This window comes from Staurois parvus, unplaced genomic scaffold (genome assembly GCF_062004578.1).
Source record: "Staurois parvus isolate SC_StPar_1 unplaced genomic scaffold, SC_StPar_1.0 ptg000649l, whole genome shotgun sequence".
NCBI lineage: Eukaryota > Metazoa > Chordata > Amphibia > Anura > Ranidae > Staurois > Staurois parvus.
Genome location: NW_028318445.1, coordinates 1,128,712 through 1,189,659, shown reverse-complemented (window position 1 = coordinate 1,189,659; position 60,948 = coordinate 1,128,712). Strand labels below are relative to the sequence as shown.

The 60,948-nt window shown below is 43.2% G+C and overlaps 3 protein-coding genes across 4 annotated transcripts in view; 1 reads left to right on the top strand and 2 right to left on the bottom strand.

Annotated features, from left to right (window-relative positions):
* Window positions 1-3,071: 3,071 nt before the first annotated feature.
* Window positions 3,072-14,750, bottom strand: LOC149448901 (uncharacterized). Its single transcript, XM_089694108.1, has 3 exons — window positions 14,233-14,750; window positions 12,673-12,799; window positions 3,072-4,352 (listed from the first exon to the last, which is right to left on the bottom strand). Exons 1-3 carry the CDS (start codon window positions 14,428-14,430, stop codon window positions 3,922-3,924), a joined length of 756 nt encoding a protein of 251 aa, XP_089550234.1. The 5' UTR covers window positions 14,431-14,750; the 3' UTR covers window positions 3,072-3,921.
* A 6,395-nt stretch (window positions 14,751-21,145) lies between these two features.
* On the bottom strand, window positions 21,146-35,546 carry PTX4 (pentraxin 4). The gene is made up of 3 exons (XM_089694107.1): window positions 35,107-35,546; window positions 26,289-27,270; window positions 21,146-25,293 (listed from the first exon to the last, which is right to left on the bottom strand). The coding sequence occupies exons 1-3, from the start codon at window positions 35,242-35,244 to the stop codon at window positions 24,653-24,655; spliced, it is 1,761 nt and encodes a 586-aa protein (XP_089550233.1). The 5' UTR covers window positions 35,245-35,546; the 3' UTR covers window positions 21,146-24,652.
* A 20,934-nt stretch (window positions 35,547-56,480) lies between these two features.
* SEC14L5 (SEC14 like lipid binding 5) overlaps window positions 56,481-60,948 on the top strand; it is a 107,273-nt gene continuing 102,805 nt past the window's right edge. The window contains exons 1-2 of one of the 2 annotated variants that reach the window (XM_089694104.1): window positions 56,481-56,566; window positions 59,684-59,881. The gene's annotated coding sequence lies outside the window, so the exon portion shown is untranslated. Of the gene's footprint in view, window positions 56,567-56,959; window positions 59,882-60,948 lie in introns of those variants that run through there. The other variant, XM_089694106.1, reaches the window with a different exon arrangement.

The following is a 60,948-nucleotide window of genomic DNA, read 5'->3' as shown; positions in this document are numbered from 1 at the left end:
ACTATTATTTATTTATTTTTTTTGTTTTTGGGTAAAAGGGAAAGATAATGAGGAATTCCAGGTATGAATGTTTTATACATAGTTATGTTGTTCCACTGGACCAATGTTTCTGTGTATATGTCATATCTGGGTGATGCCCCTGGAAGCTGGAAATCAGTAAAGTAGACACCACTACTCCAGTCACCTCTACTTGCTTCTGGGTCTTCCATGCTGAGCAGTCGGCTTGATGCATTCTAACCACAAGAGGTCGATCGTTGGTACAGGAGCCAGTCAGAGAATGCTTTGCTGTTTCTGAATGAAGGCAAAGTATTCTCTGATTGGACGAAGTGGAGAGACTGGCGGTGACATCACATTCCAGTGGTCACATGGACAAGAATGTACAGTAAGCAATATAGCCAACACATGCACTGGCTAAGTACCCCACCATTGCCCCCAGTAGAGTTGCCACCTTATCCCTTTAAAACCGAACACATATTAATTACACGGGTTCTGTGTTTGATTAAGGTGGCAATTAAAACTCACCTAGTGCTTTATCTGCATTGAATTGGCCTCAGAACCTGTGTAATTAATATGTGTTCAGTTTTAAAGGGATGAGGTGGTAACCCAAGCCCCCATTTGGTATGCATGCTATCGGCTCTGCCAAGTGGCGATGAACCTAAAACTTTGCAGGCACCATTAGATAAAGGGTCAATAGGCCACAGCTAAAGGAACCACCTTTGGAAGAACCTTTGGGTTCCACGGAACATTGGTTGAGAATGGCTTCTATAAGTCATCCATCAGCAATAGATACCAAGATTTGATATGAAATTGTTACCCATTGGTACTGCATGCCATCACAGTTTACCCAGTTGGATACAATTTACCCATCAATAACCAAAACCTATTGGAGATGCAGTGCGACACTAGGGGACATGCTACATATATTTTGGCCTGGCCCAACTCTTTGAAACCTTCTGGACACAAGTCCATAATATCATCTAAATATGACTGACTGGCCTGTCCCTGAATCACCCTCTTTCTTCCTCCAGCACCATACCAAGGTCCCCATGGAAGCAGGCTTAAATCTGTGGTGTGCCACCCCCATAAAATGGAAGTCAAACTTCTCTACACCACCGTCCAGCAATGGTTTCATAGGATCAAAGATATTAGACACATGGAAGACTTGATTAATTCTCTGAAAGGCATTGTAGAGCAATGTTGTGCTACATGGCATTACTAGAATGAGAGACTCATTGCTCCCCCTTGTTGGAATGGTAATAGGTCACATTTTCATTTTGAATGGACCCCCAGGACACTAGGGCCACACCATTGGAGAGTAACAGCCAACGCATGTAAAACGGTATTGTTCCAGGACAAACTGTATAAAGCCCAGCCTGGGACCTGCTCTCTGATGCATTTCTCTTTCACCCGCCACTGTGATGAAGCCCAGTGATGGGTGAAACACACTGGAGGAGGTCCATTGCAGGCAGGGGTGGACTGACCATTCGAGCACTTGGGCACTGCCCGAGGGGCCCAGGGTCAGTAGGGGGCCCCATGAAATGCCCCTGGTACCTTTTTTATAGGCTTTTTTGGGTGCTCTTTGAGTGTGGGCAAGGACACAGGGGCCCCATGGTCCCCTATTGCCCGAGGGCCCCATAAGTTGTCAGTCCACCTCTGATTGCAGGGCTTTATGCAGCTTATCCTATCACCCTGGAATAGTAAGACTTTACAAGTGCTGGACTGCATGGTGTCCTGTTAGCTGTTTTTCTTTCAACGTGTTGGCAGTTCAGGATAAGAATGAGTCCCTGCTTGGTGTTTCCACCTGGACAGCAACGCGAGTGATCTACCATAGAGAACTTGGAAGCAATGGGGAACTAAATCAATGCCTCTGCACTGCGGCACGCAGTATTAGTGTGTTGTGGCCCCATAAAAATAGTCAGTTGCAGTTTTGGATGCGCTGCTGGGTCCATTGGCAGTCTATTAGAAGGACATAAAGCACATTGACACATCGGACAAGTGTGAACTCGGCTTTAGACTTTCACTGAAGACAGCTGGTGTGCAGATTTGGACAACCCCTTGAATTTATTGGGAGACAACACTAATATGAAGGCAGTAGCAAGAGGAGAGGAATGCCAGAGGACCTCCCAGTACTGGAACCTTATATCTTCTCTCACAAGTTGAAGATCGTTCTGTTCTTGGTCTGATCCCTCCATCCAAAAACTAACTTTTCCCTAAAGCTCAACTTCAGCCGAAACGTTTCATATTAGATAGAAAGGCGGAAGGTCAGAACCTGTTTTTCATACTCCGTGTCTCCATCTAGGAAACTTTCTCTGACTTCCTGTCCCAGCGACATGTAGTCAGCAAGAAGGGTTTGATATAAAGTCTCTCCAATGGGGACAGAGGTAGCATGAATAGAAAATAGATTTTTTAACTGTTTAAGGATTTTGACAGTTAAAAAAGTTATATCCAGTTATGGATATTTTATACATAGTTATATTGGTCAAGTATGGTCCAATGGAACTATGAATATACCATATCTGGCCGATGCCCCTGGAAGATGGAGATCACTGAAGTAGACAGCGCTACTCCAGCGATCTCTACTTGCTTCCAGGTTCTTTGCCGGATGGCTGCCCTGCTGTGCTCTGAACACAGGAGGACACCTTTAAGAGAATGCTCTGCATTTTCTGAATGAATACAAAGTGTTCTCTGATTTGACAATGTGGAGAGGCGGGGCAGTGACATCACTCTGTCCAGCACATCCAATGTAAAAAGTACACTTGCAGACAGACTGCAAGTGTCATTGAGTAATTACAATGTAACAATGTATTGTTTTATTGTATTTACTATTGCATTCACATATAGATCACATATGTGACCTTTGATCTGCATATCACATCACTTGCTTACTATTTAACCCCTTATTAACCCTTAGTTAAAGTATACCTAAAGACAAAACTTTATCTTTTAGTTTTGAACATGGTGGAACGGGTGGAACATGTAACATGTTCCAAAGGTGAACTTATCCTTTAAGGTAATTGCATTCTTTCTTTAAAAAAAAGAAAAAGAAACCAACACTGATCAACACAAAAAAATACATTTTTTTTTCTTTTTAATTTTTTTTAAACATATTTTTGTCTATAAATTCCATAGAAAAAAAAAATTATTGCAAAGTGGTTTTGCTAAAGGAAAGTCTAGTTTTAAAAAATCTATGTAATATTTGTTATTTTATGTAAAAACTAAAGTGTTACCAAATAAACAGGCTAATAGCGGAAATGTAAATTTGCTCTGGTCCTAATAGCTCTGATACAATGGGGATAGGTAGTAACATGACTTAACTTGTTATTGCTGCGTGTCCCAGTGACTCCCATTCCTCTTGTTACTTTTCCTGTTTGAAACACAGTGAAAGGAAATCTTCCCAATTGCTTTACATACAACAAATAAAGGGTTGACAGTACTTCCCCAATGTTCCAAAACTAAAAAAAAAAATATGGCTGGAGCTGGGCTTTAACCCTTTGAGGACCATAAGATTACGGAACACCAAAAGAATCAATTTTTTGTTTTTAAAGTTCATACACTTCAGTTGCTGTAACTAAGCCATTTCATGAAATAATTGGCAAAAAGCTAGATCCATTTGTTGATAAGAACTAATATTTTGACTCAAACCAAAAAAAAATAAGTATTTTAAGTTCCTAATCAGATGATACAGGCAATTAAAAACATGGGACAAATACGTCCCTTGGTCCTCAAAGGGTTAAAAAAGGCCAGCCACAAAGTGAAGCTACGTATAGAAAAGGGACATCTTATAGCTATTTTGGATAAAGTAGATAACATTCCTTAACAACTCTCAGTCCGATTTAGGAAGGGGGGGTGGGTGTTTAAAAGTGACAGGTCCTCTTTAGACTAACTTCACGTAAATACTGGTTACAAAAAGTCTGCCTCCAATTAATGGCCACCTCCACCCTCTTCCTTTGACTTTGGTGACACCTGGCCTGCATTCCGTGTCGCCTCCAGTGCGGTGACCCGTTGGTACAGTTCTTCCAGGAGCTCATTGTGGCCATTCAGTAACTCGGTGAGAGCTGCCACCTTGTGAGCGAGTTGGGCATTGCTGACTTTGACCTTCTTGCGCCCCGTCATGTTATCCCTACAAGTCTTGGAGCTGCAGGGCCTGTGTGCTGGCGGCTCGGAGATGGTCTGGTTTACTTCTGTTTGGTTTCCAGATTCAATGGTGTCACTGGGGGCTTGGTTTGCAGATTCCGGTTTTAACATTTCTTCCATGTTTTCCAGTTTTCTTTGTATCAATAGCATTTGATTCTCTATGAGGTCCAGTCTGGCAGGCACTCGGCTAAAAAGTTCAGTAACATTTTCTTTCAGTTCTGAAACAAACAGACTTGGTTATGAAAAATAAAGTATAACTAAAGCTTTTTCTTAGTTTTGGATAGTGTGGAGAGGGATTAGAACACCTGTCAGGTTTTTTTTGCTACCTCTATTCCTAACGGGGGGGGGGGGGGGTTAGGACGTTTGTGTAACCTGGGGGGCCTCAATGGATTCCCTTAATTTGAAAGGATTTCTTCTTACTTCTTGTTTTTGGCTATGGGATAGGAAGTGAAGGGAAATTTCCCCAATGGGACACAGATGGGCAAAAAAAAACTGACAGGGGTTATAACCCTCCCTTACTCTATCCAAAATGAAAAAAATAAATCTTTTGCTTATAATCCATAAATTTGGGTTGTCCCCAAAATATTAATAAAGGGGAAATCTTCCAATGGGGACACTAGTTTGTGTAACTTGGGGGGGCCTCAATGGATTCCATTAATTCGAAAGGATTTCTTCTCACTTCTTGTTTTTGGCTATGGGATAGGAAGTGAATAGAAATCTCCCCAATGGGACACAGATGGCCAAAAAAAAAACCCAGCAGGGGTTATAACCCTCCTTTATCCAAAATGAAAAAAAAAAAAAGAAATCTTTTGCCTATAATCATACATTTTGGGTTGTCTCCAAAATAGTAATAGAGGGGAAATCTTCCAATGGGGACACTAGTTTGTGTAACCTGGGGGGCCTCACTGGATTCCCTTAATTAGAAAAGATTTCTTCTCACTTCTTGTTTTTGGCTATGGGATAGGAAGTGAATGGAAATCTCCCCAATGGGACACAGATGGCCAAAAAAAACCTGACAGGGGTTATAACCCTCCCTTCCTCTATCCAAAATGAAAAAAAGAAATCTTTTGCCTATAATCCATAAATTTGGGTTGTCCCCAAAATATTAATAAAGGGGAAATCTTCCAATGGGGACACTAGTTTGTGTAACCTTGGGGGGGCTCGATGGATTCCCTTAATTTGAAAGGATTTCTTCTCACTTCTTGTTTTTGGCTATGGGATAGGAAGTGAATGGAAATCTCCCCAATGGGACACAGATGGCCAAAAAAACCTGACAGGTGTTAAAACCCTCCCTTACTCTATCCAAAATGAAAAAAGACATCTTTTGCCTATAATCCATAAATTTGGGTTGTCCCCAAAATATTAATAAAGGGGAAATCTTCCAATGGGGACACTAGTTTGTGTAACTTGGGGGGCCTCAATGGATTCCATTAATTCAAAAGGATTTCTTCTCACTTCTTGTTTTTGGCTATGGGATAGGAAGTGAATAGAAATCTCCCCAATGGGACACAGATGGCCAAAAAAAAACCCAGCAGGGGTTATAACCCTCCTTTATCCAAAATGAAAAAAAAAAAGAAATCTTTTGCCTATAATCATACATTTTGGGTTGTCTCCAAAATAGTAATAGAGGGGAAATCTTCCAATGGGGACACTAGTTTGTGTAACCTGGGGGGCCTCACTGGATTCCCTTAATTAGAAAAGATTTCTTCTCACTTCTTGTTTTTGGCTATGGGATAGGAAGTGAATGGAAATCTCCCCAATGGGACACAGATGGCCAAAAAAAAAACCTGACAGGGGTTATAACCCTCCCTTCCTCTATCCAAAATGAAAAAAATAAATCGTTTGCCTATAATCCATAAATTTGGGTTGTTCCCAAAATAGTAATAGAGGGGAAATCTTCCAATGAGGAGACTAGTTTGTGTGGCCTGGGGGGCCTCAATGGATTCCCTTAATTAGAAGGGATTTCTTCTCACTTCTTGTTTTTGGCTATGGGATAGGAAGTGAATGGAAATCTCCCCAATGGGAAACAGATGGCCAAAAAAAAACCCCAGCAGGGGTTATAACCCTCCTTTATCATACATTTTGGGTTGTCTCCAAAATAGTAATAGAGGGGAAATCTTCCAATGAGGAGACTAGGTTGTGTGGCCTGGGGGGCCTCAATGGATTCCTTTAATTAGAAGGGATTTCTTCGTACTTCTTGTTTTTGGCTATGGGATAGGAAATGATGGTAAATCTCCCCAATGGGACACAGATGGCAAAAAAAAACAAAAAAAAAACCTGACAGGGGTTAAAACCCTCCCTTACTCTATCCAAAATGAAAAAAAATAAATCTTTTGCCTATAATTCTACTTCAATAGAATTTATCAAACGGGACCAATGGGTAGCCTTTAACTGGAGTTCACGGACTCACTTTGATATCCAATGAGGACTGTTAGCACATGCACATTACTTTGATCATCTCTCAGCTCTATGTACAAGGAAAGGATCAAGAGAAATGTACTATAAAATCTTCCTGTGTGACAATATGTGCCGTGTGATGGAAAGGGATGTTTGCAACAGGAGCATTTCAGGTGGTGTTTGTGGTCACCATAGGATCACCACTTCTATCCAACTGCTCTCTTGAAACTTCCCGACTGAAATCGACTTAAAGTGGAAGTTCAATCAAAATCTAACTAAGGCTAAACCTAATTCCATCTCCATTCTACGACTGTTCTATCTACCCTGTGAAAAAATATGCTTTTACTTAGCTATTCTGAGGGTGCCTCAGTCCAGTCACATGATAGGATCCCAGAACTGGCTTCAGTGTAGATAAGGGGGTACCACCAGTCCTCCTGTGCGGGGCCCAGACCAGCAGGGGGGCCCAGGCAGCTGGGAGAATCGGATGTTGGCAGGGAGGGTAATCAGCATAACAGAGGAATGGGGGGGGGGGTACTGGAACCAATCCCCTGTATGGTTCTCTCTGCAGCAGCTGATAGCCGCTTCTCCTATCCCTGTTGCTGGATTTCAGCTGCTGCAGAGAGCCATACAGGAGATCGGTTCCAGTAACTGCCCCCCCGCCTTACCCATCACTTTCCCTGTGCACCATACTTTTCGCCCTGTTGCCCAGACCCCTGATGGGTCCTTCAGGAAGGAGAGTGTGAGAAGATTCAGGTAAATATGTCACATTTATCAGCCCCTTCCTTTCCTGAATGAACACGAGTAATCAGTACCGATCGCTCAGGGGCGGACTGACCATTTGGGACCCGAGGGCCCGGTGTCAGTAGAGGGTCCCATGAGATGCCCCTGGTACCTTTCATAGGCTTTTTTGGGGTGTGGTTTGAGTGTGGGTGAGGACACGGAGGCCCCATGATCCCCTATTGCCCGGGGGCCCCATAAGTTGTCAGTCTGCCCCTGCGATGGCTCACTGTGTTCATTCATAAAAGCAGCATAGTAAACTTTTTTTTGGGGGGGGGAGCTGTCAGGTTGGCTGTACGGGGCCCCATGGTTTCTAACAGCAGCCCTGGGGACAGCCAACAACTCCTGCAGTGCCTGGGCGATAACATCACCCATACGCTTACTATGGGGCATCCATTGTCAGCTGTGTCACCTCTACACTGAAGCTGATGCTGGATTCTAATCGTGTGACCGGTCCTCAGAAGCTTCAGAATAGGTAAGTGTAGGCATCTTTCCTTTCATGGGGTAGATAGAATGGGGGTGGGATCAGGGGCGGACTGACAACTCATGGGGCCCCCGGGCAATAGGAGATCATGGGGCCCCTGTGTCCTTGCCCAAACTAAAAAAAGCCTATGAAAAAGGTACCAGGGGCATCTCATGGGGCCCCCTACTGACCCTGGGACCTCGGGCAGTGCCTGAATTTCCAAATGGTCAGTCCGCCCCTGGGTGGGAGTAGATTTAGCCTTAGATTTTGACTGAACTTGTACTTTAAAGCTAAAATGTTTTTTTCTTTGAGATTAAAGCAGAACTCTGTGATTTAGTTTATTTTGTGTCTTATTTAAAAAAAATTGTATAGGAAATATAACAATTTTTTCAAGACAATGGGCTCAGTTCATGAAGCTTTACACAGTCCTAAAGCTGCTTTCCCACTGATACGTTTTTCTTCCACTTTGCGTTAAATTAAGCAGAAGAAAAATGTGAGCGCATGTATTCCTATGAAGCTCCTGGCACTGATCTCTTGTGGGTTAGGTGCATTTTTTATTTGTTTTTGCCACGTTTTCCATTGGTTTCAATGGGGAGGTGCGTTTTTGGTGCATTTTTTAATATCCTGCTTGCTGCATTTTTAGTGCTCACCTCCCCATTGAAACCAATGGAAAAAGTGGCAAAAACAAATAAAAAATGCACCCGCGTTGGATTTATGGTGCAGTTTTTGAGTCACATGTCCTATAAAAAACGTACCGCAAACACGATAAAAATGCGGTAAAAACAGAATAAGTGTGAAAGTAGTCTAAGCCACTTTATTTTCAGCCACATGACTGCTATTTTCAAATCTCATTGAACCCAGCTGAAGATAACTGTCACATCCTTATCCTGGTATGTTAGCTTTGTTAAAGGGGAACTCCCCCCAAAAGGGAAAGTCCTGCTTGTTTGCTTCCTCCCCCTCCACTGCCACATAAGGCACTTTTTTTTGGGGGGGGGACCTGGTTTTGACAGGTACCCGCTCCCACTTTTGGTCAGATGCACTGCAGTGATCTGAGCCAGACGCTTGCCCCCCCTCCATTCCCTGCAGCCTTCTGGGGCACTTCATAGGTTCCAAAAGACTGTGGGACCATTCACAAAGCGCAGCGCAGTATGAAACCGGCCGTGAAGCCGCAAGACTTCACTTTCAGGTTCTCTTATTGAAGGTGCCAGCTCCTGCACCCGAAACCGATTGAAGAATCAGCTCGGGGTGAGGACATTGCTGGATCCCTGGACAGGTAGGCGTCCTTTTATCAAAAGTCAGCAGCTACAGGATTTGTAGCTGCTGACTTTCAATTTCATGGGGGGATCCTTGAGCTCCGTTTTAACTAAGCCCAATATAACCAGAGAAAGCATTGTTTGTTCCAAAAAAAATAGATCAGAGCAGCTGGCTTGGCTGCTATGGAACCCAGGAGCCAGTGGGGGAGGGGGGGGGACTAAAATAAACTGCTGAGTGTGCAGGGATCCAGCACTTTTTCATAAACCTTTATCTTGAACTGTACAATAGAGAAGTCCTCTTGTTGGTGGGACTTTTTTTTTCTTTTTGTAATTAACTTTTTTATTGAATTTTTCACACATGTACAAGCATGAGTAAACATAAGTGGGACTTTAGAGGCATCGGTTTATCAATTCATGAACTAATAGGTCAACAATTAAAAGATAACAATCAATTTTTATTTTATACAATCTTAAAAAAGACATAACAGGTTACAATACAAAAATGTGGCGGTAAATGTGGCAACACATGCATGACTGATCTTTATATTATCAGTATTAGGTCACCAGCTCTTGGTAATTCCGCCACATTTTTGTATTGTAACCTGTTATGTCTTTTTTAAGATTGTATAAAATATAAATTGATTGTTATCTTTTAACTGTTGACCTATTCGTTCATTAATTGATAAACCTGTGCCTTTAACTTCATGTCCGGACACTTTTACCCCCTTCCTGTCCAGACCAATTTTCAGAGCTGTCACACTTTGAATGACAATTGCACGGTGATGCAACACTGTACCCATATGAATTTCTTAGCATTTTTTGAGACAGATAAAACTTTATTTTGGTGGTATTTATTCACCACTGGGATTTTAATTTTTTTTGCTATATAAATGAAAATGTCCAAAAATTTTGAAAAAAAAGTGTTTTTCTTATACAATTTTACAAATAAATAATCTTTCTTCATAATATACAAAAAGGTGCAGCGCTGCACCTTTTTGTATATTATTGTCTATTAGAAGGTCTTATATGGTGCCTTTGGTGTACAGCTGCTGCTATCTAGAAGGTGCTTACTTATTTACACATTTTTAGTAATCTTTCTTCATAAATCTTGGCCAAAATGTATTCAGTTATCTTTTTAGTAAAAAAAAAAAAAATAACCCAAATTATTTTATAACCAAAAATTATAATTTTTGTAAAACTTTTTTTTACATTTTAATAATTTGTTTATATTATTATTTTTTTTTTTCTTTTAACATACTGTCACCCTAGCAGTACAGTATCACCATAGTGACACTACTACTTGTGGGGGGTGATGAAGATTTTTTTTTTTTACACTGATTGCTTTTACACCCATAAAGGCTGTAAAAGCAATAATTTCTCCTTCTTTTTGTCTACATTCTTGCAGCCATTGAGAAATACTGTGTGAGCTGTGATTGGTCACAGCTTGTCACATGGCACAAGGCTGTTGTGAATAGCCGTGTACCATGTGACCTCTGTGATCATTCACAGATTTCACACGTAGTAAACAATGATGTCAGAAGTGACATCTTGCTTACTCTTATTCATGTGATCAGTGATTGGCCAATCAGCTATCACATGATCGGGACCTCACACAGAGGTCCCGTACAGCGACCGGATCGCGGTGCCGCACGCTCCCAGGGAGCACGCACAGTCCAAAATGGTGGGCGCCGTTTATGAACGGCAACCCGCCCCTGCACTGCCCCGTCCGGCCGTTTGTATAAATGGCCCGGAAGGGAAGTGGTTAAAGTCCCACCAACAAGAGGACTTCTCTATTGTATGTTTTCAGGGATGGTGGCACCTCTTGTATTATATCCCTCCTTTCTCCTTTTTTTTTCCCCCCTTTTTCGTGGTAAGAACATTAGTTAATTTTTCTAATTATGAGTGGCATCAAAATCGACATTCATTTTTGTCCAATGAGAAAATTCAAAGGATTTAAACAATGGAACATTTTTCTTGAATGTACGAATTTCTAACAGTGTGTGTGGTATTCGTCTTGTAAAGGCCAAAATCATTCCCAAATCAAAATGTTAAAACAAAAAAAAATTTTGAATAAAAATTCCAGTATACATACCACCATTTTTAGATGATATAACTTTCACATAAACCAAATTTTAATTTAGCAAAGACATGTCACAGAATACATTTTGGCCTAAATTTATGACAAAACTTGATTTTTTTAATTTTTAAAAAAAATTAAATTGTTTAATAGCAAAATGTCAAAAATATGCCAGTATATACCCAGCTTTAGTCACCAATTTCTCTTGTTTTCCTTCATTTGTGAGTAGATGTATTGCCTTCAGAGCTCTTGGTCACCATGGTCATTACTATGACAATAGACCGTCTGCTTAAAGCTGACCGTACATGGCTCGAATTTTAGCCAGTTACTGCTGAATCGGCTGATATTTGAACTGTGGGTGGCCTTGTTGGCATAATAAATAATGGAAAATTGTCAGCCAAACAGTGACTGCAGTCCACCATATGCAGTAACTGTTCAGGTATTCAAGCAGCCAGGGCTGCTGCAGCTGCTTAAAGCAGAGCTCCACCCAAAAGGGGAAGTTCGCTTTAAGGACTGCTCCCCCACTCCCCATTAAGGATTGGCACCTTTGGGGGGCGGGGGTTGGGAGCGGGTACCCAAATTTGACATGTACCCGCTCCCACCTCCGGTCCGATCGCCTAGGTGATCGGAAGCGAAAGGTGTCCTCCTTCCCTGTAGTCTTTTGGGACACATGACAGGTCCCAGAAGACTACAGGACCATTCATGAAGTGCAGCTCCACTCGCGCATGCGCAGTGGGTAAATGGCTGTGAAGCCGCAAGCTATCACAGCCGGGTGCCCACACTGAAGATGCCGGCCTCCTGGAATACAGGACGGCCAGTGAAACGGGCTGCGGGGGACACACCGCGGGACTGAGGGACAGGTAAGTGGCTATTTTTTAAAAGTCAGCAGCTACAGCTTTTGTAGCTGCTGACTTTTATTTTTTGACAGGGTGAGTGGAACTCCGCATTAAATACAATAGCCAGCATTGGAGATTCCTCCATCCATGCATGAATAGAGTAGGGGGGCTCGGAGCAGCTGTCACTGTAGATTCCCCTGCAGCACAGCCGGTGAGAGGGAGAGAAGGAGAAGCTTGCTACACTGCAGGGGAATCGGAGACATATTGGTGCAGGGGAATTAATGGAGCCCAGTGCTGGAACTCATTCTGACACTGGACTCATTCTGACACTGGATTTAGCCTGGATCTGTGGGACATCGGGATTGCAATGAAATCTCGGAATGGTCCCACCCATTCCAGGACAGTTGGGAGGTACAGGGGCAGACTGACCATTTGGAAACTCAGGCACTGCCCGAGGGCCCGGGGTCAGTAGGGGGCCCCATGAGATGCCCCTGGTACCTTTTTCATAGCCTTTTTTGAGTTTGGGCAAGGACACAGGGGCCCCATGATCCCCTATTGCCCAGGGGCCACATGAGCTGTCAGTCCGCCCCTGGGAAGGTATGTTTATGCTCCTGAATACGTGTACTACTTTGTTATCCTATGTAATAACAAGGTTATTGCAGAATCATTCGGCTTATAGCAGAAATGTAAAAATTGCTCCATAAAGGGAACACAGGTGTGAGAGAAATTGCATACCTTGGCAGGACCCAGCAGACATTCTTGTCATCCTCTTCACTTTCCTCCATGCCTCTTCCTGCTCCTTCTGCACATTTTGGAACTGAAGCCATAATTCAACCAGCCCAATGTACATCCTGGGGACCGCCTGAAACATGGTGTGATAATCAGCTCACTGTTTAGGATCTGAGGGCTAGATGATATGACATCGATATCCCAACGTCTACACTAAATGTCTAAACTAAAATGCCATTTTAGTTTAGACATTTAGTGTAGAAGTTGAGATATCAATGTCAGCTATGTTGACCATTATAGCCTATGGCTTTAAGTTTCAAGCACAGGTTCCCTTTAAGGGCCAGTCCATCCAGAACTGATCATTCAGATTTTTGTAGATGCTGGAAAATTAAAATTGCTGACAGTTTCTTCTATCTTTGGGTGACTTTATTGGTGAGATCTCTGCGCTGAGGTCCTGAGTCTGCACACCTGCTTGGCCCCATTATAGGGGTTCCCCACCATCTCAACTAGATCCTTTATCTTATTTAGGCTGGAACACACAATAGTAAGAAAGCACAAAGCTCTTTGGTGGACAGGAACAGAGTTGGGAATTACGGCAAGGAAATGTTCAGATATCTAGTCATAAAAAGCCATAGAAGACTTGGTTGGTCAGGCTTCATCTATCACTACGATATTACTTTTGGGTGGACCAACTGTTTAGCTGTCAATGACAAAGACTCTCTGTACTGGACTTTTAGTACAAGTTTTATCTTCTCAAAGAAAAATCTTCCACTCTTCACAATCATGACTTATTCAGGTAGACATAGTTACATAGTTAGTTTGGCTGAAAAAAGACAAAAGTCCATCCAGTTCAACCATTAAAAAAAAAAAGTTATAATCCTATACCCACAGTTGATCCAGATGAAGGCAAAAAAAAAACAGCAAAGCGCGATCCAATTTACTCCAGCAGGGAAAAAAAAATCCTTCCTGATCCCCCGAGAGGCAATCGGATATTCCCTGGATCTACTTTACCAATAAATGTTATATCCAGTTATATTCTGTGTATCTAAGAAAGAATCCAGGACTTTCCTACAGCAATCCACTGAGCTGGCCAGAACAAAACATCAGTTTTCGGCAGCACCTATATTTGTGAGCAACTATGTTCAAGGATGAAGCACACGAAGGGCAAATTTAGAACTAAAATATGTGAGGAGCACCTTGAGATATCATTGAGAATTGCTACTCCATCCATCGAACCAGATATTGATGTGTTAGTTTATCAAAAACAGTGTCACACTTGTTTTATATTGCCCTCTTTTACTTTTATAATAAAAACATAAGTTTTATTAATATAAAATTATACATGATATACATTATCTGTATCAGGGATTGTTAACTTGTGATCTGCCTGACTTTTTCTGCTCATCATCTTTATTGTTAGTGTATTTTATGTGTAGTCCAAGACAATTCCTTTCCTTTCAATGTAGCCCAGGAAAGTAAAAAAAATGGACACCCCTGCTGTAGACTAAACCTGCAACACAAGAGCACCTAAACTCATTCTCAAGCTGAAGAAAATGTTGTGCTCACCTGTTTTATGAGTTCGGGCCTCCATCCTTGGAATGTTGGTTGGTCCACAATCTGAAGAGCCTGGTTAAGCTCTTTCCTGACATCTGCTTCTGAGAAGTTCTTATTTGGTAGCTGCCACCCAACATCTCCAGAAGATAGGCCACAGAGGAGACAGAAGAAAATGCTAACCAAATTCCTCCGGAGCTTCATTGCAGTCATTCAAGTCACCGCTACAGGCAAAACCTGGACCCGCAAAAGACCTCTTGTAACACAAAGACACATTAACAGTGAAGAAAGGATGGATGAGTAACATGATCTGAGCCTCACCACCTCAACAACTTGTTATTCTTTGGTTATTTAAAGTTCTTGGCTCAGCGGGAAATCTTCACCATATGACAAAGAGTAGAAGTTCACCCCCCAATGGGGAAGACTTTCTCCAAACATACACTTTCTCCAAACATACACCAACAACTCGGTGTTGTGTAACTAGTCTCAGAGCAGTTGGCTTTCTAAAGTATATGTAAACTCTAACTTGATGATATTTCATTTGTTAAAGTACTGACTAAGGTGAACAATTGCTAAACTTTCTTTAACTTTCTTAGTAAACATATTACATGCTGAGAGCCACAAAGAAAGACAATGCCAGAAATCCTGCTGCTTTCTTCCTCCTCCGCAATTCAGTCCTGGTCCACTTTCTTTAGCCCACAGAAGTCGAACATTGCCATAAAAGGATGTTATTATTTATTTCAGGTACTTATATAGTGCTGTCAATTTACACAGCGCTTTACACATATATTATATATTGACATCAGTCCCTAACCCTCAAGGGGTGTTTAATCTAAGGTCCCTAACTTGCATTCATACATACACATACTACAGCCACTTTAGACAGGAGCCAATTAACCTACCAGCATGTCTTTGGAATGTGGGAGGAAACCGATGCAGGCACATGGAGATCATGCAAATTCCAGGCAGGTGGTGCCGTGGTTGGGATTCGAACCAACGACCCTAGTACTGCCAGGCAGAAGTGCTAACCATTTAGCCACTGTGCTGCCCCACAGTGTGTGATTGTGTTTGCCTGTAGGCAGGTTGCCTACATTAAGTTTGATTTACTAATACTGGAGCACTCATAATCTGGTGCAGCTGTGCATGGCAGCCAATCAGATTCTAACCTCAGCTTGTTCAATTAAGCTTTAACAATAAAACCTGGAAGCTGATTGGCTTCTATGCAAAGCTGCACCAGATTTTACACTCTCCAGTTTTAGTAAAACTCCCATTATGTTAGCCAGGCAGTTGGCTGGCCCAGGCTGGGGAAGGGGTTAATGGTCTGTGCCTCTGTTTCGGGGCTTTTCGGACCCAGCCTACCAGCCCTATATATATAGGTATGTATAGGTATGTGTATATATATATGTATGTATATATATATGTGTATATATATATACGTATATATGTGGTTAGCACTTCCGCCTGGCAGTACTCGGGTCATCGGTTCGAATCTCAACCATGGCGCCACCTGCCTGGAGTTTGCATGTTCTCCCTGTGCCTATGTGGGTTTCCTCTGGGTCCTCCAGTTTCCTCCCACACTCCAAAGACATGCTGGTAGGTTAATTGGATCCTGTCTAAATTGGCCCTAATATGTGTATGTTTGAATGTGAGTTAGGGACCTTAGATTGTACACCCCTTGAGGGTTAGGGACCTTAGATTGTACGCCCCTTGAGGGTTAGGGACCTTAGATTGTACACCCCTTGAGGGTTAGGGACTGATGTGAATGTACAATTTATGTATGTAAAGCGCTGTGTAAATTGATGGCGCTATATAATTACCTGAAATAAATAAATATATGGGGGAAGGCTGGGTTCTAGAGTTTTGGCCCACTCAGGAAGATGTAATACGTGCTGTGGAGCTCCCAAGAAGGACTGCTGCACCCTCCAGTCTGTTGGAAGACACCAGGAGCTCAGAGAGTCACCAAGCACGGGGAAGCACCAACGGACTATCACCTTGTTAAGGTATGCCTGGGCAGCCCAATTTAGATAGTCAGGGAATGTTTCATTGACTGTTCCTGTTGGACTGTGTTATATGGATGTTCAGTAAAATTGCATCAACTGGTTTGAAGTTATTCTAAAGGGCATGATGGTTCCTGGCATATAAAAGAACTTGGACCGGTATAACACACACTGGGTATGAAGCTGGGTTCAATTTATGTGTTGTCTAGGGCAGCACAAAAATGAAATACACCACAGGATGGCTCCTGAATCCAGTGATTTTGTTGCAAATTCCAATTATGCAAGAAGTATATTTTCCAGCAACAAAGCTACACATGGAATACGGTGACATTGAAGTTTATTTTTCCTGGTAACAAAAATGCTAGCTAAAGCGACATGGCCCTAAGGCAAAACTTTGCACATTCTCAATGGTGGCTCTAGGATTACTACCATTGCTTAGCTAATTCCTCCCCCCAGCCTTGGTATGCTGCACATGGCTGTGATCTCTGATCTTGTTTGTGTGATACTAAGGCGAAACAGTCAACTGGGGTAGGAGGTGGGTGGAACAAGACATTTGGCCTAGGGGGCAGGAAGTATACATCCGACCCTGGAGCGTGAGATACCCCCCTCACTAGCAGAAGTATGCAGGACTCAGTGGGGGAATGTTGCTTTAATGTACTATAGGGGGCACAGGGAAATGTGATGCTGAGGGCTGGGTGTGGCTGAATTTGCTGATTTTTGCTTTTTTAGATTTGCAAAGATTTTTGTAATTAAAGGAAGTAAAAGGTTGCAATCTACATTTGTATTTTAGTAATAAAGTATTAAAGTGCTTGCTAACTTTTTAATTTTACCTACAGGTAAGCTGATAATAAAGATCACCTGTAAGTACAATCAATATCTCCTATTCGTGAACCGTTTAGGTGACTTTAGGAGATATTCTCTCTTCATTTAATCCGGCGCATGCGTTCTGAGGGAATGGCATACCTGCGCCGTTCCTTCAGAGCTGTGTGCTGTGGCCTGGGACTCCTGCGTGCATGTGTCATCGTGTGGAGCAGGGGCGGACTGACAACTCATGGGGCCCCTGTGTCCTTACCCACACTCAAAAAAAGTCTATAAAAAGGTACCAGGAGCATTTCACTGCGATGACATCACTCCACGCCAGGGGCGGACTGACCCTGGGCCCTCGGGCACATCCCGAGTGCTCTAATGGTCAGTCCGCCCCTGGCGTGGAGTGATGTCATCATGGCTCAGCCTGTTGTTTGTGAACCTGGAAGCCTCTGCAGCAGTGACAATGCCACTGGAGGGCTTTGATTTATTTATTTCAGGTACTTCCATAGTGCTATCAATTTACGCAGCTCTTTACATATTTATTGTACATTCACATCAGTCCCTAATCCTCAAGGGGTGTACAATCTAAGGTCCCTAACCCTCAAGGGGTGTACAATCTAAGGTCCCTAACCCTCAAGGGGTGTACAATCTAAGGTCCCTAACTCACATTCATACATACACATACTAGGGACAATTTAGACAGGATCCAATTAACCTACCAGCATGTCTTTGGGGTGTGGAAGGAAATTGGAGTACCCGGAGGAAACCCACGCAGGCACAGGGAGAACATGCAAACTCCTGGCAGGTGGTGCCATGGTTGGGATTTGAACCAACGACCCTAGTACTGCCAGGCGGAAGTGCTAACCACTTAGCCACTGTGCTGCCCACTTTTAAGGTAACCTATACATAATGTGCTAGTATGAGATGCATACTAGCACATTATGACATTACCTTGCAGGGGACTTTTTTTTTTTTTTGTCTGCAGTTTACTACCACTTTAATTAAACACTTCCCGTCGCTGCCTCCTTGCCCTTAAACTGGATCAAAATGCCAGGAGGCAGAGGCAGGCATTCTGATTATGTGACCACTGTGATTGGCTGAGGCAGGCATTCTAAATATGTGACCACTGTGATTGGCTGTTACAGTGGTCACATGATCGGAAACCTCTGTAGGTATCAGAAGCTAAGCAGGCATCAGGAGCTTTCTGTTACATGTTAGTTGCTGTGCTAGTAGCACACACTGAGCCAGGGGCGGACTGGCAAATCATGGGGCCCCCGGGCAATAGGGGATCATGGGGCCCCTGTGTCCTTGCCCAAACTCAAAAAAGCCTATGAAAAAGGTAGCAGGGGCATCTCTTGGGGCCCCCTACTGACTCCGGGCCCTCGGGCAGTGCCTGAGCTTCCAAATGGTCAGTCCGCCCCTGCACTGAGCATGTTCTCAGCACAGTAAATTGTTTACCAATAGAACATATATGCGGCCGCTCGGTGTATATATTTGTGTGTATATATATATATACAGTCATGGCCGAAATTGTTGGCACCCTTGATATTTCTCCAGGAAATCATGTATTTCTCACGAAACGTATTGCATTAACACATGTTTTGCTATACACATGTTTATTCCCTTTGTGTGTATTGGGACAAAACAAAAAAAGGGAGGAAAGAAAGCAAATTCGACATAATGTCACACAAACCTCCAAAAATGGGCTGGACAAAAGTATTGGCACCCTTTCACAACTGCGGATAAATAAGAATGTTACAAGCATGTGATGCTCCTGTAAACTCACCTGGGGCAAGTAACAGGTGTGGGCAATATAGAAATCACACCTGAAAGCAGATAAAAAGGAGAGACGTTCACTTAACCTTTGCATTGTGTGTCTGTCTGTGCCACACTAAGCATGGACAACAGAAAGAGGAGACGAGAACTGTCTGAGGACCTGAGAACCAAAATTGTGGCAAAATATCAACAATCTCAAGGTTACAAGTCCATCTCCAGAGAACTAGATTTGCCTTTGTCCACAGTGCGCAACATTATCAAGAAGTTTGCAACCCATGGCACTGTAGCTAATCTCCCTGGTCGTGGACGGATGAGGAAAATTGATGAAAGATTGCAACGCAGAATAGTCCGGATGGTGGATAAGCAGCCCCAAACATGTTCCAAAGACATTCAAGCTGTCCTGCAGGCTCAGGGAGCATCAGTGTCAGCGCGAACTATCCGTCGACATTTAAATGAAATGAAACGCTATGGCAGGAGACCCAGGAGGACCCCACTGCTGACACAGAGACATAAAAAAGCAAGACTACAGTTTGCCAAAATGTACTTGAGTAAGCCAAAAGCCTTCTGGGAAAACGTCTTGTGGACAGATGAGACCAAGATAGAGCTTTTCGGTAAAGCACATCATTCTACTGTTTACCGAAAACGGAATGAGGCCTACAAAGAACAAAACACAGTACCTACGGTAAAATATGGTGGAGGTTCAATGATGTTTTGGGGTTGTTTTGCTGCCTCTGGCACTGGGTGCCTTGACTGTGTGCAAGGCATCATGAAATCTGAGGATTACCAAAGGATTTTGGGTCGCACTGTAGGGCCCAGTGTCAGAAAGCTGGGTTTGCGTCCAAGATCCTGGGTCTTCCAGCAGGACAATGACCCCAAACATACGTCAAAAAGCACTCAGAAATGGATGGCAAAGAAGCGCTGGAGAGTTCTGAAGTGGCCAGCAATGAGCCCAGATCTAAATCCCATTGAACACCTGTGGAGAGATCTTAAAATTGCTGTTGGGAAAAGGTGTCCTTCCAATAAGAGAGACCTGGAGCTGTTTGCAAAGGAAGAGTGGTCCAAAATTCCGGGTGAGAGGTGTCAGAAGCTTATTGATGGTTATAGGAAGCGACTGATTTCAGTTATGTTTTCCAAAGGGTGTGCAACCAAATATTAAGTTAAGGGTGCCAATACTTTTGTCCAGCCCATTTTTGGGGTTTTGTGTGACATTATGTCATATTTGCTTTTCTGCCTCTGTTTTATATTTGTTCCAATACATACAAAGGGAATAAACATGTGTATAGCAAAACATGTGTTAATGCAATACCTTTTTTGTGTGAAATACTTGATTTTCAGGAAAAATATCAAGGGTGCCAACAATTTCGGCCATGACTGTATATATATATATATATATTTATTGAAATATATTGAATATGGCCAAAATTGTAGCATTTCAAATATATGTCAATATAATTGGGAAGAATATTTTTAAAATATGTTTCAGATATATTTTTCTTCCATGTGGGAAGAAGGGATAAGGACTGTGGCTTTCAAAACCCCAAACTCCTGCACTGGCAGCATGGGCGGTGAAGTTTAAAACAAGTTAATATTTGATACCTCCTATTTACTAATGTTAGCAGCATAAGGACTGAAAATAGCTAATGTTGATTGAGAGAGTTAAGTTCTGCTTTAACTTTTTTCAGTTTGCAAAAAAGGCTTCTCTCAGGTAGTTTTCATAGGTGGGAAGGGTTGGTGTACAATCTGAAATTTCAAAATGAAAGAGGTTGATGAAATGAGGTTTGGGGATTCCTGATTTTTTACTTTAGGGTTGTCAAAATATTAAAATCAATAGTAAAACGTTAAAGAATATGTAAACCCAACATTTTATATTCGATTTGACATGTGCCTGTTGCACCATGTACTTGTATGAAAAAATATCCTGTTCACTTTGCATTGCTTCCTTTGTATAAAATCCCTGGTGTTCCTGCCAGTCTCTCTGCTTTCCTATTAAAATCTGATTACACTAGGCAGGAGAGCACAGCATGGTCAGTTCTCTAGCTGTAGCGGGAACTCATTCTGCTCTCCTGCAATGATCAGACTGACACCCCCCTGCACAGCCATATACTGGGAAGACCAGTGTTCTGCTGTTTCTCCTCCCACAGCTCTTATGCAGCTGAGAACAGAAAGAATGTGATCACTAAAAAGGGGGAATAAAGGTATTTATAATGTTTTTTTATATATCTATACAGAAATATTTTGCCTTTCATTTCTATTTTAAACTGTATGGGTTATTTTACAAGGTGAGGGTTTACAATCACTTAAAGGAAAGCAACTTGTATTCCATATCAGATAAAATGATTACAATGACAAACATTTGCTGTTTTTATTCTCTTAAAAATACAGAGAAAATACCTCCTAGTAAAGCAGGTTATTTTAATGTACAAAAGTAGAAATTTCCCATTCATAGATAAAGCACAGACTGGTTCTTCCTTTAATGTTTTTTCTCTGTGATTTTTAAACCATATAACAACACATATCATATCACGACTACTGTAACTCCCTCCTCACCGGCTTACCTCACCACAGGCTATCCCCGCTTCAGTCTATCCTGAATACTGCGGCCAGACTCATCCGCCTTACCAACTGCTCCGTATCCGCCACCCCCCTCTGCCAATCCCTCCACTGGCTTCTGATTGCCCAACTAATACAATTCAAATTGCTAACATTGACGTACAAAGCTATTCATAACACTGCTCCAAACTACATCACCGACCTGATATCCAAATACCACCCAAAATGTACTCTCTGCTCCTCACAAGACCTCCTACACTCTAGTTCCCTGGTCTCCTCCTCCCATGCCCATCTCCAGGATTTCTCCAGGGCTTCCCTCATCTTTTGGAACTCCCTACCCCAATCCATCAGACTATTACCTACTCTCCTCTCCTTTAGGCGCACCCTGAAAACCCATCTCTTCAAGGAAGCCTACCCCACCCTCAGCTAATTGCCGATCTCCTCCACTCTTCCTACCACTCCATCCCCCACAGCTATTTCCTCCTGTATCACTATCTCCTCCCTCCTAGATTGTAAGCTCCAAGGAGCAGGGCCCTCGAACCCCTCGTGTATCGCATTGTATTGTTACTGTACTGTCTCGTGTACTGTCTCCCATTGTAATGTACAGTGCCGAGCGAACTGTTGGCGCTTTATAAATACTGTATAATAATAATTATAATAAAACATCATTCTATTTCCACGTATTGAGCAGCCTACCTCTGTCACCCAGCGTACACACAGCTGTCTGTTACTTAAGTAATGCATTATGGAAATTACAGCCCAAATGAAATCTCACACCTTTTATTTTCTCTTTGTAGTCCTGTGCCCCAGTTTGATATTTTTTATTGATTTTTGCCTTCAAATGTCTTAAAATATCTTATTCTCTTGCACTTACTACCTCACACTGCAGTACTTTGCATTGGCAGAGCTGAGTAATAGCCACACCCTGACCATTAGCCTCCTCACACAGACTAGTAGTGCTAAGGAACAGCGAGGGCGTGTCTGACCAAAGAGGGGGTGTGTCTAACATTAAAGGGGCATGTCTGACCTGGGCACTGTGGTCAAACTCTGGTGCAAATTAGACTGCACAGTAATATTTAGACCAGCCTTTCTCAACCGTTCACCCCAGAGGAAACTTTGAAATGGTCAGTCAGAAGAATGCCCCCTATGTTGCTAATCATTGAGAAGAGCTTTCCTTACATTGGTGGTCAATGGGAAGCATTCTCCTTACATTGGGGGTCAGTGGGAAGCATTCTCCTTACATTGGAGATCAGTGGGAAGAATGCCCCTTACATTGATGGTCAGTGGGAAGAATGTCCCTTACATTGGTGACCAGTGGGAAGAATGCTCCTTACATTGAGGGTCAGTGGGAAGAATGCTCCTTACATTGAGGGTCAGTGGGAAGAATGCCCCTTACATTGATGGTCAGTGGGAAGAATGCCCCTTACATTGAGGGTCAGTGGGAAGAATGCTCCTTACATTGAGGGTCAGTGGGAAGAATGCCCCTTACATTGGTGACCAGTGGGAAGAATGCCCCTTACATTGGGGGTCAGTGGGAAGAATGCTCCTTACGTTGGGGGTCAATGGGAAGAATGACCCTTACATTGGGGGTCAGTGGGAAGAATGCTCCTTACTTTGGAGATCAGTGGGAAGAATGCCCCTTAGGTTGGTAATCAGTTGGAAGAATGCTTATTTCATTGTGGGTCAATGGGAAGCATTCTCCTTACATTGGGGGTCAGTGGGAAGAATGTTCCTTACATTGGGGGGTCAGTGGGAAGAATGTTCCTTACATTGGGGGTCAGTGGGAAGAATGCTTCTTACATTGGTGATCAGTGGGAAGAATGCTCCTTATATTGGGGGTCAGTAGGAAGAATGCCCCTTACATTGGTGGTCAGTGGGAAGAATGCCCCTTACATTGGTGATCAGTGGGAAGATTGCTTCTTAAGTTGGTATTCAATGGGAATAAAGCTCTTTACATTGGGGGTCAATGGGAAGATTGCTCCTTACATTGGGGGTCAATGGGAAGATTGCTCCTTACAGTGGTGTTCAGTGGGAAAACTGATTCTTACATTGGTGATCAGTGGGAAGAATGCTTCTTACATTGGGGGTCAATGGGAAGAATGCTTCTCATATTGGTGGTCAGTGGGAAGAATTCTTCTTACATTGGTGGTCAGTCGGAAAAATGCTTTTTGCACTGGTGGTTAGTGGGAGGAGTGCTGCTTACATTGAAAGTCTTTTAGAAGCATAGTCAGTGGCAAGAATGCTCATTACATTGGTGGTCAGTAAAAATAATGCTTGTTACATTGGTGGTCAGTGGGAAAAATGCTCCTTACACCTAAGGCCAGTGGGAAGAATGCTGCTTATATTGGTAGTCAGTGGGAAAATGCTGCTCACGTTAGTAGCCAGTAGGAAGATTACTCTTTACATTGGTGGTTAGTGGGAAAAATGCTCCTTACAATAGAGTTCAGTGGGAAGAAAGCTTCACACATTGGTAGTCATTGGGAAGAATGCCTCTTGCATTGGTGGTCAAAATTCCACCTGTACAAACAGCTAAGAAGATCATTGGTGTCATGCGGATGGCTTTGCAAGGGTCATTGTTCCTGAAGCTAACCGTCACATGGGAGGTCAGCCATGACTCAAGCAAACCCTAGCAAACTCTGGAGGAACCCTATGACTCCAAGGAACCCTGGTTGAGAATGGCTGAGTTAGACACTCTGATTTTACAGGAAATTGAAGGTAAATGCTATAACAGAACAAGGCATTAGCAAAATGTATATTTTACTGAATTTCTATCTCTGTGACTTCGGTTTGGCTTTTATGCAGACCTAGAACATTCTAAGAGTGGCCTTTTGGCCCATGACACACAATATAGGAAAACTTAGGTGGCTCCTATACAATAAAGTGGTAAAGACAGACTGATGATACGAAGATGTTCAAAATAAACATAAAATAAAAACACCATTAATGTATCTGTGTTGTTGAACAGTACATCACTTTATATTTTACTGATTTTGATGACACCCCTTAAGCAAGGACAGAGAGATTACAATGCCACCTGCTGGTAATTGATAAGATTGCACAGAATAAACTGGCCTACCCCATTCCTATATGTAGTAAAAATTACAATTATACACTATTAATAGGGTTTTATTAACAGGACTACCGTTGGTCACTGGCAGGAAAGAAGGTCCATGTGATACAGGGTTTGGTATTTGGTTTGCTTCCTTCCCCAACTACTTCATTTTGGATTGAAACCAAGTCTCCTAGCAATACTGCATTTCTTTTCATTATATCCAATATGTACAAAAATAGATTGAATAGCACTCTTAAGGACAGTGCTCCAGACAGGCACAGTCCACCCTTTCTACTGCTCCATGAATTAAGGGGTCATCTGCCAGCGTTAAGATGGTGCCCCTGGGCAAACCTTTCCCTATGGCAATGCCGGAGACCTCCCCAGGTGACAAGACCCGATTCCACATGGCAAAGCCAGCCAGACTTCCAACAAAGGCCTCTGAACTGTCAAATCCACCACCCAAGGTGTCCTGCTCCTGACCAAGAACCAGCGAACCTCCGGGTGGGATCTCATAGCCCTTCTGGAACCGAGATCCAGTGGACGTCAGTCTACGATCAACATAGAACCAGTACTTGCCCTGGATGGAGGACCAGATGAAACAAGTGTGATGCCATTTCCCATCAATCAAGGGCACCAGCGGTAGTTCCCGAAAGGCCGGATCACCAATGACCAAGTGGAAAGCGTCATAGGTGGCACTGTTCCTGCCGTGCAGGACTAGCTTGTTGTCGTTCTCTTCTGTGGCGTAGGAAAGGATGGTGCCTAGGTAACTGGCATTATTTTTGACCCAGCTGCAGACGGACAGTTCATGTAGTGGTTCCCTCAAGCCTTTGGTGAAGGTGGCATAGTTTTCCGTGGACGAGTTAGGGAAAATGAGCATGGAATGCACATTGCAAACTGTAACAAGAACACAAGAGGACATCATTAATGAACTTTCAGTGCAATAAATACAGGAAGATGGTAAAGTAAGGAAATATTTAATAGTGTCATCAAAATCAGAAAGGGCTTAGGTAGACAGGACTGAGCAATTGATAATTTTCATGAACGCCAATAAGCTGTCTGGAGAAACTTGTGTTGAGGATAAACAAGTTAAATTGTATATCCAAACTTTTTATTTCAGTTTTGGTTAGAATGGGGAAGGGGTGGAAGCTCTGTTGGGTTTTTACTGCTATCCAGGGCTCCACTAGAGAGATCTCTTCCCATTTACTGACAATGGTTCCACCAGACAGGAAGTGAGGTTTCTCTTCCAATTTCATTGTGTGGCCTCGCATCTTCTTACACTCCTTGAGGCTGAATAGTTTAATCCCTACGCTAGAATCACCGTTGAGGTATTTGTATATCGCTATCATGTCTCTTCTTAAGTGTCTATCTAGCAGTGTCCTACTAGAAAGGGCACAGGATGACCATGCACCCAGAGGCCAGTATTTATGTAAAAGTTTTCAAAAGAAGAAAAAAGTTTTAGATTTTCATGGTTGGAATAATAATTTGTATAGATTTATGTACGATTTGTCCATTTTTCCATCTAAAAATGTGTATGTTACAGATGGCAACCTGAATGATAGCTGCAAGAAAATCAGTAGCAAGATAAGCCTCTTGGAAAACATATTGGAAAGCTCTGTCCATAGAACTGTACAAGAGACATGAGTACCAGTGAAGGACAATCATGGTGCTCTCCTACTAGGCAGGAAGTATGACACGTACAGTGTATGCAATGAGTAAACGTATACACCCCCATGGAATCACAAACAATAAACAGAAACAATGGGTTTTATGTCTACATTTAAACAACTCTATAGAGATATTTACTTTATAGACATCTAAAAATGTTAAAAAAGCTATAGAGGCACTTCAATGTTGTTCTTGACATATAAAGGACTTCATGGTGGACTTACTAGTGGCTGGAGTTTTGGTGCTTTTCTCTTCAAGTCTTGGAGCAGCTTTGGTATGTGGTGGTATCCTAGTAGATGGTAGAGGTCTTATTGTCTCTCCTGGTGGTCTGTTGTCTCTGGCCACAGAACTACGATGGGCTGACATCTGTATAATATTATCTATCACAGGATCAAGCGGTTGTTGGAACTCAGGAAGGCTGGTCCTCTGGTTGGGCTGTGGCCCCATCGTAACGGACGGCACCTTTGTAGTTAGGACATCAGGCTTCTTCTCTTCTGGTGGACCTAGTTTCCTGGTTACCTCACCATTTTGAGCTGCCATGGGTTCCATTTTGTTTTTGCTTGGTATAAGCAGGAGCTGCTCTTCGTGGAGCTTCATCCTTTGGTTATGTTTGGTCTTTAGTTTTAGTAGTCGTTGTTGAAGAGTTATTGGCCCTGGATCATTTTGCGGGGGTTCTGGCTGTTTTTCCTTAGGGGTACGATTGATCTCTGGAGCCATTAAAGAGCTTGGTGGTAGAATTTCATTTTGTTGCATGTTCTGCAGCTGTTTTTCTAGCTCTGTAATTTTTCTGCCCTGACTCTCGACAGACTCTCGAAAGGCCTCCATCCCTTTTTGCAGCTCGCCCTTGTCTTTTACTAACTGGTAAATAATCCTTTTCTGGTTGCTAAGCATAGTTGTGAAGTTGGCTATCGCCACATCTTGGGCCTTGTTTTCTTTGCTTATCTGCTTATTCCTCTCAGCCATGGCTTCCTCAAGTGCAGAGATCTTCAGATCTAACTTTTTTGTTTTCTTCTGGACTTTTTTTAGCCAAAACTTTACCCCATTCAGCTCTTGCTGAGTCATGTCACTTGAAGCATTGAAGGCTTCTGCCAGCGACCGCTGCTGGTCAGAAATGTGGTGGAAGCGAGCATCGATGTTGTAGGAGATGTTGTAGTTTTCAGCAATGCCTTGTAAACGAGTCAACGTCATATCTTGGAAACGCCGAAACTGCAACAGAGAACAAATCGTTGTTTATGCTGCAAACTCTATAACAAATACATTCCATTTCTGAGGCATTTGCAAGTCTTCATATATAAGAATGGTGCATGCTAGACATGCACGATTCGTTTTGTTTCGATTCGTCTTTCAGACAAAAATGTTGTTCTCAGAGATTCAGGTGCATCCGAATTTCAATGTGAACATAGAAATGAATGGCAACAAATCTGAAAAAGTTATAGCAAAAAAACAAATGCATTTGTTTCAATCAAATTTGTTTGATACATAGCAAATTCATTGTGAATATCTGGTTATTAAGCATTGGGCAGCTGCTGCTAAAATGTAAACAAACAAGTGCATAAAGTTTTTTTCAAAAAACAGCATGGGGTCCCCCCCCAATCCAAACCAGGACCATCAGTTCTGGTATGGATTTTGAGAGGAACCCATTCCAGATTTTATTAAAAAATGGCGTGAGGTACCCCTCTCACCCAAAACCATACCAGACCCTTATCCGAGCATGCAGCCTGGCAGGCCAGGAAAGGGGGGGGGGAGTGAGCACCCCCCATGAACCACATACCCTAAACATGGGAGGGGGTGCACCTTGCCTCCATGTTGATGGGGATAAGGGCCTCTGCCCTACAACCCTGGGCGGTGGTTGTGGGGGTCTGTGGGCAGGGAGCTTATCAGAATCTGGAAGCCCTCTTTAACAAGGGGGCCCAGAGTCATAGTACCCCTACTTATTCACACAAAAAAAAGTCAAAAGTAAATAAATAACCCTGAAAACGAATCTGTTCAACATAATGAACATGATGAAACTAAATTCTTTAATTAATGAATGCAAGTGAAATGAAAATTTCTGCCGTGAACATGTCTAGTGCATACAGATAACAATCTCAAAAAATGTTTGCATGTCCATTAAGCCCAGAGTAATAAGCATTATTTTAAAATGAAAGATGCCAATAACCAAGAGATAAAAGGCTAAATACAAATGTTCCACCAAGCTGAACATTCCTGTTTAGGAACTCATTAGCAGACCCAGTGAGATTGTGTCTGTATGTCCAACCACCCTTTAGTTTGAAGTCTTTAGAACCCAGCTGCCACTGGAGGAATGTTTTACAGGAATTTGAGTCCCAACCATTATATCCTCTCCTTTTTTCCTCACCCCCCCCCCCCCTACCGAATCTCCATTTCCATCCTTTCTTCTACTTTCCTTTACCCATTCTCTGCCCCCTACCCCTCACCCCCCACAGAGCATAGAAAAGGTAGTACTGATGGGGACAGGGCATTCTTCCTGAACCACTCCCTTGGACCAATGTCTGTATTACAACTCTAGACAACTTGGCAGTAGACAATTTTTGCACAGAAAATAAAGCCAGCAAAAGGTCAAGCATTAACATAGGGATGACATTTTCAAAGTAAATGCCAGTCCAGCTGAATTTTATAGATTGCTACAGTTCAGCTCCAAGTTTATATGCTCTCGAAATAACCAGTTTATTGGCAATTAACACTGTCAGCAACTGTTTCTCCTTGGGACTACCAAGAACTCCAGCAGAGTGATGAATTATTATTATTATACAGGATTTATATAGCGCCAACAGTTTGCTCAGCACTTTACAATATAACGGGAGACAATGCAGTTCAATACAAGAGGGTTAGGAAGGCCCTGATTCTTGGAGCTTACAATCTAAGAGGGAGGGGCTGGTGGTACAAAAGGTAGTAACTGTGGGGGGATGGACTGGTAGGAGGAGTAGAAGATTCCCTTATTAGCTGAGGGCAGGATAGGCTTCCCTGAAGAGAGAGGTTTTCAGGGATTGCCTAAAAGTGAGCAGAGTAGGCGAGAGTCTGATAAATTGGGGTAGAGAGTTCCAGAGGATGGGGGAAGCTCTGGAGAAAGAAAGGGGTCTGGGGTCTGGAGAAAGAAAGGACTATAAAGTGTAGTTTTCAAGTTAAATAGATTATGAGGAAGTCAGGAAGTGACGAAACGCGTCAAGGGATGTGACGTTCGGACGTTACACGTTGACAAGAAGTAGCGGAGAGGCCATCTTAACTAAGGTGATATCGATACAAGCGTTCTTGGAAGCTGCTTGAGAGATTCTGTCATATGGGAATACATGCGATTTTATTTCTATACTGATGTAAGCATATTTATTAAAGCCTCGATTTATTTAACTTGAATACTACACTTTATAGTCCTTTCTTTCCTTCTGAGTGATATTTTATGGACGGCCCTGGAAAGTGTTTCATCATGCTTGGGAATATGGGCTAGTCCGGTATCTTGCATAGTGTTTGTGGGATAATCTTGGAGAAACTTTGGCATATTGGATTATTCTCTTAACCCCTTCTCGCCGGCGCCTCCCGGGTTCCAGAAGCTGGCAGGCGGGGTTTAGGGTCATGTGACGCGCCGTCACATGATCAGGAAAGGTCCCGATTGAAAGAGGAGATCAGGACCTCTTGCTGGGAGAGCGCAGGGCGCACGCTCTCGGCACATATGTCCTTTAATAGAACGCAAATGTGCGGCCGCACGGTGTCTAGGCCCACACGCCGGGAGGCTGCACATTTGTGTGCGGCCAGTGTGAAGAGGTTAAAGGCCTTTGATTATTTATTTAGGGTAAGAGTATTTACTCTAGCCATAAAGAAGTGTTCACGTTTCATGGTTCACGTGTTTTCACATTTTTCACATATTGGCAATTTATGTATATATGGTTTTGACCATTGGATAATTGAGGATAATACACTATCTAGTTATTTTATTTTTTTGGAGGTATACGGTGGAAATCGACCATATTTTTGGTTTTATTGGGTTTTATTATTTCATTCTGGATAATTGCCACCTGCAGTGGAGAATGTAGACTGCACCTGCCTACAGGTGGATCACAGGGATGGTGTTCCAAGTGGGAATAACCAGTCAGCAGGCTGTGCTTGTGTCCTCGACTAAACAAATTTGCTTAGCTGCCCTGGAGGTCAAGGTCCTGTCACTGGTGAGTTGTTGTGAGATTACTAGGGACTGCACATTAGCGTTCCTGTCACCAGAGACAAATTTGCTATGCAGTGCAGGACAAATATTCACCTGTTTCCATGTGTCACTCCCTTCCTGGCAAGACGACACCATCCTGCTGACAGAAATACTGCTGAAAGTCAGTCTCCAGTGGTGGAGCAATTCCTCGCTTCTGTGGCCAGTGACAGAGTATCGCACAAAAGCAGGAATGCTAATGCTACTTGGTTCTTACAATGGAAATGTAGCAAGGAGGAGAAGATGGTCCTATGCTGTAAATGGATAGGGACTATTTTTGGAGGCATCAGGGGTCTATGGAGGCATCAGGGGTCTATGGAGGCATCAGGGGTCTATGGAGGCATCGGGGGTCTATCAAGAAGATGAAGTACAAACACTACTCTAAAATCTTGTTTTACTGCCCTGAGCCAATGGGTTCTGACCGCGGTAAGGCTCAGAGCTGAGAGATTCCAGGTTCATTCACTGCAGAGCAGAATTGGCCATCTGCTCCTATCAAAAGGTAAAAAGTATGTGAGCGCACTACAAGTAGCAGCTATGCACGGTAGGTAACCAAACAAAACCTGTAAATCAGAATAAAACAACGTAGTGCAGAGCTAAAAAGAATAAATCTAATAAATTGCCTTTATGGTAAATAAAGTTTATGGATATATGATCATAAAATCTGAATGTTCCAAAAGTGACAATAGTGCTCTGAAGGTGCCTGCTTCAAAGATATTCTGGCGCTCGTGCAGATGGAAATAATAAAATTGCGCACTCACCAGATGCACAATTTTAATGCGCATATATATATATATATATACAGTATATATATAGGTACAGATGTCCTCTCAACGGGATCAGGATAGAAGAGATGATAGGTGATCCTTCCTCTGAAGGGTAGATGATACAACGGGCGATTCCAGGGCTTAATGTTGATCCAAGACAGCCAGAGGTCCCATACAGGGTTTGGTGGATGCAGTATCCTGGGTAGACAGGAGATCCCCTCTCTGGGTACTGGGATGGACCTTAAATGGGCTTCTGCAAATTAATTCACTGTAGTCTACCCGGAGGCCAGAATTCTTCCTCGCCGGCTCACTGCACTCTCAGATAGGCAAGATGGCCGCCAGTGGAAAGAAAACGATCTCCATCTGCTCCTGCTTGCCATTCTGAGAGTGTTTGTTGTGGCCCCAGGTTCCATGAGCTTGTTTTAACCCTTTGACTGCCATGATGTGTGGGGTCAGGTTAAACCATACATTTAGTAGTTCAGCAGCAGCTGCCCATTTTAATGGTGTTTTTATGTGCGAGATGAATAGACCACAGGAGAAATTGTACTTGTGTGGAACTACAGGTCCAACCATGCCATACCCATCCTACAGTGGAATAGGTCAAAGAGAGGGCCAAATCTAAAATTCTTAGGAGTCTTTATTGTTCAGCTGGTTACAATAAGCAGGGCAAAAGACAGCCAATCTGTTTTAGGGGTCACATCTACTCTGAACACCAGGGCTGACTGTTGTTTTTAACATTCTCTGACTGCAGGAGTACTTTTGAGTCCATTTAACATTCTGCCAAATCACCCCAGTCCCGATGAAAAGGGATGGTGTGGCCCCTGAAACGCATTGGGTGTCCTTTGCCTTGCTCATTGTAACCAGTTGAACAAATAGGACTTTGAACTCCTAAGGACTTTCCATTGGGCACTCTCTCTAACAGATTACACTTCGATTTCTCAACTTGGGTAAAGGTCCTCTCCTGGGGGATCTCTGTCTTTGTGGGGAGATGCCGAATACAGGCCAAGTGGGCTCAAGTAATGACTTGCATTTGGATAACATGTGAAATCTAGCACTCCTCTACCACTACCTTTTTGATGCTTATCCTTTAGACCTGGGGTCTCCAAACTTTCTAAACAAGGGCATTGGTAACAGTGCCCCATCACTGGTGTCTGTGAGAGGAATAGTTCCTCGTCATTGGTGTCAGTGGGAGGAATGGTGCCCCGTCATTGGTATCAGTGGGAGGAATAGTGTCCCATCATTGGTGTCAGTGGGAGGAATAGTGCCCCATCATTGGTATCAGTGGGAGGAATGGTGCCCCATCATTGGTATCAGTGGGAGGAATGGTGCCCCATCATTGGTATCAGTGGGAGGAATAGTGCCCCATCATTGGTATCAGTGGGAGGAATAGTGCCCCATCATTGGTATCAGTGGGAGGAATAGTGCCCCATCATTGGTATCAGTGGGGGGAATAGTGCCCCATCATTGGTATCAGTGGGAGGAATAGTGCCCCACCATTGGTATCAGTGGGGGGAATAGTGCCCCATCATTGGTATCAGTGGGAGGAGTAGTGCCCCATCATTGGTATCAGTGGGAGGAATAGTGCCCCATCATTGGTATCAGTGGGAGGAATAGTGCCCCATCATTGGTATCAGTGGGAGGAATAGTGCCCCGTCATTAGCTAGTTCTTTCCCACCACCCAAATTGTTCTATTGGTCAGTGAGACTGCCCACCCCCCAGAGGATTTAACCCCCTTCCTGACCAGGTCATTTTTTGTGCTGCATTATTATATTATTTATGGTGCTGCGTTATTTTAACTGACAATTACGCAGTCATGCAACGCTTTACATAAATGAAATCCCCACAAATAGAGCTTTCTTTCGGTGGTATTTTATCTCCTGTGCGTTTTTTCATTTTTTGAGTTATAAACAAAAACTGACTGACAATTTTGAGGGAAAATTTTTTTTTTGACTTTTTACTATTAAAAATGTCCAGTAAAAAATGTTTAAAAATCAAATTTCGTCATAAATTTAGGCCAAAACGTATTCTGCTCCGTGTCTTTGCTGAGAAAAAAATCCCAATACGTGTAAATTAATTGGTTACCGTAAAAGTTTTAGCATTTACAAATGGCGGAATATATACTGGGATTTTTGTTTTTACTAGTAATGGCGGCGATCAGCGACTTATAGCGGGACTGCGGCGGGCATTCTGACACTGGGGGGAACTGACTTGGTGTCACTGACATCCCCAGTGACACCAATACAGTGATCAGTGCTAATAAAAAGCACTGACACTGTACTAATGGCACTGGGCAGGAAGAGGTTAACATGTGGGGCGATCAAAGGGTTAACTGTGTGCTGTTTCACTGTATGCTGTATGTGTGCTTTTTCCACTGTAAGCACACTGCTTCGTATGGCTGTGCTATGCAAAGCCATATAAAGCAGTGTGCAGGAGCTGACAGAGGAGAGATCTGTGTTGTTTATACACAGGTCTCTCCCCCGTTGGTGATTCTCAGCGATCGCAGGGTTGCGGCGGGGGAGGCAGAACTCCAAACATCTCTTCAGTCTTGCACAGATGCCTTCACCAAAACTGAAATAGTTTACTCTGATTTCACCGCACACTGTGAGTTTCTCACAATATGCATTAGGAGATGCAGCAAGTCAGATAGAGCCTGCCTCATTTTTTGGCTTGGAGAATGTCCAGCATCATCTAGCTCTTTCCTCCCCAGTCTGACTTTCCCTGACCAGTCCCAATAATTGGATTTCAGTTCTTTTAATCATGGAAGCTCAGCATTACCTAGGGTAGTCAGCATGCAAATATAGCCTGACAATGAATGCCCACTCCCAGACTGACACCTACTCATCAAGGCCCTTTAATTATTTTAGCCTGCCTACTGCTTGCATTAGAGCTGAATGCTCTTGAGAGGAGTACTCAGGGGCAGTGCTGTGACGTTTTCAGGAAGCTATGTGTAGCACCTTGCCAGCTTCTCCCACCAACCATGAGTTACCTGCATTGCATAGAGAAACACAGAGACCTAGGGATGATGTCACTTGGTCTAAAATAAGGTACTATCTATCTATTCAGTCATATCCGACCCTTGGCGATTGCATGGACCGTCACTTGTAAGCGATGTCTTCCATGAATTCTCTTAGCAATTATTTTACAGGGTAGGTTGCCAGGTCTTTCCCCAACCCCCACCATGCAGGAGATCCCACATGGCCAGGGATGAAACTAGGACAATGTAGACAGGAGCCAATTAACCTACCAGCATGTCTTTGGAGTGTGGGAGGAAACTGGAGTACCCGGAGGAAACCCGCACGAACACAGGGAGAACATGCAAACTCCATGCAGGAGGCGCCATGATTGGGAACTGAACCAATGACCCAATTACTGCACGGCCGAAGTGCTAACCACTAAGCCACTGTGCCGCCCCAAAATAAGGTACACTATGTCATAAACCGCAAAAGTTTCATTTAGAAATGTAATTAGCATTTTGATGAGGGGGGAAGAAGGAATTAAGGAACTCAAAATAAAAGATTAGACTTCAGCCTTAAAGTGATTCTAAAGGTTATACTTACCTGCTCTGTGTAATGGTTTTGGACATAGAAGCCCTGATCCTCTTCTTTTTTGGGTCCCCTGCCGGTGGTCCTGGCTCCTCCCCCCATCAAGTGCCCCCAGTAGCAAGCCTCTTGCTATGGCTGGCACTCAATCAGGCTCCCTCCTGAGCCGCGCTCCTGTGAATAGACATTGTCCATTCACATACAGCGTACAGCTCGGCCTAGCCCCCTCTCACTCCTCATTGGCTCACAGGCTGTGATTGACAGAAGCAATGCTGTGTGAGCCAATGAGAAAAAGACCCGGGAGAGCTGCTGTTCTCATGCACATTGCTGGATCGAGATGGGGCTCAGGTAAGTATAAAGAGGGGGCTGCATCCAGAAGGTTTACTGCCTTAATGTATAGAATGCATTAAGGTAAAAGTCCTTCTGCCTTTAGAACCAGTGTAAGGTTTCATAGATATTGTTTTCCACCAGACGTGACCATATTTAGACTCCTGAAGTTCCACAACATCAGGAGAACAACATGACTGATCCTCACCTGTTCCTCCAGCCTTCTGAACCTCTCGAAAAACGGCTTCCTCTGCTCCAGTACCCGCTGTTGTTCCATAAAGACACTCTGTAGACAGAAACCAGCCAAGAACAGGAACCTGAAGACGTGACCTCCTGCCATCATCATTGTCCACCTTCCTCTTGATATCACCTACAAAGTATGGATCTTCTTATATAGACTATAGACTATGACTCTTCCAACTTCCTTGTCCCTCGGATTACATTCCTTGCTCTTTTGCTTTCCAGTAGAACTTCCTCTTTGTGATAAATGGCTTTTCTTTATTGGTTTCCAAAAAGTTGTATTCAATGTTTATTCCTTTTTTATTGTTCCTTTGTATGGCCTCACGTGCAGATTCCGAGCTTCTCCTCCAGTGTGAACCTTTCCTCCTCTGATTCTTCTCTCTCTGTTCCCCCCCCCCCCAACACTCAGCTCTGGCGTCTTCCATCCACAAATAGATGGGTTTTGCAGGCGCACGGTCTATTCCCAATGAGCCAATTTTAGACGCAAGAAGGAGCGTCTTGTATGCCCCGGCTCCAGAAAAAAAGTGATATTTATGGTACAGCCTATGAAAGTGACTAGGTCAGTCTTATTTTAAGTCTTTTTACAGATACCAGGAGCTCCTCTTTCAACCACATGGCTTTTACAGAGTCCTGGACAACATGGAGCATACAATGGATGATATAAACACAAAATAAATGACAAAACTCCGCGGAAAGAGCTGGAATAAGCAACAAGGTTCTTTTAACCCTTTCACCCACAGAGCCTTTGTTTTTTTTTGCACACATAATGAAATAAATTTTTTTTTCATTCAATAAATTTTTATTGATTTTTTTATATCATAGATATATATTAGTATATATATATATATATATATATATATATATATATATATATATATATATATATATATATAATAGATATAGTTATTTGGTTCGGTTCCAGAAAAAGAAAAGAAAAAAACACACACACTATCTATCTATCTATCTATCTATCTATCTATCTATCTATCTATCTATCTATCTATCTATCTATCTATCTATCCATACACACATATATATATACACATAAATAAATAAATTCACACTCTGGGATTGATTTACTAAAGTCAAATAGTTGCTCTAGAGCTTAGTAAATTAGCAAAAGCTCTGCTGACATTCATCATCCAATCATGTGTGCGCAAAAATGCTGTTTTTTTTTGTTCTTTTTTTATTTTCCTTGCACGTAATTGGGTATTCTTTGCAAAGTGAAGCTTTACCTCATTTACTAAGCTTTGGAGCAACTGCACTTGCAAAGTGCAAGATCTATTTGCCTTTAGTAAATCAACCTCATTGAATATATGGAAATGCACCTGAAAACAGAGATCCTGTAGAATAAAATGGTGGTAGCTGCAGTTTTTTTTGTAGTATGATATTTATGCTATTTTTCAAATCTATATTTTCTGTAAAAAAAAAAAATGCAGACAATTTTAGCCTACAAAATGACAATATATTACCCAAATTTGCGTAAATATTCTGGGGAAAGAGTTTTAATAGGTCTTTCGCCTATAGAGCCACATAGCCATTTTTTAAAAAGTTTTTTGCATATGTACTACACTGCACATTTTCTTTAATTCAGTAAGTTTTTATTGATTTTGAAGTATATTTTTGGTTCCAAAGAGGAACTTTATTTTATTTTTATTTTTTTTTAACTTTATTGCTGCACAAGGTGGCTGAAATCCCTGTCCTATACTGTAACTTTTGATTAAAGTAACCATTGGATACAAACTGTTTGCTTTCAGACTGTGCCTGTCTAATTAAAACTCCATACCTGTGCAGAGAAGGCAAGCAGTAGGGACGAATTATTCCTCCATTTATTCACTTACCTGTGTCATTTGACAATAAGGTGATCCTAAACCCAGGACCCTTTCACTATATCTGGTCTCCCCAGACCCTGCATTCACTATATCCGGTCTCCCCGGACCCTGCATTCACTATATCCGCTCTCCCCGGACCCTGCATTCACTATATCCGCTCTCCCCGGACCCTGCATTCACTATATCCGGTCTCCCCGGACCCTGCATTCACTATATCCGCTCTCCCCGGACCCTGCATTCACTATATCCGCTCTCCCCGGACCCTGCATTCACTATATCCGCTCTCCCCGGACCCTGCATTCACTATATCTGGTCTCCCAGGACCCTGCATTCACTATATCTGGTCTCCCCAGACCCTGCATTCACTATATCTGGTCTCCCCGGACCCTGCATTCACTATATCTGGTCTCCCCAGACCCTGCATTCACTATATCTGGTCTCCCCGGACCCTGCATTCACTATATCCGCTCTCCCCGGACCCTGCATTCACTATATCTGGTCTCCCAGGACCCTGCATTCACTATATCCGGTCTCCCCAGACCCTGCATTCACTATATCTGGTCTCCCACAGTACACAGAACATGGAAATGTAATTATTTTAGTAAATATAAACTGCTAAGTACCTTTTCTCAATAGCAGTATATATCAGTCTTGTGACTTCTATTGGTGTCCGGCTGAGCACATGTTAAAGCTTGTAGGAGTTTTCTTTCTGCTCTAGGAAGATGCAGGACATCTGACCTCTGTCTGGGCAGTGCTGATTGTGCTGATCACATGCAGTCTCCCAAGATAGAAAGAAACCTCTAGCAATACACACCAAACTGAGCATGTGAAAAGGCATTTATTCCCTGTTCTCTACTTCTGCTGCGTTATGTGTAGGCAGCCCATACATGTGAATTGGAGTGCATTGGCTGTATGGACTCACCTGCACAGTGTTTGGCTGGGACGGGTGCACAGACCGGGATGCACAGGCTTATCGTCCGGGGCCAAGTTAAAGTCAAAGTGTAAATATAGCCATTTGTTTTTAGTTTTGGATAGAGTACGGAGGAATTCCAACCCCCCTCCAGACTATTTTATAGGGTCTGTGTACTTTTAAGGACATTTCTTCTTCCTATTAAGGAATCACAGCACAAACTTGGAGGAAATCTCCCCAAATGAGAGGAGATTCCTACTCTGTACAATCTGATTGTATAATCTCCTTTAGAGCCCAATCACACTTATGCAACTTGTCATGCAACTTTGGGTTCCAAAATTGCATGACAAGTTGCCCCCCCGTTTTCAAATGGGTACCATCAGGGGCGGACTGACAACTCATGGGGCCCTCGGGCAATAGGAAATCATGGGGCCCCTGTGTCCTCACCAACACTCAAACCACACCCAAAAAAGCCTATGAAAGGTACCAGGAGCATCTCATGGGGCCCCCTACTGACCCCGGGCCGCACCCCCTCCCCCGTCCCACCGACAGATAATATGGGGAGAAGTCTCCCAGTGCTACCTGTCAAATTTTAAAACAGCGTGGCAGTGTGGGGCTCCGCCCACAAGGCTGCATCACTCATTCACAGAGTTCTGTGAATGAGTGCCTACAAGTCCTGGCAGGCTCAGCGGTAGTTTTCAATGAACTACCATGGTGCTATGGAGCGTCGTGGTAGTTGATTGAAGGTTCCTCTCAGTATACCTGCTTGCGCATACATCCCGTACAACAAGCAGATATTCTGACAGGTCTGCAGGAGACCTGCATGGCGTCAGCGGTCACTGATCACTAGTGCAATGCTTTCCAGGCTTCTGTAGACAAAAATAATAAAACGTGCATTTTTTTACCTGCAAAAAAAAAAAAGAGCATTTATTATTTCTTTCTAAAAGGTGAACTTATCCTTCAAGTCAGGGGTGGGCAACTGTGGCCCTCCAGCTGTTGGTGAACTACAAGTCCCATCATGCCTCTGCCTTTGGGAGTCATGCTTGTAACTGTCAGTTTTGCAATGCCTCATGGGACTTGTAGTTCTACAACAGCTGGAAGGCCACAGTTGCCCACCCCTGCTTTAAGTCATTGGTGCTCTACATCTTCCAACTACTGCAAAACGGCAGTTAAAGTGACCCAGTACTCTCGGTACTGTACTTCCACAGCAGGGATGCCTTTCTCTGTAACATACAGTACATGTCATTACAATACTACATTCTCTATAGGTATCATTTAGAACTCACTCTGGGTTCAAGGGAAATGTTTGATGAGATGTCGCCACCGTGTGGATACAAGTGATACAATACAAAAGTGCAGCGCTCACAAACTCAAAACCAAAAAGATAAAAAATAAATAGTAATGAAGAATAATCCTATGGATCGCCAAGATCTTACCCCCCCCCCCAAGTCTCCCATCCAAGTACTAAACAAGCTCAACCCTACTTATCTTCCGAGCAGATTGGGCAAACTCAGGGTGGTATGGCTATAGACCTTTCCTCTAATGGGTAGCACAGTGGTTAAATGGTTAGCACTTCCACCTAGTGGTACAAGGGTCATTGGTTCAAAGCCCAACCACTGCACCTCCTGCTTGGAGTTTGCATGTTCTCCCTGTGCCTGCATGGGTTTCCTCCAGGCTCTCCGGTTTCCTGCCACACTCCAAAGACATGCTGGTAGGTAATTGGATCCTGTCTAAATTGGCCCTAATATGTGAATATGAGTTAGGGGCCTAGATTGTACGCCCCTTGAGGGTTAGGGACCGATGTGAATGTAATATATATATATATATGTGTGTGTGTGTATAAATTGACGGCACTATATAAGAACCTGTAATAAATAACCACTTCCAGTCCGGACACTTTTACCCCCTTCCTGTCCAGGTCAATTTTTAGCTTTCAGTGCTATCACACTTTGAATGACAATTGTGCGGTCATGCAACACTGTACCCATATGAATTTTTTTGAGACAGATAAATCTTTATTTTGGTGGTATTTATTCACCGCTGGGATTTTTATTTTTTTGCTATGTAAATAAAAAGTCCAAAAATTTAGAAAAAAAAAGTGTTTTTCTTATAAAATTTTGCAAATAAATAATATTTCATCATAAATCTTGGCCAAAATTTATTCCGTTATATTTTTAGTAAAAAAAAAAAAAATATAACCCAAATTAGTTTATAACCAAAAATTATAATTTTTAAACATTTTTTTTACATTTCTTTTTAATTTTTTTTATATTATTTTTTATTTATTTATTTATTTTTACATACTGTAACCCTAGCAGTACAGTGTCACCATGGTGACACTGTACTACTTTTGAGGGGTGATGAAGATTTTTTTTTTACACTAATTGTTTTTACACCCATATAGGATGTAAAAGCAATCATTTCTCCTTCTCTCTAGCTGCATTCTTGAAGCCATTGAGAACTACTGAGTGAGCTGTGATTGGTCACAGCTTGTCACATGGTACAAGGCTGTTGTGAATGCCTTGTACCATGTGACCTCCGTGATCATTAAAAGATTTCACACGTAGTAAGCAATGATGTCACAAGTGACATCATTGCTTACTACTCTGCATGCGATCACTGATTGGCCAATCAGTGATCACAAGATCGGGACCTCGTACAGAGGTCCCGTCCGACGATCGGTGTTCCACTGTGTCCGGACGACACAGTGGGCACCGGATCGCGGTGCTGCGCGCTCCCAGGGAGCGCACACAAGCAGGGTGCGGGGAGGCCGTTTATAAACAGCCACCCGCCCCTGCACTGCCACTGTCTGGCCATTTATATACAACGTCCGGACCAGAGGTGGTTAAATGTCTAATGTTAACAGCAATACATGTAATTATTATAATTATTATACAGGATTTTTAGAGCGCCAACAGTTTGCTCCGCGCTTTACAAAATGAAGGTAGACATTACAGTTACAATACAATTTGGTACAAGAGGATACAGAGGGCCCGGCTCATCAGAGCTCACAATCTAGGAGGAAGGGTTGAGGGATTCAAGAGGTAATAGCTGTGGGGGAATGAGCTGATGGCGGAAATAAATGGCGGTTTACTAGGTAGAAGCAGGATAGGCTTCTTTAAAGAGAAAGGTTTTCAGGGATCATCTAAAGGTGAATAGATTAGGAGACAGCCGGACAGATTGAGGTAGGGACTTCCATAGGATGGGAGAAGCTCGGGAGAAGTCCTGGAGGCGAGCATGGGAGGAAGTGACACAGGAACTAGAGAGCAGAAGTTCTTGGGAGGATCGAAGAGAGCGGTGTCATCTAAATGCTTTGCATAAACTGTAAAATCATGGTAATAAAAACATAAATCAACAAAGTTGTTAAATCCAGGAATTAATCTAGAGGTATATACAGCAGAAAATACTCTGGGACAGAATAAAAAGAGCCCTATAAGCCATGATGAAAGAACAGGATGAGCTCCCCAGGCTGTCACCATCAAACACTTGTAAAGTCTCCCAGGTGTCACTGATCACACGCAAGGCTTACCAAATGCCACCAGGGAAAAGGCGCTGTCTCCAGTCTCCACAGAGACACCAGGAACTTGCTGTCAGTTGTCACCATATACATCCACAACTGGCAGGGAACCGCTGCACCACTGGGAGTTAGCTTAGTAAGACCGATGAACATATAACAGATACACTCCACAGCGTAAAACCACCCGTGGAAAGGAGGTTTTTTTTAAGTCTAAGCACTTACAAACGTCCAGAAGTAACACAACATATCACATGGTACAGCAACATGGAATTCCAGTATCAAAGATGGCCACCATTCCTTCGCACATTCCCAGGTCAGCCCTACTGGTTTTGCCACAAATGCCCCCGATGATGTCATTTGTAATTACATCATTCATATCACTAAACCCACAACAGCAAAATCAGTCTGTGGTAAAGCATGCTTGTTATACTCACTGTGGAACCTAAGGGGTTAATCCTCTGCATTGTGTAAAAAGGCTGTTTGATCCTGTCTTCTCTGAGCCTCCCCTTGTTCAAACGTCCACGCTGATATGCTCAGTTTAGTGCTTTGCTATAAAGGTTTTTTTTTTCCTCGGGAGAGTGCATGTGATCAGCACAGGGCCAATCAGCACTGTCCAGACAGAGGTCAGGGGTTCTGCATCCTCCTAGCAGAAAGAAAACTCCTAGAAGCTTTAACCAGTGCTCTGCTGAAGTCACTAGACTGCTATATACTGCTGATGAGAAAAGGTATTTAGCAGTTTATATTTACTAAAATAATTGCATTTCTGTGTACTGTGGGAGACCAGATATAGTGAATGCAGGGTCTGGGGAGACCAGATATAGCGAATGCAGGGTCCTGGGAGACCGGATATAGCGAATGCAGGGTCCGGGGAGACCAGATATAGTGAATGCAGGGTTCGGGGAGACCAGATATAGTGAATGCAGGGTCCGGGGAGACCGGATATAGTGAATGCAGGGTCCTGGGAGACCGGATATAGTGCATGCAGGGTCCTAGGAGACCGGATATAGTGAATGCAGGGTTCGGGGAGACCGGATATAGTGAATGCAGGGTCCGGGGAGACCGGATATAGTGAATGCAGGGTCTGGGGAGACCAGATATAGTGAATGCAGGGTCCGGGGAGACCGGATATAGTGAATGCAGGGTTGGGGGAGACCGGATATAGTGAATGCAGGGTCCTGGGAGACCGGATATAGTGAATGCGGGGTCCGGGGAGAGCGGATATAGTGAATGCGGGGTCCGGGGAGAGCGGATATAGTGAATGCGGGGTCCGGGGAGACCGGATATAGTGGATGCGGGGTCCGGGGAGACCGGATATAGTGGATGCGGGGTCCGGGGAGACCAGGATATAGTGAATGCAGGGTCCGGGGAGACCGGATCTAGTGAATGCAGGGTCCGGGGAGAGTGGATATAGTGAATGCAGGGTCCGGGGAGACCGGATATAGTGAATGCAGGGTCCGGGGAGAGTGGATATAGTGAATGCAGGGTCCGGGGAGACCGGATATAGTGAATGCAGGGTCCAGGGAGACCAGGTATAGTGAATGCAGGGTCCGGGAAGACCGGATATACCAGAGACAAGTTGCACCTATATGTCCTTGGAGGGCTGAGTTTCTCTGGCTGACAGCACAGTGACCAAGCTATCACTGACAGCTCTTTGACTCTATTTATAAACGTTAGCCAGTGGTTTTTGCTCCTGATCATGTGACAGCCAATCACAGTGGTCAAGTGATTAGGAAATATATCTCGCCCCCGGATATACTGACCTATTTATAGAGATACCAGGCCTGGGCAAGAAGGGGTTAAGTAAATATGTATCTCATACAGCTAGACTTTAATGACTGCTAATGTAAGCTCAGAGGGCTGGAGGTCAGTCAGGTCACACAAGACCCATAGATGTGCAATGAACATATAGGAGTATATTTATACAAAAAATGCATCACAATTTCCCCCATGAAACCTCATGTTCTGTGCAAACTGGGCACAAAAAAAATAACTGAATGTTATTTCCTGTGCTGGACAAATGTGATTCAGGATTTAAAAATGGAAAATACCACATTTGGCCATTAGATGGTAGTAAGTATCAAAGGAATTTACTATGATACTTAATGCCATCTAGTGCAGAGGTCTCTAAAGTGCGGCCCTTTGCTTGCCTTTATCTGGCCCTTGCGGCACTATTCCATCCACTGACACCAACAGTGGGGCCCTATTCCATCCACTGACACCAACAGTGGGGCCCTATTCCATCCACTGACACCAACAATGGGGCCCTGTTCCATCCACTGACACCAACAATGGGGCCCTGTTTTACCCACTGACACCAACAATGGGGCCCTGTTCCATCCACTGACACCAACAATGGGGCCCTGTTCCATCCACTGACACCAACAATGGGGCCCTATTCCATCCACTGATATCAATGATGGGGCAGAATTCATTCCATTGAGGCCAGTGATGGGGCAGTGTTCCTCCCACAGACACCTACGAAGGGGGCACTATTCCTTCCACTGACACCAATGAAGGGGGAACTATTCCTTCCACTGACACCAATGAAGGGGGAACTATTCCTTCCACTGACACCAATGAAGGGGGCACTATTCCTTCCACTGACACCAATGATGGGGCACTATTCCTTCCACTGACACCAATGAAGGGGGCACTATTCCTTCCACTGACACCAATGATGGGGCACTATTCCTTCCACTGACACCATTGAAGAGGGAACTATTCCTCCCACTGACACCAATGAAGGGGCACTTTTCCTATGCACTGACACCAATAATGGGGCACTATTCCTTCCACTGACACCAATGAAAGGGGCACTATTCCTTCCACTGACACCAATGATGGGGCACTATTCCTTCCATTGACACCAATGAAGGGGGAACTATTCCTTCCACTGACACCAATGAAGGGGGAACTATTCCTTCCACTGACACCAATGAAGGGGGAACTACAGTCAGGTCCATAAATATTGGGACAATGACACAATTCTAACATTTTTGGCTCTATACACCACCACAATGGATTTGAAATGAAACGAACAAGATGTGTTTTAACTGCAGACTGTCAGCTTTAATTTGGGGGTATTTACATCCAAATCAGGTGAACGGTGTAGGAATTACATCGGTTTGCATATGTGCCACCCCAAAAGTATTGGGACAAAATCATCATCATAAATCAAACTTTCACTTTTTAATACTTGGTTGCAAATCCTTTGCAGTCAATTACAGCCTGAAGTCTGGAACGCATAGACATCACCAGACGCTGGGTTTCATCCCTGGTGATGCTCTGCCAGGCCTCTACTGCAACGGTCTTCAGTTCCTGCTTGTTCTTGGGGCATTTTCCCTTCAGTTTTGTCTTCAGCAAGTGAAATGCATGCTCAATCGGATTCAGGTCAGGTGATTGACTTGGCCATTGCAGAAAATTTCACTTCTTTCCCTTAAAAAACTCTTTGGTTGCTTTTGCAGTCTGCTTTGGGTCATTGTCCATCTGCATTGTGAAGCGGCGTCCAATGAGTTGTGAAGCATTTGGCTGAATATGAGCAGATAATATTGCCCGAAACACTTCAGAATTCATCCGGCTGCTTTTGTCAGCAGTCACATCATCAATAAATACAAGAGAAGCAGTTCCATTGGCAGCCATACATGCCCACGCCATGACACTACCACCACCATGCTTCACTGATGAGGTGGTATGCTTAGGATCATGAGCAGTTCCTTTCCTTCTCCATACTCTTCTCTTCCCATCACTCTGGTACAAGTTGATGTTGGTCTCATCTGTCCATAGGATGTTGTTCCAGAACTGTGGAGGCTTTTTTAGATGTCGTTTGGCAAACTCTAATCTGGCCTTCCTGTTTTGAGGCTCACCAATGGTTTACATCTTGTGGTGAACCCTCTGTATTCACTCTGGTGAAGTCTTCTCTTGATTGTTGACTTTGACACACATACACCTACCTCCTGGAGAGTGTTCTTGATCTGGCCAACTGTTGTGAAGGGTGTTTTCTTCACCAGGGAAAGAATTCTTCGGTCATCCACCACAGTTGTTTTCTGTGGCCTTCCAGGTCTTTTGGTGTTGCTGAGCTCACCGGTGCGTTCCTTCTTTTTAGGAATGTTCCAAACAGTTGTTTTGGCCACGCCTAATGTTTTTGCTATCTCTCTGATGGGTTTGTTTTGTTTTTTCAGCCTAATGATGGCTTGCTTCACTGATAGTGACAGCTCTTCATCTTGAGAGTTAACAGCAACAGATTCCAAATGCAAATAGCACACTTGAAATGAACTCTGGACCTTTTATCTGCTCATTGTAATTGGGATATTGAGGGAATAACGCACCCCTGGCCATGGAACAGCTGAGAAGCCAATTGTCCCATTACTTTTGGTCCCTTAACAAGTGGGAGGCACATATGCAAACTTTTGTAATTCCTACACCGTTCACCTGATTTGGATGTAAATACCCTCAAATTAAAGCTGACAGTCTGCAGTTAAAGCACATGTTGTTTGTTTCAGTTCAAATCCATTGTGGTGGTGTATAGAGCCAAAAATGTTAGAATTGTGTCGATGTCCCAATATTTATGGACCTGACTGTTTTCCTTCTACTGATACCAATGATGGGGCACTATTCCTCCCAATGACGCCAATGATGGGGCACTATTCCTCCCACCGATACCAAGAATAGGGCTCTAGTCCTCCCACTGAAACCAAAGATAGAGTATTCTTTATTCCCACTTGCCGCCAAGACATTTTCTTCTCCCACTGGTCCTATTCCGGCCCCCCTAATGTATGAAGTACAGTAAACTGGCCCTTTGCTTAGAAAGTTTGGAGACCCCTGATCAAATGGCTAAATGCAGTGATGACACATAGATGGCAGTATGTATCATAGGACTTTCCTCTGCATAACAATTTGCCCAGTGAAAATGCATGTACATGTGCAGATGGGGAAAAAAAAGTTATAAGACCATTTCCTGTGCCGGAGGAATGTTTTTAATTGATTTAAACAGGAAAATACCACAATTGTCCATCAGATGGCGATATGTATCATAGGAAATTTCTTTGAAGCTCTATCTACTTGCCAAAAGCAGTGATAACACATAGATGGCAGTAAGTATCATAGGAATTTCCTCTGCATAGCAATTTGCCCAGAGAAAATGCATGTAAATTGGTTCTGCGCAAAAAAAAAATGTTATAAGGATATTTCCTGTGCTGGATAAATGTTTTTAATGGATTTGAAATGGAAAATACCACATTTGGCCATCAGATGGCGATAGGTATCATAGGAATTGTCTCTGATGCCTAGCTCCATCTTGTGGCCAAATGCAATGATACCAAATTGGACCATCAGACAGTGCTAAGTATCAGGAATTTTCTCTGATGCCTAGCTCCATCTAGTGGCCAAATGCAATGATACCAAATTGGGCCATCAGACAGTGCTAAGTATCATAGGAATTTTCTCTGATGCCTAGCTCCATCTAGTGGCCAAATGCAATGATACCAAATTGGGCCATCAGACAGTGCCAAGTATCCTAGGAATTTGCAATACTTAGCACCATCTAGTGGCCAAACGAAGGATTTTTTTTTTTTTAAATCAATAAAACATTAGTCCAGCACGGAAAAGACTAATAACATTTGTTTTGGATTTTTTTGCCCCATTTGCACAGACATGCGCATTTTGCCTGGTAAATAATTTTTTTTATTATTTTTAGTCCCTGCGCAATAGTACCGATCAGAAAGCAGAGCCTACCTATGTAATGAGCAGACATGGATGCCCCCCACCCCCCGTGTAGAGATAATTATAGATTATAAAAAAGGTTTTCTTTTTTTAAACATTGACTCACAATTTTTACAGACTATCACCTTCACATTAAATATATATATATTAGTCTCCCTTTAAAATGTTTAATCGGGGAGGGGGGGGGGGAGAGAGGCGTCTCGGGGACATACTGTAAAACCAATGGGTAAGGTGTTGTGAGCCTGGTGATGAGCAGGCAGACCCATCCCATGTGCCAGGGCTGTGATGTCACGGCCGTCCCGGGCCTGAATGCCGTTTATTCAGCAACAAATCTGCTTGCTCGGCAGGCTGGAGTTTGCAGCAGCTTAACAAAGAGCTGTGCTGGCAGCGCTGACAGAATCCCTCTCTCTATGCCTGACTAAGGAGCTCTCGGATCAGCACCATCCCGTGACCGGACCATCCGCATCCTCTCCGGGCCTGCGCCAGGTAACCTTCTGCTGTCATTATTTATTTACAGGTTTGTCTTAAAGCGTAGATAACATGGGATGTATTTGTACATGTGAAGTCCATGTCTGCTAAGCTATGTGTCAGCGTAACCCTTCCAGGTATTTATTACCTCTTACAGAGGTCACAGTTCTCCCCCTGACGATGTCCTCACCTGCTTTTCTTTCCAGAAGGTCGGCACCATCTTTGTTCAGACATCATCCAGGGTCACCATCTACTTCCTGGAAGGAGATGCCGGCTCAGAGATGACACAATCAGGGAGCTTGTGCAGATATGCATTACTCATGGTTTAAGCGGAGTTCCACCCAAAAGTGGAAGCTCTGCTTATCTGCCTCCTCCCCCCTGCTGCCACATTTGGCACCTTTTGGGGGCAGTGGGTACCTGGTTTGGACAGGTACCCGCTCCCACTTCCGGCTCAGTTTGCTGCGGTGAACTGAGTCAGAAGGTCGCCCCTGCCCCCTCCCGAAGCCCTCTGGGATACACCACAGGTCCCAGAAGACCACCAATTCTTCCCACTGACCACCAATGTAAGGGACATTCTTCCCGCTGACCACCAATGTAAGGGACATTCTTCCCACTGATCTCCAATGTAAGGAGCATTCTTCCCACTGATCTCCAATGTAAGGAGCATTCTTCCCACTGGCCACCAATGTAAGGGACATTCTTCCCACTGATCACCAATGTAAGGGACATTCTTCCCACTGACCACCAATGTAAGGGACATTCTTCCCACTGACCACCAATGTAAGGAGCATCCTTCCCACTGACCACCAATGTAAGGAACATTCTTCCCACTGACCACCAATGTAAGGGACATTCTTCCCACTGATCACCAATGTAAGGAGCATTCTTCCCACTGACCACCAATGTAAGGGACATTCTTTCCACTGATCCCTAATTAATTTTTTGTAGCAGGTGTTCCCTGTATCCTAAAAATGAATTTAAGGGTTCCTCTAAGGTAAAAAAGTCAAGAAAGGCTAACATGGGGGGGGGGGGCTACAGACCCCTATATGATAGCATAGCAGAAGTGCTCTACCCACTGACACACACCATGCCCATCCTGAGCTAACAGGCGGGATAGTGGGGGTAGTTGTGTGGGGCGGTGATTGGGTGGCTTTACAGCTGCCCAATCACTTCCGTCAGAGAGCTGACAGTCGGCTTGATGGTTATAAACACAGTCCTGGCTTCTATAGGTAAAAGTCCTTGGGACCAGCCACCATTTATAGACAGCACTGGGAGACAAATGGTTGCAGGGTATCTACAGCCCATACTTTGGTTTGTTTTGGATAGGACAGTACAGCGGGACAAACCTTTTCCACGGGGTCTGGTTTACAAGCACTAGGCAAGTGGCGGGCCAGTGAACAATGGCGCATTGTAGTCGCAGTTTGTTTTCAACTTTTGCACTCATAATTATTATTATTATTATACAGTATTTATATAGCGCCAACAGTTTGCTCAGCACTGTACATTATAATGGGAGACAATACATGAGACAGTACAGTAACAATACAATGAAATACATGAGGTGTTCGAGGGCCCTGCTCTGAGTCTGTGGAGGGAGAGAAGAGTGGTACAGGAGGAAATAGCTGTAGGGGATGGAGTGGTGGGAAGAGTGGAGGAGATCAGTTGTTAGGTGAGGGTGGGGTAGGCTTCTCTGAAGAGATGGGTTTTCAGGGTGCGCCTGAAGGTGAGGAGGGAAGGTGACAGTCTGATGGATTGGGGTAGTGAGTTCCAGAGGATGGGGGAAGCACAGGAGACGTCCTGGAGACGGGCGTGGGAGGAGGAGACCAGGGAACTGGAGAGCAGGAGGTCTTGTGAGGAGCGGAGAGTATGTTTTGGGTGGTAGATGAATATCAGGTCGGTGATGTAGTTTGGCGCAGTAATAATAGGGAGTTAAAGGGATTAACTAGGAGTGCAAACATTGATATACAAACAACTGTTCAGCCCCAGTGGGTACATGTCAAACCTCAAATCAGCCCCCAAATGCATGCCCCTCAGAGCTTCCATCAACCCCAATGCATGCCCCTCAGAGCTTCCATCAACCCAAAGGCATGCCCCTCAGAGCTTCCATCAACCCCAATGCATGCCCCTCAGAGCTTTTATGAACCCAAACGAATGCCCCTCAGAGCTTCAATGAACCCCAACGCATGCCCCTCAGAGCTTCAATGAACCCAAACGAATGCCCCTCAGAGCTTCAATGAACCCCAACGCATGCCCCTCAGAGCTTCAATGAACCCCAACGAATGCCCCTCAGAGCTTCAATGAACCCAAACGAATGCCCCTCAGAGCTACAATGAACCCCAACGCATGCCCCTCAGACCCTAAAGTGATATTAAAGTTATTTTTTGTAAAATACGGTACTGATAGCAGGACTTACATAAGCTTGCTGATTTTTTTCCCACTTTTTTCTCCTCCATACTCCTCATGCTGTCACCCTGCACCTGCTGGGACCTATGGAGCCTCATCGGAACTACAAGGTTACCTGCAGCCGCTCTCAGGGCCACACCTCAGATCAGCCCCAATGCATGATCCTCAGACCTTAGATGAGTCCCAGCGCATGCACTTCAGAATCAGAGCAAATCCTAACTTTGCACATATTAGTATTATTAGTAGTAGTAGTATTTATTTAGTAGTAGCAGTAGTAGTATTTTAATAATAATAATTATTATTATTACTACTAATAGTAGTAGAAGAAGTGTTTTATTATTATTATTATTATTAGTGTTAGTAGTAGTAGTATTGGCAGTAGTAGTAATTTTTATTACTACTACTTCTGTTACTAATAATAATAATCATTATTAGTAGTTGTATTTTATTTATTATTATTACTATTAGTAGTAGTGTGTAGTATTATTATTAATATTATTTTTATTAGTAGTAGTATTTTATGTATTATTATTAGTAGTAGCATCAGTATTACTAGTATTTTGTAGTATTTTATTTATTATTATTATTATTATAATCACTAATAGTAGTAGTAGAAGTAGTAGTTGTTTTTCATTATTATTATTAGTACTATTAGTAGTAATATTAGTAGTGGTAGCAGCAGCAGTAGTAGTAGTAGTATTGTATTAATACTACTACTATTTTGAATAATAATAGTAATTATTATTATTAATAGTAGTATTTTATTTTTTATTATTATTAGTATTAATAGTAGTGTGTTATTAATGGTAATATTATTATTGTTTTTATTAGTATTAGCAGCAGTATTACTAGTATTAGTAATATTTTATTTATTAGTAATAATAAATATTATTACTATCACTAATAGTAGTAGTAGAAGTAGTAGTTGTTTTTCATTAGCATTATTAGCATTACTAGTAGTAATAATAGTAGTAGTAGCAGCAGCATTAATACTACTACTACTATTTTTCATAATAATAGTAATTATTATTATTATTAGTAGTGTTTTATTTATTATTACTAATATTAGTAGTAGTTTTTTATTTATTATTAGTATTATTAATAGTAGTAGTAGTTGTAGAAGTAGTATTTTATTTATTATTAGTATTATTAGTAGTAGTTGTAGAAGTAGTATATTTATTATTAGTAGTAGTTGTAGAAGTAGAATTTTATTTTTTATTAGTATTATTAGTAGTAGTTGTAGAAGCAGTATTTTATTTATTATTAGTATTATTAGTAGTAGTTGTAGAAATAGCATTTTATTTTTTATTATTATTAGTAGTAGTTGTAAAAGTAATATTTTATTTTTTATTAGTATTATTAGTAGTAGTTGTAGAAGTAGTATTTTATTTTTTATTAGTATTATTAGTAGTAGTTGTAGAAGTAGTATTTTATTTTTTATTAGTATTATTAGTAGTAGTTGTAGAAGTAGTATTTTATTTATTATTATTAGTAGTAGTAGTCGTAGAAGTATTATTTTATTTATTATCAGTATTATTAGTAGTAGTTGTAGAAGTAGTATTTTATTTATTATTAGTAGTAGTTGTAGAAGTAGTATTTTATTTATTATTATTAGTAGTTGTAGAAGTAGTATTTTATTTATTATTAGTAGTAGTTGTAGAAGTATTTTTTTTTTATTATTATTATTAGTAGTAGTAGTAGAATTTTATTTATTATGATTAGTAGTAGTAGAAATGTTTTTTTAATAGTAATATTAATATTTTTATTAGTCGCAGTATTTTATGAAGTATTATTATTGTTGTTATTATTATCAGTATTAGTAGCAGCAGTAATACAAGTATTAGCAGTCTTTTATTATTAGTATTATTAATATTAGAACCATTATTATTACTAGACCCTGCCTGTGTGTGGTAGAATACACTGGGGGGGGGGATGGGGGATATACTAAAGGAGTAGATAATGTTCACTTAGCTTAGTAAATAATGCAAAGCTCTTCTCTCTTCACTCCTCTGAACATTTGCATGCGAAAATCCTGCATTTTGTTTCTCTCTCTCCTGCACACAATGGGGTATTCACAGACAACGCGGCATGAACTTGGTGAAGCTATAGGAACAGTCACTAAAGCAAAGTGAATATTTACTTTCCAAGTGAACAATTTACACCTCTTTAATAAATCAACCCCAAATATCTGCTCACAAACATTCCAGTGATAAAATATACGAAAGGTTTGTGTCTTTTTTCCCCCAGTGTGGGGTTTTTTTTTTTATTCTGTCTATTGGAAAGTTTGACAAATAACCATTTGCTACTGGAAACATCTGAAATGCAGCGGTGCTGTTAAATCATCACAGCACATACCTCATTATGACCACTGGAGGGCAGCCATGTGACACAAATGTTTATATATTCCACAAGCTGCAACAGGCTGAGTGCCTTAACCCCCCAGCAGCCAATCAGAATCCAGCTTGCATTGTTCAGCCTGCTCTGGAATTGCTGTGCAAAACATAAAACATTTCCTCAGTTGCCATATTACAAGGAAGCAGAATATAATTTTTTTTTCTTTTTTGGTGTTTGCACATATCAATGTAAAAATATTTGTTAATAAAGCTAAACGTCAGATAAAATAAATAAAGAAGAATGGCCTAAAAAAAAAAAAAGGGAAAAATAAAAAGTCAGATTTTGCTTCAAATTTGTCAGATCCACCGCAGTACTTCATTTTCTCCACTAGATGGGACTAAACAGTGACCCCCTGTTATTCAACTAACACACCTCTGAGATCAGGCTGTCATGGACCCGCCCACTTGGGGGTGGCATCACCTCACATCCTGGGATTAGAGTATTAGTACACTTTGAGAGTCGTTCAAAGGGGCAGTAGAGAGCGCCCACTGCTGTAACATAAGAGGAAGTACCCATGATGTAATTGGAAGACCAATGGAAAGTCATTTTTTTTTTTTAAATGGTGGGTGGGAGGCGGGATTCAGAAAAGGAAGGTTGGGGGTGTTTTTTTCTTTTTTTTTTTAATAGATATCCATGTTTACAGGGCTCATCCACACCAGCCCCACAAAGCAGCCTTGCCTAGTGCAGTCCCAATGCGTAGACAACACAATGTGCCTTATTCCCACTGATTCACTTCACACCAACGCATGTGCGCTTAACCACTTCCAGTCCGGACACTTTCACCCCCTTCCAGTCCGGACACTTTCCTCCCCTTCCAGTCCGGACACTTTCACCCCCTTCCAGTCCGGACACTTTCACCCCCTTCCAGTCCAGGACAATTTTCAGCTTTCAGCGCTGTCACACTTTGAATGACAATTGCGCGGTCATGCAACACTGTACCCAAAGGAATTTTTTAGCATTTTTTTGAGACGGATAACGCTTTATTTTGTTGGTATTTATTCACCGCTGGGATTTTTATTTTATTTTTGCTATGTAAATGAATAAGTCCAAAAATTTTGAAAAAAAGTGTGTTTCTTATAAAATTTTGCAAATAATATTTCATCATAAATCTTGGCCAAAATTTTTTCCGTTATCTTTTTAGTAAAAAAATATAACCCACATTAGTTTATAACCAAAAATTATAATTTCTAAACTTTTTTTATATTATTGTTTTTGGGTTTTTTTTACATAGTGTCACCCTAGCAGCACAGTGACACTGTACTACTTGTGGGGGGGTGATGAAGATTTATTTTTTTTAACACTGATTGCTTTTACACCCATAAAGGCTGTAAAAGCAATCATTTCTCCTTCTCTCTGGCTGCATTCTTGCAGCCATTGAGGAATACTGTGAGAGCTGTGATTGGTCACGTCACATGGTACAAGGCTGTTGTGAATTGCCCTGTACCATGTGACCTCTGTGATCATTCACAGATTTCACACGTAGTAAGCAATGATGTCAGAAGTGACATCTTGCTTACTACTCTGCATGTGATCACGGATTGGCCAATCCGTGATCACATGATCGGGACCTCGCACAGAGGCCCCGTCTGACGATCGGTGTTCCACTGTGTCCGGAGAACACAGCGGGCACTGGATCGCGGTGCTGCGTGCTCCCAGGAAGTGCGCACAAGCAGGGTCCGTTTATAAACAGCCACCCACTCCTGCACTGCCACCGTCCGGCCGTTTATATACAACGGCCGGACAGGAAGTGGTTAAAAAACAAAATGTCTTTTTGCACAGCGTGTTCTGATGCACTGTAACGTCACGACGCATGGCAGCGCGTATGTACATCACAAAACAGCCCATGCATGTTGTGCGTGTTATCTGGTGTGAAGGTGCCCTCTAGTGACAGAATGTGCAACTACATGCTATATCATTTCATACCCGAAGCCTGCACTCACATATATACAGCTGGGTACATCACATATGATTCGCACAGGAACCGCACCGTATGTGATCTGTGCGCGACGCCTTCTGTATGGCTCTAATCGCACACCAAAAATGCGCAGGTCCTTTTTTTGGGTCGGCACTAGAATCGGATGGGTATTCACACCTATGCGATCCGCTTCTGCACATCGCACTGCGTTCTGCGGACCGATTTCGGGGTGTTAACTTAACTTACAGGACATGTAACTCAAAAACACACAAAAAAACGCACCGCGGGTGTGTTTTTGCCGTATCGTCTATGGATTGGAATGGGGAGATGGATTTTTGGTGCGTTGTATTTTTAGCTTCCACCTGTCCTGGAAGACACTGGAAATGATGGGGCGTTGTCACCAGGACAGGAAGAGGGGAGGAATTCTCCAATGGGGGTCACTTGTGCCGATTAAACAGCCGTCAGGGAGGAAAACAAATAGTGGATATTTCCCGGGAGATCCAGAAGTGATCGGGCTTTTTCTTGCTGGAGAATGCCGGTGTCACAGCCCCGTGTACAGGGCTGAAGGGACGGGATCACCGGTGTAGCAGCAAGATGGGTATCCCGTGAAATGATGGATCCCCTGAAGCAACTGCGCATGTACCGGTTTTGGTCAGCTACACACCCGGGGCACTCCCAGTCTGCAGGAGCTCGGTCACCGGCCTAGCCTACGTCTTACACCGGCGCATGCGCATTTATTCAGGGGCTCCCGCTTCTCATGGGATACTCACACCTGGCAGGGATAGTGTGGGCTCTCTCATCACTCTACACTCAGGCTCCACCCATCTACAACACTCCCGCCCACCAGGTGTATCTGTCCTCTCTCTCATCACTCTACACTCAGGCTCCACCCATCTACAACACTCCCGCCCACCAGGTGTATCTGTCCTCTCTCTCGTCACTCTACACTCAGGCTCCACCCATCTACAACACTCCCGCCCACCAGGTGTATTAGGACCCGTCCTCGCCCACACCTACTAGAAACTTTTTGCACCGCCCACCCCTCATCCGAGCCACGCCCATCACTAGTACAACCAAAACACTCGGCATCCAATCACCACGTCGCTCCTCCCCTCCATGCTCCTGTCCCAGCTCCTCCTTATTACTATAATTATTAGCGTTAATCTATCTCTAGCCAATCGTCGACCAGCAAAGCACAGTGCCCGCCCACAGTGGGCGGAGAGAGTGGGTGAAAGTCCGAGCCGTCAACATGGAATGGGAGCTAACGGGGCGGAGACTAGGCGGTAATAGGGAGCAGAGTAGGTTCTGATGGCATGGAGATTAGGCGCTGAAATGATGTCCAGTAGGCGGTGATGGGGCGGAGATTAGGCTCTTAAAAGGGGTCCAATAGGCGTTAACGGGGCTGAGACTAGGCACTATTTAGACGCCAAGTGAGCGGTAACGGGGCGGAGATTAGGCGCTAATGGGGCGGAGATTATATGTCTAATAGGCGTTAATGGGGCGGAGACTATGCGTTCATGGGGCGGAGATTATATGCCATTAGGGGCGGAGACTAGGCATTATTGGGGCGGAGGTTAGGCGCTAATTAGTCGCCCAATGAGCTTTAACGGGGTGGAAATTAGGCGCCAATGGGGCGGAGATTAACGTTAATGGACGGAGATAAGGCGCTAAATCGCCCAGTGAGCGTTAACGGGGCGGAGATTAGGTGCTAATAAAGCACCCAATAGGCGCTAGTGGGGCGGAGATTAGGAGCTTAAAGGGCGCCCAATAGGCGGTAAGAGGGCGGAGACTAGTCGCCAAATTACTGGCAAAAAAAGTGTTAGAAGGAAGGCGGGACCGGGCCTTATACAGGTGTAGAAGTAGGCGTGGACTTGGTGGTGTTCAGGTGTAGTGTTTAAAGAGTGGGGAGGATCTTGCACAATTCTTAGGTATCCTTGTGTGGGCGGGGCTAGTGGAGTGCATGGAAGGGTGGGCGGTGCTCGTGGGCTGTAGGGATGTTGGGCGGGGCTAGCTGTATAAAAATCGGAAGGCGGAGTTAGCCGTACATAGCACCTAATGTGGGCGGTGCTAGTCGCGGCTTTTAGGGTGGCGGGCGTGTCTAGCGGTGTGGGCGGGGCTGTGATATGCCGGCTGAGCGCTGTGTGTTGGTTGGGTATGACAGGCAGTGTGCGGGGTGGATGAGTCTCCTGTACAGGGATCGGGGCTCGGCAGGGACACTGAGCTCTCTGTCATCATCACTGTACAGGGACAGTCCCAGCCTGGAGGGGGCGGGTGAGTCTGTGGGGGTGAGCGCTAATGACTGACAGCATGCTATAGAGTCCAATCCATCAGGCAGTGTGGGGTGTTCGTGTGTGGGGTGTTAGTGGGTGGGGTGTCGGGGTGTTCAGGGTGGGGTGTCAGGGTGTAGTTTGGGGTGTTCAGGGTGGGGTGTCAGGGTGTAACTTGGAGTGTTAGTGTGTGCAGGGTGGGGTATCGGTGTGTGCAGGGTGGGGTGTCGGTGTGCAGTTGGGGGGGTGGGGTGTAAGTCTGTGGGGTGTTGGTGTGTGCAGTTCGGGGTATCAGTGTGCGGGGTGTAAGTCTCTGGGGTGTGGGTGTGCAGTTCGGGGTGTCGGGGTGGGGTGTAAGTCTGTGGGGTGTCAGTGTGTGCAGTTTGGGGTGTCAGTGTGTTGGGGTGTCAGTGTGTGCAGTTTGGGGTGTCAGTGTGTGCAGTTTGGGGTGTCAGTGTCCCTCCTTCACACACAACCTATGTGACGGTGATGTGTAGAGCGTTGACACAAGCAACACTCATCCGTAGTCCGTGTCCATTGTAGAGTAGTGACTTCCCGTCCACATGTTGCTGAGTGCACTGATGCTTCGTGACGGTGAATCTGTATTTGCGTGCCGTAGGGAATGACCAATCTCTGTGCACCGATGATGGTGGTTTGGTAGACGTGACGTTGTGCTGTGATTGGATTGGTGGGGATCTGTCCCTATTAATGACCCGGCCTCTACAATGGTGTGTTGGGGTTGGTCTGTCTATTAGAGTTCAGATCTTGCACATTCTTTACCAAGTATCACCATCCTGGGGTTGGAAACTTTTAGAACTCGCTAGGCGGTTCTCTGCATCCCCGTAGTTGAACACCGCACACATTTTTTTTTTTTTTTTTTTACGCTTCCACTTCTATTTGTGCCGCGACGTGCGTCTTCATCATCGCAGTTGAGTGTCGGTTTTTGGCCATTTAAGAGGCAGAAATCACACGTGAAATCCTTTATTTGCCCCATCAGTGGGGACTTGTAGTCCTCGGTGACCGATGGCGATGTCTGCGGCTGTCAGTGTAGCAGGAAACGTGTGTAAGTCTGTAACAAATAAATGACTTGTTCTGTGATTGTATCGTACAGACTGACATCAGTGTTTATGGCGGTTGACATTTACCGGGAGATGGTCATAAGTTGGTAAGAATTTATTTAGTGACTTGCATGGCACGACTGTATCCGAGATATTCCTGGCTGTGTATTGGGACGCGATTTAAAAAAAAATTGTATCAATAAATCAAATGTAGTAATTGTATCGCAGGGAGTATCGGTGACTACAGGGAAGCGATTGTTAACGTGTAACAATCGGTGAATGACTTGTATAGCAGAGATTGACGTTCATATTTCTGGCTGTGTATTGGGAAGTGATAAAAAAAAAAAAAAGAATTGTATCAATAAAACAAATGTAGTGATTGTATCACAGGGAGTATCGGTGATACAGGGAAGCGATTGTTAACGTGTAACAATCGGTGAATGACTTGTATTGCACACTTGTATGGCTGAGATTGACATTCATATTTCTGGCTGTGTATCGGGAAGCGATCAAAAAAAAAATTGTATCATTACATCAAATGTAGTAATTGTATCACAGGGAGTATTGGTGATACAGGGAAGCGATTGTTAACGTGTAACAATCGGTGGATGACTTGTATAGCTGAGATTGACGTTCATATTTCAGGTTGTGTATTGGGAAGTGATTTAAAAAAAAAAATTGTATGGTAGGGAGTATTGGTGACTACAGGGAAGCGATTGTTAATGTGTAACAATCGGTGAATGACTTGTATAGCCGAGATTGATGTAATTATTTCTGGCTGTCTATTGGGAAGAGATTAAAAAAAAAATTGTATAAATCAAATGTAGTAATTGTATCACAGGGAGTATCCGTGACTGCAGGGAAGCGATTGTTAATGTGTAACAATCGGTGGATGACTTTTGTATAGCCGAGATTGACGTTCATATTTCTGGCTGTGTGTTGAGAAGTGATTAAAAATTTTTTAACAATAAATCAAATGTAGTAATTGTATCACAGGGAGTATTGGTGATACAGGGATGTGATTGTTAACTTGTAACAATCGGTGAATGACTTGTACGGCTGAGATTTACATGAATATTTCTGGCTGTGTATTGGGAAGTGATTAAAAAAAAAGAATTCTATAAATAAATCAAATGTAGTAATTGTATCACAGGGAGTATTGGTGATACAGTGAAGCGATTGTTAACGTGTAACAATCGGTGAATAACTTGTATTGCACACTTGTATTGCTGAGATTGACGTTAAAATTTCTGGCTGTGTATCAGGAAGTGATATTCAATATGTAAGAATAAATTAATAACTTCCGTAATTGTATCACAAAGATTGACATCAATATTTGGGTGTGTGGAGGGAAGTAGTAGTATGATTGTAACCATCACTTGTATTGCACACTTGTATAGATGAGATTGCTGTCACTATGTCTGGCTGTGTGTTGTGAAGCGATCAATGTGTAAGAATAAATTGACAACTTCCATATTTGTGTCCTAAAGATTGCTGTTGATATTTCGGGTGTGTGGAGGGAAATAGTTATTACCATTGTAACAATCAGACTTGTATTGCACACTTTTAGGGTCAAGATTGACATGAATGGGGTTCTCTCGTTCCGGGACTCAGTTGTAACAATCAATGAATGACTTCTGCGGTACCTGAGTGACTGTAACGTTTTTGGCCGGTGGTGTGACTTTTTGGAGTCGTTATTGTTTAAGGTCGAATACCCCAACAGGATCTGTTAACGTTTATTAATAATCGGAAACCTCTTGCGTTGTAAAGCTGATCATACTGACGGCGAGGAGTTGATATCACAAGGGAACCCCTGCATGGGATGACAGCTACTCCGATCTGTCATTAACACGCAACGATCAGCTTGGGGCAGTGAGTGATGGATGCTTAGTTAGTGAGCGCTGTGATTGGGCGGTGGTTGATGGTGTGTGTGTGGTCAGTGTGACAGCTGGGTGACACCCCCCCCCCCCCCCCCCAGGGACTTTTTACACTTGTACTACCAGTGATCTGCACGTGTCATCCAGAAAAGACACTTCTTTTTTTTTTCCTCCTGATGACCCCAGGCAACAGGGCTGTTGTCCCTGACTGGGGAGGGACAGAAGCGGAGTAGAAGTCGGTGTCCCTGCATAGGTCCTATTACAGTTCTGACCGATCAGCAGGTGACACTGGATGTGATGGTGTCACACCTGCCGGGTGAGGAGCCTGCAGAGCCAGAAGCCAGAAGTGGGTTGACCTGGAAGACACAGGAGCACGGGGATGAGGTAAGAAAATGCCTACTGGGGGTCCAGAGCGAAATCTCAATCTGGCCGCCAATCTGATTGTACAATTCTGTTTATTATTATTATACAGGATTTATATCACGCCAACAGTTTGCGCAGCGCTTTACAAAATGAAGGTAGACCTTACAATACGGTTTGGTACAAAAGGAAACCGAGCGCCGTGCTCCATAGAGCTTACAGTCTAGGAGGCGTCTTCCGATCTACCAAAACTATGGTGGCCACACATGCTTTAAGTTTTATTATTCATTCAAAGGGATTGAATGGGCATAACTTCCCTTCCAATCGACTTAAACTCAGTTCAGATCGTCTCGGAGTCGATCGGCCAGGTCAGAAAATTGCTGGTGTTGTCTTGATCGGCAGCACTGGGGTACTTTGTTCATGAATGCGATCATATTGCAGTCAATTAGATTGAGATTGTAATGGAGGAAATGAAGTTGTGATGGATATCGTACAATTGTATCCTTCAACTATCGATCAGAATCCACCTGTATGTGTCATAATGATCAACTGGGTCAAGTATAGATTGATTATTCCGATCAGGAGAAACCAATTGGAAAATTAATTCATCATTTATCAACGTGTGTATGGCCATCATATGTCATCACTAAACAATGGGTTTTTTTTTACTAAGGCTAGGTTCACACCTATGCAGGTTGTGTTTTAAATTGTTTCTGCTTTGCGTTTTTGCCATGTTGGATGTGTTTTGCGCTTTTTTTTTTTTTTCTGTTGCCGGGACAAGTTTAAAAACCCAAGTCGCATCAAAAACGTAATACATGCTTTTCTGCAGCATTTCCATTGAAGTCTGTAGAACCAAAAACCCAACTTTTTTGCGTTCAAAAAAAGTCCCTGACCCTTTCCAAAAATTTCACCGGGTGAAAACGTGGAGATGTGAACATGTCCCATAGGAAATCATGTTAAATGGACTGTACTGTGTTTCTGCAAAATACTGCAGAAAATGCATAGGTGTGAACCTGGGGTAAAGCTGGAGAGTGCAAAATCGGGCTCATCTTTGCATAGAAACCAATCGGCTTCTAACCTCAGCTTGGCGG

What these genes read in the sequence shown, in the direction of transcription:
- LOC149448901 (XM_089694108.1), bottom strand. Translation starts at nt 14,430, where the DNA reads ATGACTGCAATGAAGCTCCGGAGGAATTTGGTTAGCATTTTCTTCTGT. An exon ending in GGCCCGAACTCATAAAACAG is followed by an intron (nt 12,800 to 14,232) that starts GTGAGCACAACA and finishes ACCATGTTTCAG; the next exon opens with GCGGTCCCCAGGATGTACAT. An exon ending in GTCTGCTGGGTCCTGCCAAG is followed by an intron (nt 4,353 to 12,672) that starts GTATGCAATTTC and finishes TGTTTGTTTCAG; the next exon opens with AACTGAAAGAAAATGTTACT.
- PTX4 (XM_089694107.1), bottom strand. Translation starts at nt 35,244, where the DNA reads ATGATGATGGCAGGAGGTCACGTCTTCAGGTTCCTGTTCTTGGCTGGT. An exon ending in TCAGAAGGCTGGAGGAACAG is followed by an intron (nt 27,271 to 35,106) that starts GTGAGGATCAGT and finishes TCTCTGTTGCAG; the next exon opens with TTTCGGCGTTTCCAAGATAT. An exon ending in CACCAAAACTCCAGCCACTA is followed by an intron (nt 25,294 to 26,288) that starts GTAAGTCCACCA and finishes TTCTTGTTACAG; the next exon opens with TTTGCAATGTGCATTCCATG.